Below are 71,883 nucleotides of genomic sequence, written 5' to 3'. Positions count from 1 at the left end.
GGCAGAGAGTGGGTATAGATGGGTCTTTTTCTAAATGGAGGTCGGTCACCAGTGGTGTGCCCCAGGGATCTGTTCTGGGACCCTTGCTGTTTGTCATTTTCATAAATGACATGGATGAGGAAGTGAAGGGATGGGTTGGTAACTTTGCCGATGACACGAAGGTTGGTGGGGTTGTGGATAGTCTGGAGGGATGTCAAAAGTTACAGAGGGACATAGATAGGATGCAAGACTGGGCGGAGAAGTGGCAGATGGACTTCAACCCAGATAAATGCGTAGTGGTCCATTTTGGCAGGTCAAATGGGATAAAGGAGTACAATATAAAGGGAAAGACTCTTAGTACTGTAGAGGATCAGAAGGACCTTGGGGTCCGGGTCCATAGGACTCTAAAATCGGCCCCGCAGGTGGAGGAGGTGGTTAAGAAGGCACATGGTGTGCTGGCCTTTATCAATCGAGGGATTGAGTTTAGGAGTCCGGGGATAATGATGCAGCTATATAAGACCCTCGTCAGACCCCACTTGGAGTACTGTGCTCAGTTCTGGTTGCCTCATTACAGGAAGGATGTGGAAAAGATTGAAAGGGTGCAGAGGAGATTTACAAGGATGTTGCCTGGATTGAGTGGCATGCCTTATGAGGATAGGCTGAGGGTGCTCGGTCTTTTCTCTTTGGAGAGACGTAGGATGAGAGGAGACCTAATAGAAGTATATAAGATGTTGAGAGGCATAGATCGGGTGGACTCTCAGAGGCTTTTTCCCAGGGTGGAAATGGCTGCTACAAGAGGACACAGGTTTAAGGTGCTGGGGGGTAGGTACAGGGGAAATGTTAGGGGGAAGTTTTTCACACAGAGGGTGGTGGGCGAGTGGAATCGGCTGCCGTCAGTGGTGGTGGAGGCAAACTTTTAAGGGATTCCTGGATGAGTACATGGGACTTAATAGGATGGAGGGTTATAGGTAGGCCTATAAGGTAGGGATATGTTCGGCACAACTTGTGGGGCCGAAGGGCCTGTTTTGTGCTGTAGTTTTTCTATGTTTCTATTTTTTAAGACAAGTCGTAAACTTTCCCAATATTTATCTGGGTCATCAATTTCAAAAACAGATTTAGAAATGTGTTCTCTTGACAGAGTAGTTATACACGAAATGCATTTCAGAAACCCTGCAATCATTTAAGAAATAATTAAAATGCTGATAAAAAAGGACAGTAAGAGTTTTAACAACACCAGGTTAAAGTCCAACAGGTTTATTTGGTAGCAAATACCATTAGCTTTCGGAGCGCTGCTCAGATTTCCACTCCATCTGACGAAGGAGCAGCGCTCCGAAAGCTAATGGTATTTGCTACCAAATAAACCTGTTGGACTTTAACCCGGTGTTGTTAAAACTCTTACTGTGTTCACCCCAGTCCAACGCCGGCATCTCCACATGATAAAAAAGGAGACAAGCTTTTGTCTTGCACTCATCATGACAGTTCAAAAAATAGCAATTGTAAAGGCAACAACAATTCATACTACATGTTCTCTTTACAATTGGCAGTCTTATAACAGCCCTGATGAGTACATGATGAAAAGCTTTGATAGCATGTCTCTTTTTTTCCGGTGGCACAGTGAATAGCATTGTTGCCTCACAGCGCCAGGGACTAGGGTTCAATTCCGGCCTCGGGTGAATGTCTGTGTGGAGTCTGCATGTTCTCCCCATGTCTGCATGGGTTTCCGCTGGGTTCTCTGGTTTCCTCCCACCCTTCAAAGATGTGCAGATTATGTTGTTTGGCCATGCTAAATTGACCCTTAGTGTCAGGGGGACTAGCTAGGATAAATGCATGGGGTTACGGGAATAGAGCCTGGGTGGGATTGTTGCAGGCTCGATGGGCTAAATGGCCTCCTACTGCACTGTAGGGAAAAATAATTCTATGAAAATTAGATGCAACAGTGGGGAAGGTGTGGAGTGGGCTGAGGAGGGGTGGGGTGGCGGGGGAGGGGGGGGTACAGGGTGGCGGTACGGGATCTGTTCAGATGGATGAATTAAGATAAGCTGAATGGCTTTTCTCAATTCATAGAAATTGAATCATGCAGTTGGGGACCACATGGACTGTAGCGGTTCAGAAAAGCCAGCTCACCACCACCTTCTCAAGGGTACTTAACGAAGGGCAATAAATGCTGGTCAACTAGTGACACCCACATCCCATGAATGAATAATAAGGAGGCGGCCATTTGGTTTGTCATGCCTACTCGCTCTTTGAAAGCTATGGAATTTGTCCATTTCCATATTCCCCAGAGCCCTGCAAAATTAACCCTTTCAAATATTTCTCCAATTCTCTTTTGAAAATTACACTTGAATCTGCTTCCACTGCCCTTCAAAGGTGCTCTTGTTACATGTCCTTTTGCCACTGAACACAAATCTCAGGATGTGTATCCCTGGTAAATTTATTACCAGGGATACAACTTTCATTGCAGGTCCCTAACATCCACATGCAGCAAGATAGAATCATAGAATCTCTACAGTGCAGAAGGAGGCCATTCGCCCCATTGAGCCTGCACCGACAACAATCCCACCCTGGCCCCATTCCCGCAGCCCCAGGTATTTACCCTTCTAATCCCCTGACACTAAGGGGCAATTTAGCATAGCCAATGCACCTAACCTGCATATCTTTGGATTGTGGGAGGAAACCAGAGCACCTTGAGGAAACCCACGCAGACACGGGGAGAATGTGCAAACTCCACACAGAAGATCTGGACAACATTCAGGCTTGAACTGAAAAGTGGTAAGTAACATTCATTCTACACAAGTGCCAGGCAACGAAAATCTAACCACCTCGCCTTTGACATTCAATAGCATTACTATCACTGAATCCATCACCATCAACATCCTGAGGGTTGACCAGAAACTGAACTGGACCAGCCATATTAATACTGTAACTGCAAGAACAGGTCAAAGGCTAGGAATTATGCAGAGAGTAACTCTTCTCCCGACTCCAACAAGAAGCTCAGACAATCAAGGAAAAAGCAGCCTGCTTGATTGGCACCCCAGCCACCAATTTAAGTGTTCAGTCCCTCCACCACTGCCATCCAGTGGAAGCAGTGTGTACCATCTACAAGATGCACTGTGGCAAATTTGACAGCTTCTTCCAAATCTGCAACCTCTACCACCTGGAAGAACAAAGGCAGCAGATGCATGGGTACACCATTATTTGCAAGTTCCCTTCCAAGCCACGCACATAGTCAGTGTGGGGCAGCACAGTGACATAGTGGTGAGCACTGCTGCCTCACAACGCCAGGGACCTGTGTTCAATTCCAGCCTCGGGTGACTGTGTGGAGTCTGCACGTTCTCCCCGTGTCTGCGTGGGTTTCCCCTGGGTGGTCTGGTTTCCTCCCACAGTCCAAAGATATGCAGGTTAGGTGGATTGGCCAAACTAAATTGCCCCTTAGTGTCAGGGGATTGAAGGGTAAATATGTGGGGTTACGGGAATAGGCCTTGTTGGGATTGTGGTCGGTGCAGACTCTTCTGCACTGTAGGGATTCTATGAAAAACAAATTGCCCTCATGAAGGTGTTGGGTTGCTTTCTTGAATGAGAATCTTGTTACCATTGGAAGGATGCCAAGCTATAGAATTAGAAGAGGTGAAAGCACTGTAGGAGAAGGCACTGCAATTGGGACTCCCTTGGTTTAGCATCAGACTGGTGATATATTCCAATGCTTGAATGCCTGCCTTGTGTTTGCACAACCAGAATCCGATGGAGTATCCAAGATGTGGGCTGAGAAGAACACCAGCAGTTTGTGCAATGCCCTTTCTGACTGGTATCCTTCTATTTTGGCTGTATAGTTAATTTCTGTTCATGTTGTTGATTGCAGCTGTGCACTGACTATTCTCAGATGCCTAGATCTCTTTCAACTTCACCCTTACCTAATCCAGCTTCATTGACCACACTATATATAGCAGCTAGTTTACATATTTGGATCGGCTTAAATCTCCTACAAAAAATATTCTCCTACTACTTAGCATTTACTGCCAGTAGTCTGAACTTGGACAGGACAGGAAGTGTGTAGGTGTTTGTATTCCCTCTCGAGTTTCCATGTTTACTTTCCGCGGAAGACAAGCAATTGCAACCTTCAGAGAAGTCAATTCTAGAGGGAGTCTTGCTGCAAATTTATTTAAAACATTTTTAGAAACATCAATTTTACAGCCAACATGTAGGGTCAGGCACTCTCAGTGCTAAATTGGTCTGGTGTTAGAAACAAAAGAAATAGAAGTAGGGGTAGGCCTGCGTCACCATTTAATAAGAGCATGACTAGCCTGATGTTGCCTTAACTCCACATTCCTGTCTGTTCCCATAACCCTTGACTCCTTTGTCAATGAAAACACTGCCAAACTCAGCCTTGAATATGTTCAATGATCCGGCCTCCACTGCTCTGTACGGAAGAGAATTCCAAAGACTAACGACCCTCTAAGAGAAGAAATTCCTCCTCATCTCTGTCTTAAATGGGAGACCTCTTATTTTTATGCTGTGCCCCCAGTTTGAGATTCCCCCACGAAGGGATATTCTCTCAGCATCTAGCCTGTCAAGCCCCCTCAGAACCGTATAAGTTTGAATAAGATCATCTTTCATTCTTCTAATCTCCAGTGAGTATAGGGTCAACCTTTCTTTATAAGACAACTCCTTCATCCCAGGAATCAGCCTAGTGAACCTTTCTCTGACCTGCTTCCAATGCAACTATGTCCCTTAAGTAGATGACCAAAACATCACACAGTACTCTACTTGTGGTTTCATCAATGTCCTGTATGATTTTAGTAAGACTTTTATACTTCATCCTCCTTGCAATAAAGGCCAACATATGGTTTGCCTTCTTAAATACTAGACTGATCCCTACAGCACTCCAATAGTTAGTTTGCCAACCTGAAATTGGTCCATTTATCCTGTATCACCCTGTTTCCTGTTAGTTAGGCAGTTCTCTATCCAGACAAATATATCACTCTTAACACCATGAGCTTTTATCTTCCCAAGTAACCTTTTATATGGCACCTTATTGAATGCCTTTTGGAAATCCAAATACGCCACATTTACTGGTTTCCTTTATCCATCCTGTTTGTTACATCTTTGAAAAACTAATGATTTGATTTGATTTATTATTGTCACATGTATTAGTATACAGTGAAAAGTATTGTTTCTTGCACGCTATACAAAGCATACCATACATAGGGAAGGAGAGGGTGCAGAATGTAGTGTTACAGTCATAGCTAGAGTGTAGAGAAAGATCAACTTAATATAGAATCATAGAGGTTTACAGCATGGAAACAGGCCCTTCGGTCCAACTTGTCCATGCCACCCTTTTTTAGCCACTAAGTTAGTCCCGATTGCCTGCGTTTGGCCCATATACCTCTATACCCATCTTACCCATGTAACTGTCCAAACGCTTTTTAAAAGACAAAATTGTACCCGCCTCTACTACTACCTCTGGCAGCTTGTTCCAGACACTAACTACCCTCTGTGTGAGAAAATTGCCCCTCTGGACCCTTTTCTATCTCTCCCCTCTCACCTTAAACTTATGCCCTCTAGTTTTAGGCTCCCCTACCTTTGGGAAAAGATACTGACTATCTAGCTGATCTATGCCCCTCATTATTTTATAGACCTCTATAAGATCACCCCTAAGCCTCCTATGCTCCAGTGAAAAAAGTCCCAGTCTATCCAGCCTCCCCTTATAACTCAAACCACAATGAGGTAGGTGATGCGCGATTAAATCACTCGGGAGGCTGGATCGTACCCGGGAAATAAAGGCTCTTATTAGTAACAAGAATGGAGCATACTATATAACAATACAATCCCAGACTAAAGGGTCACCAGGCAGTGCAGTGACCTTTATACTCCTACAGGTAGGCGGAGCCAACCGGAGCGTACCACAGAACAATATCAACAGGTAGAACACCCCAACCCTAACCCCAACAGTGACAACAGTAACATATGTACAAGTACCCATAGTGCTAACCATCTATGGTTCAGTACCCATAGTGGTAACCATCTATGGTTCACCACAGCAGGTCCATTAAAAAGTCTGATGGCAGCAGGGAAGAAGCTGTTCTTGAGTTGTTTGGTACATGACTTCAGACTTTTGTATCTTTTTCCTGACAGAAGAAGGTGGAAGAGAGAATGTCTGGGGCATGAGGTCCTTGATTATGTTGGCTGCTTTTCCGAGGCGGCGGGAAGTGTAGACAGAGTCAATGGATGGGAGGCTGGTTTGAGTGATAAACTGGGCTTCATTCACGACCCTCTGTGGTTTGTAGTAATGAATTTACAATTTCCCTTTCACAGAACCATCTTGATTCTGCCTGATTGTATCCTGATTTAATAATGGATTTTAGTGTTTTCCCAATGTCAGATGTTAGGCACAATGGCCTATAGTTTCCAACTTTCTGTCTCCCCCATTTCTTGCATAGAGCATATTACATTTGCCATTTTCCAATCGCTAGAATCTAAGAGTCCAGGGAATGTTGGAAGATTACAATCAATGCACCCAATATCTCTACAGCCACTTCTTTTAAGTCCCTAGGATGTAGGCCATCAGGTCCAGGAGATTTGTCAGCCTTAAGTCCCATTAGAATCCCCATTATTTTTTTCTGTAGCAATAGTGATTGCTCAAAGTTCCTCCTTCCCTTTTGCCTCTTGATTTCTCAACACACACATTGAGGAAAGGGACCGTGTTAGACTGCTCTATCTCAAATGTAGATTTGAGCATGGAATGGAACATGTTAAAGTGTTTAAGGAAATCTTTCCACATCGCTGTAGATTCAAAAATCATGTATGTATCATCCACATATTGTAAATATTCATGGGGTAGCAGATAGGGCAGAATATCTGCTGTTAGATGCGATTTATCGAATAGGCAGCATTTGCTGAACAATCCTGAGTGTGTTAATACTGATACCCAATTTAAGGTAATCATTCAGGGTCCCGGGTTCGATTCCCGGCTCGGGTCACTGTCTGTGTGGAGTTTGCACATTCCCCTCGTGTCTGCGTGGGTTTACTCCGGGTGCTCCGGTTTCCTCCCACAGTCCAAAGATGTGCGGGTTAGGTTGATTGGCCAGGTTAAAAATTGCCCCGTAGAGTCCTGGGATGCGTAGGTTAGAGGGATTAGCGGGTAAATATGTGGGGGTAGGGCCTGGGTGGGATTGTGGTCGGTGCAGACTCGATGGGCCGAATGGCCTCCTTCTGCACTGTAGGGTTTCTATGATTCTATGATTTCTATGATTCACATTCATAAGTGACTCATTTACGCTTACCAGACATGACACACGGTCATACACAAGAACCCATTCTCTGCAAAGAAAATGAATATGTTTAGGCCTTGTTCCTTTTTTGAATTAAAATAGAAATTGCTGGAAAATCTCAGCAGGTCTGGCAGCACCTGTGGAGAGAGAAACAAAGTTAAGGTTTTGAGTCTGTGTGACTCTTCTTCCCCCAGAGTTTCTGGCTGGGAGGCAATTAAGCTACCCACAGCGACACAAGAATTCCAATGCAGTAGCTGGCCTGTTTAAAATAATTCAGTGTGACAATCCCTTCAGGATTTACTTCCTGGAATCTCCAGGAAGTAAAAATCAATATCTAGGACGTTAATGTGTGCTATCCTGTAGAAAAATAATTTGGCCATTAACAAAATATTTTTTTGTTATTTTCTTTGAACATTTCTCTTCATCCGATAGAAAAATATTGAAAATTACGGCGTGTGTGTGTGTATGTGTGGAGGGAGCTGTTTGGCTAACAGTCAGGCATCATCCAATTGGGGAAAGAGTCTTTCTGCTTTCAAACTGGTGTAAGATGGCAGCGCATCACAAGGGTGGGTGCGTTGGCCAATTAATGGCTGGAGTGTGGGGCAATGGCGCGAGATGAAACCTCCTGGAATATATTTAATCACAGTTAGCAACTGTATTAAGCAGTTACATATATCATAGTATTAACTCGTAATTTTGGAATAGATTCCTATATATAAATATATAAAGTTATCCATACACATTGTTGGGACTTTCCAAAAAAGTTTCATCACAAATAAAAACCATTGTCAAAACCCATTGCACATTATAATAAAAGCAAAATACCGTGGATGCTGGAATCTGGAACAAACTCTGACACCAAATCTGGAACAAACTCTGACACCAAATCTGGAACAAACTCTGACAGCAAATCTGAAACCCAGCTCTGATGAAGGGTCATCCAGACTCGAAACGTTGGCTCTATTCTCTCTCCACAGATGCTGTCAGACCTGCTGAGATTTTCCAGCATTTTCTGTGTTAGTGCCATAACACATCGCACTGGATCCTCATCCCTGGAATATTCCAGAGTGGAACATAAGGTGGCACAGTGGTTAGCAGTGCTGCCTCACAACTCCAGGGACCTGGGTTCAATTCCAGCCTTGGGTCACTGTCTGTGTGGAATCTGCATGTTCTCCCCGTGTCTGCATGGGTTTCCTCTGGGTGCTCCGGTTTCCTCCCACATTCTGAAAGACGTGCTGGACCCGAACAGGCGCCGGAGTGTGGCGACTAGGGGATTTTCACAGTAACTTCATTGCAGTGTTAATGTAAGCCTACTTGTGACACTAATAAAATAAATCTAAATATATAAAGTTATATGCACACATTATTAGAACTTTCCAAAAGAGTTTCATCCCAAATAAAAACCATAGTCAAAACTCTTGATTTGGACAGGTGTCAGATCTCTCAGTGGGAGAGCATCTTGGGGATAGCGATCATAACTCTATCTCCTTTATGCTTGCATTGGAAAAAGAGAGGATCAGGCAAGCTAGGAAAGCGTTTATATGGAGTAAGGGGAAATATGAAGACATAAGGCAGCAAATTAGAGGAGTAAATTGGAAGGAGGTATTCTCGGGGAAATGTACTGAAGAGAGGTGGCAGTTTTTCAAGGAATGTCTGTCTAGAGTTCTACAGGACAACGTTCCAAGCAGACAGGGAGGAGTTGGTAGGTTAAAGGAACCGTGGTGCACGAAAGCTGTGCGGGAACTAGTCGAGAAGGAAAGGAAAGCATACAAAAGGTTCAGAGAGCTTGGCGAAGATAGGGATCTAGATGAGTATATGGCTTGTAGGAAGGGACTAAAGAAGGAAATTAGGAGAGCCAGAAGGGGTCCGAGAAGGCCTTGGCAGGTAGGATTAAGGAAAATCCTAAGGCGTTCTATAAATATGTGAAGAGTGAAAGGATGAGACGTGAAGGAATAGGGCCTATAAAAGGTGAAGGCGGGAAAGTCTGTACGGAACCAGTAGAAATGGCAGAGGTGCTTAATGAATATTTTGGCTCGGTTTTCAGAGGAGAAGGACGTGGGTGGATGTACTTCGGGCTTGCGGTGGACTGAAAAGATTGAGTATGTGGACTTTAACAAAGAGGTTGTGCTGGAATCTTTGAATGGCATCAAGATAGATAAGTTGCCGGGTATGGATGGGATGTACCCCAGGTTACTGTGGGAGGCGAGGGAAGAGATTACAGAGCCTCTGGCGATGATTTTTGCGTCGTCGATGGAGACGGGAGAGGTGCCGGAGGATTGGAGGATTGCGGATGTGGTTCCTATTTTCAAGAAGGGGAATAGGGATAGACCAGGAAATTACCGACCGGTGAGTCTAACCTCAGTGGTTGGGAAGCTGATGGAGAAGATCCCGACGGACAAGATTTATGAGCATTTAGAGAGGTTTAGTGTGCTCAAGAATACTCAGCATGGCTTTGTCAAAGGCAGATTGTGCCTTATGAGCCTGGTGGAGTTCTTCGAAAATGTGACTAAACACATTGACGAAGGGAAAGCGGTAGATGTGGTTTATATGAATTTTAGCAAGGCGTTCGATAAGGTCCCCCATGCAAGGCTTCTCGAAAAAGTGAGAGGGCATGGGATCCAAGGGGCTGCTGCCCTGTGGATCCAGAACTGGCTTGCCCAAAGGAGTAAGAGTTTTAACAACACCAAGTTAAAGTCCAACAGGTTTATTTGGTAGCTCCTTCGTCAGATTGAGTGGAAATGTGCTCTCAAACAGGGCACAGAGACACAAAGGAGGCAGAGAGTGGGTTTAGATGGGCCTTTTTCCAAATGGAGGTCGGTCACCAGTGGTGTGCCCCAGGGATCTGTTCTGGGACCCTTGCTGTTTGTCATTTTCATAAATGACCTGGATGAGGAAGCGGAGGGATGGGTTGGTAAGTTTGCCGACGACACAAAGGTTAGTGGGGTTGTGGATAGTCTGGAGGGATGTCAGAAGTTACAGAGGGACATAGATAGGATGCAAGACTGGGCGGGGAAGTGGCAGATGGACTTCAACCCAGATAAATGCGTAGTGGTCCATTTTGGCAGGTCAAATGGGATGAAGGAGTACAATACACTCTTAGTACTGTAGAGGATCAGAAGGACCTTGGGGTCCGGGTCCATAGGACTCTAAAATTGGCCCCGCAGGTGGAGGAGGTGGTTAAGAAGGCGTATGGTGTGCTGGCCTTTATCAATCGAGGGATTGAGTTCAGGAGTCCGGGGATAATGATGCAGCTATATAAGACCCTCGTCAGACCCCACTTGGAGTACCGTGCTCAGTTCTGGTCTCCTCATTACAGGAAGGATGTGGAAAAGATTGAAAGGGTGCAGAGGAGATTTACTAGGATGTTGCCCGGATTGAGTGGCATGCCTTATGAGGATAGGCTGAGGGAGCTCGGTCTTTTCTCCTTGGAGAGACGTAGGATGAGAGGAGACCTAATAGAGGTATATAAGATGTTGAGAGGCATAGATCAGGTGGACTCTCAGAGGCTTTTTCCCAGGGTGGAAATGGCTGCTACGAGAGGACACAGGTTTAAGGTGCTGGGGGGTAGGTACAGGGGAAATGTTAGGGGGAAGTTTTTCACACAGAGGGTGGTGGGTGAGTGGAATTGGCTGCCATCAATGGTGGTGGAGGCAAACTCAATAGGGTCTTTTAAGAGACTCCTGGATGAGTACATGGGACTTAATAGGATGGAGGGTTATAGGTAGGCCTATAAGGTAGGGATATGTTCGGCATAACTTATGGGGCTGAAGGGCCTGTTTTGTGCTGTAGTTTTTCTATGTTTCTTCTATGTTTCTAAAACCCATTGCACATTACATTGAATCCCTGGAATATTCCAGTGAATATTTTCTGCACTCCCTGTTTAGATTTAGGATGACTACTCTCGCTAATGGGTAAATGTAATGGGTTTTCTTTCCTCCCGTCTAATTTACAGAGCAGTTAGCTCTGCACCGCTCTCGGAGAGAGAGAAGCTCAGGCTGTGTCTGAGGGAGGGTGAGGGGGAGGGTTTCCCAGGCTGCGTGGGGATTGCCGTGGGGCTGGGAGTAGGTGTGGGTCCCCGGGGGGTTCGGGCTGGGTGTGGGGGGGCTCGGGCTGGCAGTTCGCGGGGATGCTCGGGCTGGGGGTTCGCGGGGGGGCTGGGTGTGGGTGTGGGTTCCCGCGGGACTCGGGCTGGGTGTGGGTTCCCGGGGGGTTCGGGCTGGGTGTGGGTTCCCGGGTGGGGGTTCCCGCGGGGCTCGGGCTGGTGTGGGTGGGGGGTTCGCGAGGGGTTCGGGTTGGGGGTTCACGGGGGGCTTGGGCTGTGGGTTCCCAGGGGGTTCGGGCTGGGTGTGGGTTCCCAGGGGGTTCGGGCTGGGTGGGGGTTCCCGCGGGGCTCGGGCTGGTGTGGGTGGGGGGTTCGCGAGGGGTTCGGGCTGTGGGTTCCCGGGGGGTTCGGGGCTGGGTGTGGGTTCGGGCTGGGTGTTCCCAGGGGGTTCGGGCTGGGTGGGGGTTCCCGCGGGGCTCGGGCTGGTGTGGGCGGGGGGTTCGGGCTGGGGGTTCCCGTGGGGTTCGGGTTGGGGGTTCCCGTGGGGTTTGGGCTGGGGGTTCCCGTGGGGTTCGGGCTGGGGGCTTGGGGCTGTGGGTTCCCAGGCGGTTCGGGCTGGGTGTGGGTGGGGGTTCGCGGGGGGCTCGGGCTGGGTGGGGGCTCCTGCAATGAGATCCTCAGGCTGTGTCTGAGGGAGGGTGAGGGTTCCCCCGGGCTGGGTGGGGATTGCCACGGGGCTCGGGCTGGGGGTTCGGGCTGGGTGGGGGTTCGGGCTGGCTGGGGGTCCCAGTGGGGCTAGGTGTGGGTGGGGGTTCCCGGGGGGGCTGGGTGTGGGTGGGGATTCCCCGGGGGACTCGGGCTGGGTGTGGTTTCCCGGGGGACTCGGGCTGGGTGTGGGGGGGGGCTCGGGCTGGGTGGGGGTGGCGATTGCCGTGTGGTTCGGGCTGGGGTTCCTGCAGTGAGATCCTCAGGCTGTGTCTGAGGGAGGGTGAGGGTTCACGGGGGGGGGGGGGGTGTGGGTCCGGGGGGGGGGGGTGCTGGGTGGGGGTTCCCGGGGGGGGGGGGGCTGGGTGGGGGTTCCCGGGGGGGGGGGGGCTGGGTGGGGGTCCCCGGGTGGGCTGGGTGGGGGGGGGGGGGGGGTTCCCGCAGTGAGATCTTCAGGCTGTGTCTGAGGGAGGGTGAGGGTTCCCGGGGGGGGGGGGGGGCTGGGTGGGGGTCCCCGGGTGGGCTGGGTGGGGGGGGGGTTCACGGGGGGGTTCCCGGGGGGGCTGGGTGGGGGTTCACGGGGGGGCTGGGTGGGGGTCCCCGGGCGGGCTGGGTGAGGGGGGGTTCACGGGGGGCTTCCCGGGGGGGCTGGGTGGGTTCCCGGGGGGGGGGGCTCACGGGGGTGCTGGGTGGGTGGGGATTCCGCAGTCAGATCCTCAGGCTGTGTCTGAGGGGAATTCGGAACCAGGCCCCGAACTGTCGCCCCGGCAACCGATCATCAAAGGGGCGGGGCTGCCGCGCAGCCAATGGCGAGCGATGTTAATCAGGGGTCCCAGGAACGGCGGCCAATGGCGACGCGACTTCCGGGAGCGGCGGTAAATTTAATTCGGGCCCGGGAGAGAAGAGCTGACAGAGTTTATACTGAGTACAGAACCTGTAATAACCTGTTATAGTGAGTACAGAACCTGTAATAACCTGTTATAGTGAGTACAGAACCTGTAATAACCTGTTCTAGTGAGTACAGAACCTGTAATAACCTGTTATAGTGAGTACAGAACCTGTAATAACCTGTTATAGTGAGTACAGAATCTGTAATAACCTGTTATAGTGTGTACAGAACCTGTAATAACCTGTTATAGTGAGTACAGAACCTGTAATAACCTGTTATAGTGTGTACAGAATCTGTAATAACCTGTTATAGTGAGTACAGAACCTGTAATAACCTGTTATAGTGTGTACAGAATCTGTAATAACCTGTTATAGTGTGTACAGAATCTGTAATAACCTGTTATAGTGTGTACAGAATCTGTAATAACCTGTTATAGTGAGTACAGAACCTGTAATAACCTGTTATAGTGTGTACAGAATCTGTAATAACCTGTTATAGTGTGTACAGAATCTGTAATAACCTGTTATAGTGAGTACAGAATCTGTAATAACCTGTTATAGTGTGTACAGAATCTGTAATAACCTGTTATAGTGAGTACAGAATCTGTAATAACCTGTTATAGTGTGTACAGAATCTGTAATAACCTGTTATAGTGAGTACAGAACCTGTAATAACCTGTTATAGTGAGTACAGAACCTGTAATAACCTGTTATAGTGTGTACAGAACCTGTAATAACCTGTTATAGTGAGTACAGAACCTGTAATAACCTGTTATAGTGTGTACAGAACCTGTAATAACCTGTTATAGTGAGAGTGTGTATAACCTGTTATATTGTGTACTGTGTGTTGTAATGTGTACCGTGTGGAACGTCTGTTACTGAGCAAGAAGGACAGTTATTTTTCTGGCAGGGTCTAGAGCGAGACTGAGGGAGTATTGCCCCATCAGAGGTGCTGCCTTTCCGATCACAGGTTAAAGTAGAGGAGCTGTTTGCCCTTTCAGCTGAATGTTAAAGATCATAGAATCCCTGCAGTGCAGAAGGAGGCCCTTCAGCCCATTGAGTCTACACTGATTACAATCCCACCCAGCCCCTATCCCCATGCATTTACCCTAGCTAGTTCCCCTGACATTAAGAGGCAATTTAATGTCAGTCCAAAGATGTGCGGGTTAGGTTGATTGGCCATGGTAAAATTGCCCTTAGTGTCCTGGGATGCGTAGGTTGGAGGGATTAGTGGATAAATATGTAGGGGTATGGGGGTAGGGCCTGGGTGGGATTGTGGTCGGTACAGACTCGATGGGCCGAATGGCCTCTTTCTGTGCTGTAAGGTTTCTAAGATTTCTAATTTAGCATAGCCTATCAACCTAACCCGCACATCTCTGGACTGTGGGAGGAAACCGGAGCACCCGGAGAAAACCATGCAGACACTGGGAGAATGTACAGACAATGACCCAAGCCGGGAATCGAACCTGGGTCCCTGGCGCTGTGAGGCAGCAGTGATAACCATTGTGCCACCTAATCCCCAGACAATTATGCAAAGAAGAGCAGGGAAGCTCTTCCCTCTTAACCATTTCAATTAAATTAAGTTGGCTGTTCATTACCTGATTGTTGTTTGTGATCTTGCTGTGGGCATTAGGACCATGCATACACTTCAAACATATCTTATTATTTGTGAAGCTCTTTAAAATGGCTTGAGATTGTGAGAGGTGTTGTAAATGCAAATAATTTTTTTTTTCTTTACAAGTCACATTAATAGACCTAACCTAAGCTCTGATGAAGGATCATCCAGGCTCGAAACGTTGGCTCTATTCTCTCTCCACAGATGCTGTCAGTCCTGCTGAGATTTTCCAGCATTTTCTGTTTTTGTTTCAGATTCCAGCATCTGCAGTAATTTGTCTTTATCTAACTAAAACCGTGTCGGTCTACTTTTATTTTGGGGTCTGGTTTGTACAGATATATCTGACCTTGTGTATAATTCTTCAACAGGCTCCCCTTGTTGCTGTGCATTTGCTGGAATTGGTTGCCATGGCCTTGGTGAGCCTGATGGTCCAGTATGACGATGATTCAGTGGAAATACAATTTACAGATGGCTCCAGTCTCCAGCTCTCCCCTTGCGGATCAGAATTCTTGTTCGAGAAGGCCCCTGTGCAGTCCATGCACCCCTTACAGAGTTCCTGCCGAGTCCGTCAGCGTACACCATTTGTCATCAGCACCTACAAGGTGGGAGAGCCCAACTTGCAGAGTGGACTGCTTGCACAAATGTTTTTGAGACGTTGTGACATAGGAAACGTGGCAGCCAATTTTCACACAACAAGGGCGCACAAACAGTGATAATGACTAAATAACCTGTTTTAGATTCTGGTTGAAGGATAGGACACTTGGGGGAAAATTCTGTATTTTGTCAAATAATGTCTTGGGATCTTTGACTTCCACCTGAGAGAGCAGATGAGGGCTTTGTTTAACATCGCATCTGAAAGGCGGCGGCTCCCATTAGTACAGCAGTCCCTCAGTACCGCACTCGACTGGCTGTCATCCTTCCATCTATGAAAAATGATGGAAATGCAGCAAATAAATCAATTTTTGATGGGTTGTCTGTACTTGGTGCTGATGACTGAAGCAGCCAATGCTTGAGGGGTGGGTTCTGCTACAAGTGCCGAACGTGAAGCTACCAAGTGTTGGTGACTTGCCAAGTCACTTGGGTGTCAGTCTGGATTTTGTATTCAATTTTCTGGAATGTCACTTCAATTTTCTCAGTCAGAGGCTGAAGTGATGCCCACTGAATCGCAGATAACACCCATTAACCTTCCTTCACACTGTTCCTCCAGAAGTCTACATAACTGCCCCTGTGTTTACCCACTCCACATCTCTCTTATTTGTGCTTTCACTGGCAGCAGTTTCGTTTAAAGTTTATTAGTGTAACAAGTAGGCTTACATTAACACTGCAGTGAAGTTACAGTGAAAATCCCCTAGTTGCCACACACCGGCACACTGAGGGAGAATTTAGCATAGCCAATGCACCTAACCAGTACGTCTTTGGACTGTGGGAGGAAGCCGGAGCACCCGGAGGAAACCCACTGGCAGAACGTGTGGACTCCGCACAGACAGTTTCACAATTAATATTGTTGCTTGTCTTCCAACTTAATAACTTTGCTAAGAAAGATTCAGCGATCAACAGCCGGACAAGGCCAGCTGCAGTCACATGAAGTGTGGTGGTATCCAGATAGTACCCCAAATGTTGAGTTAAATTGTAAGACCCACTGCGTTATTTCGAAGAAGAGCAGGAGAGAGGTGTCCATGACAATCTTTAGTCAACATCACAGAAACAGATTATCTGATTATTATCACCTTGCTGTTTTGTGGGAGCTTGCTGTGTACAAACCGATAGTCGTGTTTCCTATATTACAGCAGTGACTATACTTCAAAAGGACTTGATTGGCTGTAAAGTGCTTTGGGGTGTCCTCTGGTCATGAAAAGCACTATATAAATGCAAGTCTTTTTCTGAGCTGCCTAAGGGCGCTTCCTCCTCATTTCTCCACTTCACAGTCTTGTTTTCTTCTTTGGTTGCTCATAGGAGCCTCCTGTTTTCTAACATCATCATTCTCTCTCTCTTTCTCCTTCCAAAAGAGAAAACGCTGGAAAATCTCAGCCGGTCTGGCAGCATCTGTAAGGAGAGAAAAGAGCTGAGTCCAGATGATCCTTTGTCAAAGCTAAAAGGTAGAGAAAGTGGGACATATTTATACTGTAGGGTGAGGGAATGAAAGATGAGTCACAGCTACAAAAACAAGGGGAAGGGCTGATAATGGCAGTTTACAGAGAGAATAAAGGATGTGAATGGCCAAACGGCAGAGCCATTAATGAATGGCTCATTCCCTCATCCTACAGTATAAATATCTCCCGCTTTCGCTGCCTTTTAGCTTCAACAGAAGGTCATCTGGACTCGATGTCAGCTCTTTTCTCTCCTTACAGATGCTGCCAGACCTGCTGAGATTTTCCAGCATTTTCTCTTTTGGTTTCAGATTCCAGCATCTGCAGTAATTTGCTTTTCTCTTTTTCTCCTTGCTCTCCATCCCTCTAATCTTCAGTCGCCACCTCCAACAAGTTCTCATGCTTTAGGATGTGACCAATCCAACCTTGTTGCCTTATATAATGAGTAACGAAAAATTAAGACTGTGATTTGTAGAGTTTAAGAAAATATTTTGCAGGCTGTGGGGAAGAGTGTAGAGGAATGGATCGTTCTTTCAGAGTCGGCGCAGGGATCATAGACTGAATAAAGACCTTTTCAGTGCTGTGATTCTAATGCAGAAACATAACCAATATACTACCGAATCCTGTTTTCATCTCTTGGGTAATTGTATAGGGTGTACTGAAGTGTCTTGTTATGTGTGAGCATTCTGTACTGTTTGTATTTCTCCTACAGGAGCAGTTACTGCAAGCTCTGGAGTTCAGGAACCGGTTTGCCTCTCGGCCCTATCTCGCTGCAGATCTGATTGCTGCAGACAAGCTATCGGTGAGTCCTAACTCTCAGCATCCCTCATTAACAGCTCTATCCTTCCCACTCCCATCCAATTAGCTACTGCTTACAAACAGCCTCTAATCAGCAGCTGCCTTTTGACTTTAAAAATGTGTATATATAATATATATATAAAAGTTGGTAAAGAAATAATGATCTTAGTCTGTGAAAGTGAGATCTTCAAGAATATAAGAAATAGCAGCAGTAGGTCGGACAACCCCTCTAGCCTGTTCCACCATTCAATAAGTTAACATAGAACAGTACAGCACAGTACAGGCCCTTCGGCCCCCGATGTTGTGCCGAGCTTTATCGATTAATGATTGGACTCTGTTTTGCCACATGTTCCCCATATCCTTGACTCCCCTATAGTTGAAGAATTTTGTGAAGAGTGACCGCATAGATGGGCCAATGCAGTTAAGATTCAGATTAACCATGATCTAATTGAATGGTATCTGACCTGGCTTAGGGCTGGGTAGCTGATGTGATAGAATGATAGAATCCCTACAGTTCAGAAAGAGGCCATTCAGCCCGTCGCGTCTGCACCGACCACAATCCCACCCAGGCCCTACCCCCATATCCCTACATATTTTACCCACTAATCCCTCTAACCTACGCATCTCAGGACACTAAGGGGCAATTTTAGCATGGCCAATCGACCTAACCCGCACATCTTTGGACTGTGGGAGGAAACCCACGCAGACACGAGGAGAATGTGCAAACTCCACACAGACAGTGACCCAAGCCAGGAATTGACCCAAGCCAGGAATCGAACCCAGGTCCCTGGAGCTGTGAAGCAGCAGTGCTAACCACTGTGCTACCGTGCCGCCCTTTCTGTGCCGTTGTGCCGTGTCCCATTCTGTGGCTTGGGACAGAATGGCCTCCCTCTAGCAAGCTAGTTGTAAGAGAGCTGAATTAAAATGCACATTGTTAACCCTTTCGCTCTGAGGCAGCCAGAATCAACTGTCTGAAGGATTTCCTCGTTGTGTGGCCTTTAGGGCAGGTTGGTGTGTGCTTCCCATACCCCTGTTAATGCTGCTCTTCATCCAGTACCACTGGTAGTGGCACAGCAATGTTTCCTTGTTATTGTTACCTATGGGGAAGTGAACACCAGCTGTCTGCTCTCAAGGAGTAGGGAACTTGGCAAAGGAATGTGGAGAACATCAAGCCTGCAACTCGTGTGGTATTCCCAACTACATTGCTGCCTTGGTTTCTTGCCTAGAAACAGATGTGTGAGGGTTGAAGACCCAATCCAAAGACTTTATAGACCTGATAGAAGTTTATAAAATTATGAGGGGTATAGATAGGGTGAACAGCTGGAAGCTTTTTTCCCAGGGCAGCAATTACAAGGAGGCACAAGTTCAAGGGAAAGGTTCAGTGGAGATGGGGGGGGGGGGGGGGAGGGGGGGAGTTTTTTTTACACAGAGGGTGGTGGAGGCCTGGAATGCACTGCCAAGTGAGGTGGTTGAGGCAGACCCATTAGCAACATTTAAGACTTATTTGGATAGACACATGAACAATCGGGGAATGGAGGGATACAGGTGGTTGGTCCAGATAGGACAACGTGATCGGTGCAGGCTTGGAGGGCCAAAGGGCCTGTTCATGTGCTGTACTGCTCTTTGTTCTTTGAACCTTAGAATCTGGGATGTGGCTCCCAGTGCAATACTGAGAGAGGGCTGCACTGTCAGAGATGCCGTATTTCAGATTAGATGTTAAACTGGCCCAATCCACCCCCTCGGGTAGACATAAGAATCCTATAGCCACTGTTTTGAAGCAGAGCAGTATCCCTGTGTCCTGACCAATGTTTATCCCTCAACTTGTGCCCCAGTATATAGATGGTTTCTTCATTATCACATTGCTGTTTGCGGCAACTTGTGTGCAAATTGGCAGTCACATTTCCTACAAAATTACAGTGACGACACTTCATTGGCTTGAATGTACTGAGGTAAAAGCCACTGCATAAATACAGACCTTTTTCTTGAAGAATTGTCTAGCATGTCTGTTTAAATCCGTGCCTCTTTTCCCTTACCCCTCTAGAACATGTTCCTTGATATCTCTGGAGTGAAGTGGCCTGGAGCTGACACGGAAGGTGCAGTGATGATTGCTGATGGTGGAAGGGTGACGGTCTCCTCTCTGGAAGGTCACGCCTTCCTCTACCTGGCTCCATCTCGACTGGAGTTCACGGTGGAGTTCCTGGCACGCGTCAGCCAGTCTGCTGCTAGCAAACACCTCGTTAAAATGAGCAGGGGGAAGGGCAGTGGGCCCCAACAGTCACTCTGCCACAACCTGAACAAGGTTAAGCCTGTAGAACTCGGTATGGGCAAGAGCACCTTTGGAAGAAAAGTCCAGAATTGTCGGAGCAAATCAAACAGAGCTTCAAATCCCCTAATGATGGAACTGAGGGATGGAGGCTCAACTGAAATCCGCTGCAAGTACATGTACCAGTACACATGGGTGGTCCAGCACCACACCGTGTCCTTGTGTCCACCAGAGTGGCATTGTCCTCTGAAACTCGCTCTTCACAATAACTGCAAGCAGGAGAAATCACAACTCGATGGGGCACATGACCACCTACGGAATGCTGACCAACCTGTGGCACCGGAAGTTGCTGCAGTGCAAGGAACAACCAGTGCTCTTCCCAAAGTGCTGCCACTGAACTGCTCAGCCCCACACTTTCACAGGTAGAAATTAATCGTTTGTAACATAGTAGACCCAGTGTAACTATCGCTGGGGCATTTATCACACCCTGTCTGAAAAGTGATTCAGTGGAACAAAGACTATATTGTGACCATTGAAATGGGATGCAGTGCATTGCACCCAGTAGTGGGACCCAGTGTATCACAGTGACTGTTCATATCTGCTCTGTTAGTATACAATTAGATTATAATTTGATAAACATAGAAAACTACAGCACAAAACACGCCGTTCGGCCCCACAAGTTGTGCCGAACATATCCCTACCTTTTAGGCCTATCTATAACCCTCCATCCTATTAAGTCCCATGTACTCATCCAGAAGTGTCTTAAAAGACCCTATTGAGTTTGCCTCCACCACCACTGACGGCAGCCGATTCCACTCGCCCACCACCCTCTGTGAAAAACTTCCCCCTAACATTTCCCCTGTACCTACCCCCCCAGCACCTTAAACCTGTATCCTCTCATAGCAGCCATTTCCACCCTGGGAAGAAGCCTCTGAGAGTCCACCCGATCTATGCCTCTCAATATCTTATATAGCTCTATTAGGTCTCCTCTCATCCTACGTCTCTCCAAGGAGAAAAGACCGAGCTCCCTCAGCCTATCCTCATAAGGCATGCCACTCAATCCAGGCAACATCCTTGTAAATCTCCTCTGCACCCTTTCAATCTTTTCCACATCCTTCCTGTAATGAGGCGACCAGAACTGAGCACAGTACTCCAAGTGGGGTCTGACGAGGGTCTTGTATAGCTGCATCATTATCCCCGGACTCCTAAACTCAATCCCTCGATTGATAAAGGCCAGCACACCATACGCCGCCTTAACCACCTCCTCCACCTGCGGGGCTGATTTTAGAGTCCTATGGACCCGGACCCCAAGGTCCTTCTGATCCTCTACCGTACTAAGAGTCTTTCCCTTTCTATTGTACTCCTTCATCCCATTTGACCATTTGACTACGCATTTATCTGTGTTGAAGTCCATCTGCCACTTCTCCGCCCAGTCTTGCATCCTAGCTATGTCCCTCTGTAACTTCTGACGTCCCTCCAGACTATCCGCAACCCCACCAACCTTCGTGTCGTCGGCAAACTTACCAACCCATCCCTCCACTTCCTCATCCAGGTCATTTATGAAAATGACAAACAGCAAGGGTCCCAGAGCCGATCTCTGGGGCACACCACCTCCAATTAGAAAAAGACCCATCTATACACACTCTCTGCCTCCTTTGGGCAAGCCAGTTCTGAATCCACAGGGCAGCAGCCCCTTGGATCCCATGCCCTCTCTCTTTTTCGAGAAGCCTTGCATGGGGGACCTTATCGAACACCTTGCTAAAATCCATATAAACCACATCTACCGCTTTCCCTTCGTCAATGTGTTTAGTCACATTTTCGAAGAACTCCACCAGGCTCGTAAAGCACGATCTGCCTTTGACAAAGCCATGCTGAGAATTCTTGAGCATACTAAACCTCTCTAAATGCTCATAAATCCTGTCCGTCGGGATCTTCTCCATCAGCTTACCATCCACTGAGGTTAGACTCACCGGTCGGTAATTTCCTGGTCTATCCCTATTCCCCTTCTTGAAAATAGGAACCACATCCGCAATCCTCCAATCCTCTGGCACCTCTACCGTCTCCATCGACGATGCAAAGATCATCGCCAGAGGCTCTGCAATCTCTTCCCTCGCCTCCCACAGTAACCTGGGGTACATCCCATCCGGACCCGGCGACTTATCTATCTTGATGCCATTCAAAGATTCCAGCGCAACCTCTTTGTTAAAGTCCACATACTCAATCTTTTAAGTCCACTGCAAGCCCACAGTACATCCACCCATGTCCTTCTCCTCTGTGAAAACCGAGGCAAAATACTCATTAAGCACCTCTGCCATTTCTACTGGCTTTATTAATTCAGTAAAATATTTCTTGTATAATTTTTCGGGCTTTTTTCAGCATTTTCATACACTCCCATTTGGTTATATTGTACTGATGCAGCTTGTTGATCAGATGGGCCCTAGTTCACATAGGATGGTTAGTGCTAACTTTGGAGTTATCCACCACTGACTGTGATATCTGTACCCAGGTGGCGACACAGAGATGTGCTGGGTCAGGGGAAGCTGGACCTGGAGACCTGTCTGCAAGCACAGCAGGTGAAAGTAGTCTGGTGCCAAGGTGTCCTGTACAGGTAAGAGCTTCTGGGGACTTTGACTCTCTGGAGCACTAACTTTATCTTATCTTTTAAACCTTGTTCTCGCAACTTTGTTTCTGAAGCTTCAACATCTGTTTAAACAGAGCCCTCTGCTTTATAAATGGTGCAGCCTGTTTGCTGGCGTGGGGAATGCAGAATGTGTCTGGTGCAGGGAAAGGGGAGGGGTGTTTTTTTCAGGATGGGGATGAAATGGCTGTGGGGATGGTATGTTCTATTTCTGATGACGGGTTTACAGCTGACGCATTAACCACCTAGCTTCTATATCAAGTGCTGAAGGTTTAGACTCAGGAATGGTAGAAATTGTAATACCAACCATCACCTCCACAGTATGTACTCCAAATCCTATGCAGCAATATCTGGACAATATCCAGGCTTGGGCTGACAAGTGGAAAGTAACATTCGTGTCACACAAGTGCCAGACAATGACAGAGGATTTAACCATTATCCCTTGACATTCAATGGCGTTACCAAAGCTGAATCCTCCACTATCAATATCCTGGGGGTTACCATGGACCAGTAACTGAACTGGACGAGCCACATAAATATTGTGGCCACCCAGAGCAAGTCAAAGGATAGGAATCCTGCAGCAACTAACTCGCCTCCTGAGCAACTTGGAATGCCACCATTTGGAGACTCCCCTCCAAGCTACTCACCACCCTGACTTGGAAATGAATCGCCATTCCTCCACTGTCGCTCGGTCAAAATTCTGGAACTCCATCCCTAACAGCACTGCAGCAACTCAAGAAGGTGGCTAATCCCCACCTCAAGGACAATTAAAAATGGGCAATAAATTCTGGTCTAGCCAGTGACCCCCACATCTAATGGCCGAATAATAAAAAAGGTCACCGATAAGACTTCATGATGTTTTTTATTCATTCATGGGACATGGGCGTCACTGGCTGGCCAGCATTTATTGCCTATCCCTACTTGCCTGAGGGCAGTTGAGAATCAACCACATTGTGGCTCTGGAGTCACATGTAGGCCAAACCAGGTAAGGATGGCAGATTTCCTTCCTGAAAGGACATTAGTGAGTCAGATGGGTTTTTTCGACAATGGTTTCATGGTCATCAGTAGATTCTTAATTCCAGAGATTTTTTTTTTTATTGGATTCAAATTCCTCCATCTGCCGTGGCGTGATTCAAACCCGGGTCGCCAGAACATTTCGCTGAGGTTCTGGATTAAGGTGAAGTACCTGACATTCGTGAGGAACAGGCTACCGCGGATGTCAAAGATCAGCCTCTGGAATGTCTTAACACCAAAACAAAATTGACATACACCAAAGAGACTCTCTATTAATTGTACATATGTAGATAATATTTGGTAATGTAACTAAGTTTATTTTATTAGTGTCACAAGTAGGCTTACATTAACACTGCAATAAAGTTACTGTGAAAATCCCCTAGATGCCACACTCCGGCGCCTGTTAGGGTACACTGAGGGAGAATTTAGCATGACCAATGCACCTAACCAGCACATCTTTCGGACTGTGGGAGGAAACCGGAGCACCCGAAGGAAACCCACACGGAGAGAATGTGCAAACTCCGCACAGACAATGACCCAAGCCAGGAATCAAATCTGGTTCCCTGGTGCTGTGAGGCAACAGTGCTAGCCACTGTGATGCCCATCATTAATAGGTAAATCATTAATGTTTAAAGTTTGTTGTACTACTGAAGTAAAGGGGGAGGGATGTTATGTATTGCAAAGCAATGCATCTGTGTAATTAGTCACATGGCATGCAGTGACGTCACCAGAGGCATTCGTGGGTTTTTATCACTCTTCCATTTTAGACTTCAATCTGGTAACAGCTCTTAAATAAATCTCCATTGAGTTGGTTCAAAACCCACAGTATGGCACCTTATTGCCTTTGTCTTGTCAGTACTACCCCAGTCAAAACGTTTAATATAGGGAGGCGGGGGCGGTCACTGAACTAGTAATCCAGAGACTCCGGGTAGTGCTCTAGCGACCTGGGTTCAAATCCCCCCATGGCAGGTGGTGAAATTTGAATTCAATAAAAATCTGGCATTAAGAATCTACTGATGACCGTGAAATCAAGGTTGATTGTCGTGAAAACCCACCTGGTTCACTAATGTCCTTTAGGGAAGGAATGTGTTGTCTTTACCTGGTCTGGCCTATATGTGACTCCAGATCCATAGCAATGTGGTTGACTCTTGGGCAATAAATGTTGGCCCAGCCAGTGATGCCCACATCTCATGAATGAATAGAAAATATATGTGTAACAGGAAGCCTTGCTCTACAGCATCTTCCTTCAATCAAAACTTTCTGATATAACTGTTCTTGTTAATGCTTTCTTCTGCCTATGTTCATTACCAGGCTCCTTGAGGTGGACTTTGATGACTCATGGCTGATGTCATAGCTGTCAGTTATTTCCTTCGATGCACATTTTTCAAATTAGATGCCGAGCTAAGCTTCCCTTTGAAGATACTTCAAAGCCATCCTGTTTATCTTGGAAAGTCTGTTTCTCCACGATAAAACTGTAATCCCTAAACTCCACAATAGCTGCCATGAGTGTGTACTAACTTTCCTGACAATCACAGAACCATAGAAATGATACATTTGGCCCATCTTGTCCACGCCGACCCCAAGACATCCAGGTGTCCTTTCTAATCCCATCTTCCTGCACAAGGCCCATAGCCCTGCAACTTACAACACTTCAGGTGCAGTTCCAGATACTTTTTAAATGAGTTTAGGGTCTCTGCCTCTACCTTCCCTCAAAACTGAGAGCCCATGGGCCGAAGGGCCTGTGCTGTGCTGTAATGTTCTACGTTCTATGAGAGATCAAAGCCATGTATGCATCCTGTTACTTGTATTGTGCTTTTTTTATTCTTGAGCCCAGATTGCTCCTATTAAATGTGTGTGGTGGGGGAAGCGAGGGGTGCCGGGTAAGGGTTGGTCATTCACATTACAAACTTGTGTGTGATTCCTGCTTTGCATCCAAGCCAATCTATTAATTTGGGCAACAAGGGCAGTTCTCCGTTCCAGTCCTTGTTTTGCTCATTATCCATGAGTGTTCGTACATTCCAGGTTCTGAAATTGAGTTGAACTTTGATTTGCTGACTACAGGTAGATGAGCCTGCTGGATGTGGTTTTCCAGGTTGTAGACTGAACAGACTATTTTTCAAGCATTTTCTTCCAGCCCTTTTCCCATGCAGAGTGAACAGTGTAGAAACTGAAGAGGGCTGTTCAGTCGTGAAGAAAGTTGCCGAAACATTCTCCTGTCCCAATTCCAAGAGCGAGACAACTGAATCAAACTCCACCGCCTATGTGCTGGTCGAAGCTAGGGACTTCCAGATCTCACGGCCCTTTCCCGTCAACTCTCGCCAATCGCTGCAGGCTTGTCTGTGGAGGAAGTGTATAGTTTTCTCTAGATAGATGCCTGGTGTGGGACATCTTTTAGCCTGGGTATGCCATTAGCAGACATGTGGTCCTTGTCGGAGGATAAGTCCAGTTCCAGTGGCAAGGGAGTCTCGATGGCTGGGTATCTGCCTACAACTGCAGCCTTCATCCACCATCATAGTCGTTGATATTATACGAGTATTTAAAAAAAAAAAATTATTTATTGTCACAAGTAGGCTTACATTAACATTGCAATGAAGTTACTGTGAAAATCCCCTAGTCGCCACACTCCGGCACCTGTTCAGGTACACTGAGGGAGAATTTAGCATGGCCAATGTACCTAACCAGCATGTCTTTCGGGAGGAAACTGGAGCACCCGGAGGAAACCCACGCAGACATGGGGAGAACATGCAGACTCCACCAAGACAGTGACCCAAGCCGGGAATCGAACCTGGGTCCCTGGCGCTGTGAGGCAGCAGTGCTAACCACTGAGCCACCCTGCCTTCCATCTGATCTGCCATTGAGGACTTGTTTTGGATTGCGCTGTGTCTGGTTCCTCCCCTCTGACCTTACTGCCGGGAGTTTAAGCCTCCCGGTGGCATCGCATTTGGGATCAGTGGAACATTCAAGCCTCTCCACCACAGCAAGGTGGCAATCCAAGGAAAGGTCAACATTTATACTCAAACATCACTGTAGATTACAAACTCAATATGGATATTGTAAATCTGGGATAAAAACAGAGAATACTGGAAATACTCAGCAGGTCAGGCAGCATCTTGTGGAGAGAGAAACGGGGTTAATATTTCAGGTCAAGGCAAGCTTTCTTCTCTTAACAGATGCTGCCTGACCTGCTGAGCATTATTATGGATTATCTAGTCATGTGTGAGAGACCACATTGTGTGCAAAATGCCTGTCAAGATTCCAGATTGCAATAGTGTTTCTGCTGCAACAGCACTTTATTGACTGTGATGTGCTTTGGATCATGGAGGGTGCTATATAAATGAAAGTATTTTAAAAGAATCTCCATGGAGCTCATCAACACTGGTTAAATGCTGCAACAGCCACTGTCTGAACATGAAGGGTGAATATTCCCACCTGTGGTGATGGCAGTGTGGGTGGGGGAGAGACAGGGACATGGAGTCTTGGAGTGTTTCCTGTTGCAAATAACAAAACATGCCAAATTTTCCGGCCCTGACCTAATGAATTATGCAACTTGTGGCGGGGCAGGCATTATGGCACACTCCCGAAGAAAGAAAGTGGATCTCCTGAAAATGAGGAAGGATCCCTGGGAGCACTCTGAGGCCGGAAGCTGGGAGAGTAGATGGATCTCCATGAACATTCTGAGGCTGGGAGATCGATCCCCTCCAAGACACTGAATCTGGAAGGTCCAGCTGCAGACACATCCCTGCCCTACTTCTGTGGTGTTCAATTCCTGGCTTGGGTCACTGTCTGTGCGGAGTTTGCATGTTCTCCCCGTGTCTGTGTGGGTTTCCTCCGGGTGCTCCGGTTTCCTCCCACAGTCCAAAAACGTGCTGGTTAGGGTGCATTGACCCGAACAGGCGCTGGCGTGTGGCGACTAGGGGAATTTCACAGTAACTTCATTACAGAGTTAATGTAAACCTTACTTGTGACTAATAAATAAACTTTTACTTTAAAATACAGCTTTCAACCAGTTAGTGTGACCCAGTTGTTGCAGTGTAAACACATCTTCCCCCCTCTATCAATGTTTAATGTACCTGTTCAGTGAGGGGACATGATGAAAGTTTGCTTCTTCAGTACAAAACTCATCAATTTTATATAAATTGAAAAATCCTATCCTCGACTATACATTCTGCAGCTGGGTGGACGGGCAGCTCTGTGCCAGCTCTACTCTCATTCAGTCACCAGGTGGTGCACAAGGGCAGCCTATCGCTACCTCAAAGCAGGTCAGGAACGAGAGGAGAGGGAATCACAAACATACCACATAAGAGCAGAAATACGTCATTCAGCCTCTTGAGCCTGCTCCACCATTCAATAAGATCATGGCTGATCACAACTACATCTTTTCTGTCAGTCTTCCCCTCTCTCTGTCTCAAACACCACCCTCTGATTTAAAAAAAAAAGCTATGATGTGGAGATGCCGGCGTTGGACTGGAGTGGGCACAGTAAGAAGTCTCACAACACCAAGTTAAAGTCCAACAGGTTTATTTGGAATCACGAGCTTTCGGAGCGCTGCTCCTTCATCGGGTGTGACTCCCCATGATGACATCAACAAATTCCATCCCATCATCAGACTCACCATGGACTACTTTCCGGAATCGGTTGCATTCTTGGACACACGCATCTCCATCAAGGACGGTCACCTCAGCACTGCAAGCCCGTGGATAACCTCACGATACTCCACTTCTCCAGCTTCCACCCTAAACACGTTAAAGAAGCCATCCCCTACGGACAAGCCCTCCGTATACACAGGATCTGCTCAGATGAGGAGGATCACAACAGACACCTCCAGACGCTGAAAGATGCCCTCATAAGAACAGGATATGGCGCTCGACTCATCGATCGACAGTTCCAACGCACCACAGCGAAAAACTGCACCGACCTCCTCAGAAGACAAACACAGGATACGATGGACAGAGTACACTTCGTCGTCCAGTACTTCCCCGGAGTGGAGAAGCTACGACATCTTCTCCGGAGCCTTCAACATGTCATTGATGAAGACGAACATCTCGCCAAGGCCATCCCCACACCCCCACTTCTTGCCTTCAAACAACCGCACAACCTCAAACAGACCACTGTCCGCAGCAAACTACCCAGCCTTCAGGAGAACAGTGACCACGACACCACACAACCCTGCCACAGCAACCTCTGCAAGACGTGCCGGATCATCAACACGGATGCCATCACCTCGCACGAGAACACCATCCACCAGGTACACGGTACATACTCTTGCAACTAGGCCAATGTTGTCTACCTGATACGCTGCAGGAAAGGATGTCCCGAGGCATGGTACATTTGGGGAGACCATGCAGACGCTACGACAACGGATGAATGAACACCGCTCGACAGTCACCAGGCAAGACTGTTCTCTTCCTGTTGGGAAACACTTCAGCAGTCATGGGCATTCAGCCTCTGATCTTCGGGTAAGCGTTCTCCAAGGTGGCCTTCATGACACACAACAGCGCAGAAACTGATAGCCAAGTTCCGCACACATGAGGACGGCCTCAACCGGGATCTTGGTTCATGTCACACTATCTGTAACCCCCACGACTTGCCTGGGCTTGCAAAATCTCACTAGCTGTTCTATCTGGAGACATAGAACATAGAACATAGAACAGTACAGCACAGAACAGGCCCTTCGGCCCACGATGTTGTGCCGAGCTTTATCTGAAACCAAGATCAAGCTATCCCACTCCCTATCATCCTGGTGTGCTCCATGTGCCTATCCAATAACCGCTTAAATGTTTCTAAAGTGTCTGACTCCACTATCACTGCAGGCAGTCCATTCCACACCCCAACCACTCTCTGCGTAAAGAACCTACCTCTGATATCCGTCCTGTATCTCCCACCACGAACCCTATAGTTATGCCCCCTTGTAATAGCTCCATCCACCCGAGGAAATAGTCTTTGAACGTTCACTCTATCCATCCCCTTCATCATTTTATACACCTCTATTAAGTCTCCCCTCAGCCTCCTCCGCTCCAGAGAGAACAGCCCTAGCTCTCTCAACCTTTCCTCATATGACCTACCCTCCAAACCAGGCAGCATCCTGGTAAATCTCCTCTGCACTCTTTCCAGCGCTTCCACATCCTTCTTATAGTGAGGTGACCAGAACTGCACACAATATTCCAAATGTGGTCTCACCAAGGTCCTGTACAGTTGCAGCATAACCCCACGGCTCTTAAACTCCAACCCCCTGTTAATAAAAGCTAACACACTATAGGCCTTCTTCACAGCTCTATCCACTTGACTGGCAACCTTTAGAGATCTGTGGATATGGACCCCAAGATCTCTCTGTTCCTCCACAGTCTTCAGAACCCTACCTTTGACCCTGTAATCCACATTTAAATTTGTCCTACCAAAATGAATCACCTCACATTTATCAGGGTTAAACTCCATTTGCCATTTTTCAGCCCAGCTTTGCATCCTATCTATGTCTCTTTGCAGCCTACAACAGCCCTCCACCTCATCCACTACTCCACCAATCTTGGTGTCATCAGCAAATGTACTGATCCACCCTTCAGCCCCCTCCTCTAAGTCATTAATAAAAATCACAAAGAGCAGAGGACCAAGCACTGATCCCTGCGGCACACCGCTAGCAACCTGCCTCCAATCCGAAAATTTTCCATCGACCACCACCCTCTGTCTTCGGTCAGACAGCCAGTTACCTATCCAATCGGCCAACTTTCCCTCTATCCCACACCTCCTCACTTTCATCATAAGCCGACCATGGGGGACCTTATCAAACGCCTTACTAAAATCCATGTATATGACATCAACTGCCCTACCTTCATCAACACACTTAGTTACCTCCTCAAAAAATTCTATCAAATTTGTGAGGCACGACTTGCCCTTCACGAATCCGTGCTGACTATCTCGGATTAATCCGCATCTTTCTAAATGGTCGTAAATCCCATCCCTAAGGACCCTTTCCATCAATTTACCAACCACCGAAGTAAGACTAACCGGTCTATAATTACCAGGGTCATTTCTATTCCCTTTCTTAAACAGAGGAACAACATTCGCCATTCTCCAGTCCTCTGGCACCATCCCCGTGGACAGCGAGGACCCAAAGATCAACGCCAAAGGCTCTGCAATCTCATCCCTTGCCTCCCACAGAATCCTAGGATACATTTCATCAGGCCCAGGGGACTTATCGACCTTCAGTTTATTCAAAACTGCCAAGACATCCTCCCTCCGAACATCTATTTCCTCCAGACAATACACATCTCTTTAACCTGTGCTTAACCCTCTCTCCACTCACATTGTCTGTATCTTTTAAGACTTGATTACCTGTAAAGACACGCATTCCAACCATTATCTTGTAAATTGAGTTTGTGTCTTTATATGCCCTGTTCGTGAACACAACTCCTCACTCACCTGAAGAAGGAGTGACACTCTGAAAGCTTGTGCTGCTAAATAAACCTGTTGGACTTTAACCTGGTGTTGAGATTTCTCAATATGGTCATGACGGGCCTTCTGCCTCAATTCCATTTTCCCACCTGCTCCCCATATCCTGGATTATATTTGTCTATCTCAGCCCTGATAGAACATGCACAACACCTTGGGGTAGAGATTTCAAGAGATTCACAACCCTCTGTGTGAAGAGGTTTTTCTTCATCTGTTTCAAAAAAAAATCACCTAGCTTGCATCCTTGTGTTCCAGATTCCCTAGCCTGGGGAAACAGCCTCTCAGTGCCTAATCTCTCAATGCCTAACCTGTCAAGTCCCTTCAGAATCTTGTTTCAATGAGGATCAATTCTTATCCTTCCAAACTCCAGAGAATAAAATTTTGGTTTCCTTTATCTAAGGAAGGATATACTTGCTGTAGAAGGAGTGCAACGGAGGTTCACCAGGCTAATCCCTGGGATAGCAGGATTGCCTTATGAGGCGAGATTGAGGAAGCTTCTTCCAAATTTTGAAGAATGAAAGGTGATGTAAAGTCCTCACAGGGTGTGACGGGGCAGATGTGGATAGGATTTTTCCCCTGGATGGTCAGTCTAGAACCAGGGTGCACGGTCATAAAATAAGGGGCCATTTAAGGCTCAGATGAAATGTCTTCACTGTGAGGGTGATGAATCTTTGGAATTCTCTACTCCGAGAGAAGCTCGATCATTAAGCTTGTTCAAAACAGAAATTGGATAGATTTCTGGAGGCCAATGGCATCAAGGGATACGAGGAAAGCATCAGAGAGTGGTGTTGAGATAGATGATCAGCCAATGATCTGATTGAATAGCTGCCTCTCATCCCAGGGACCAATCTAGTGAACACTCACATGCCTTGGAGGAGGTGTACTATGTTTTTCCTCATGTGGATTCTAAGACTGCACACTGTACTCCAGGTATGATCTTACCAAAGCCTATACAACTGTTGCAAGACTTCTTGTTCTTGTACTCCAATCCTCTTGCAATAAAAAACCTGTCGTTTGTTTTCCTAATTGCCTGCCTGCTAACCTTTTGTTTCTTATGTATGTACATCTATGTCTCCAACATTTAAAAGTTTTATGCCTTCAAATAAAACATTACAATACTCCGGCTTGGCTGACAAGTAAAATTTGGGCCACTCGTGCCAGGCAATGACAGTCTGCAACAAGAGAGGATCTAACCATCACCCTTTGACATTCAGTGACATTTCCATCGCTGAATCCCCACTATTGACATCCTGGGGGGGTTACCATTGACCAGAAACTGAACTAGACTAGCTGAACTGGACTAGCCAGAGAGTTACTGCGGTTACCAGAGCAGGTCAGAGGCTAGGAATCCTGCAGCATCACCTCGCATTTGTCCCAATTAAACTCCATCTGCCATTTCTGTGCCCCAGTCTCCAATCTATCTATATCCTGTTGTAACCTCTGACAATCCTCGGCAGAAAATGTTACTTGTGACACTAATAAATAAAGCAGTCAAGCAGGCTGCTTTGTCCTGGATGGTGTCAAGCTTCTCAAGTGGTAGGTTGTTGCATAAGGTTAAATCTCATGGGATCCAGGTGAGATAGCCAAATGGGCGGCACGGTAGCACAGTGGGTAGCACTGCTGCTTCAATGCTCCAGGGACCTGGGTTCGATTCCCGGCTTGGGTCACTCTCTATGTGGAGTTTGCACATTCTCCTTGTGCCTGCGTGGGTTTCCTCTGGGTGCTCCAGTTTCCTCCCACAGTCCAAAGATGTGCGGGTTAGGTTGATTGGCCATGCTAAAATTGCCCTTAGTGTCCTGGGATGCGTAGGTTAGAGGGATTAGTGGGTAAAATATGTAGGGATATGGGGGTAGGGTGGGATTGTGGTCGGTGCAGACTCGATGGGCCGAATGGCCTCTTTCTGTGCTGTAGGGTTTCTAAGATTCTAAGACTTCTATACAAAATTGGCTTGATGATAGAAGGTGGTTGTAGAGGGTTGTTTTCCAACTGGAGGCCTGTGACCAGCGGTGTGCCTCAGGGATCGGTGCTGAGTCCACTGTTATTTGTCATTTACATTAATGATTTGGATGAGAATTTAGTAGGCATGGTTAGTAAGTTTGCAGATGACACCAAGATTGGTGGCATAGTGGACAGTGAAGAAGGTTATCTCGGATTGCAACGGGATCTTGATCAATTGGGCCAATGGGCTGACGAATGGCAGATGGAGTTTAATTTAGACAAATGCGAGGTGATGCATTTTGTTAGATTGAACCAGGGCAGGATTTACTCAGTTAATGGTAGGGCGTTGGGGAGAGTTACAGAACAAAGAGATCGAGGGGTACATGTTCATAGCTCCTTGAAAGTGGAGTCACAGGTGGACAGAGTGGTGAAGAAGGCATTTGGCATGCTTGGTTTCATTGGTCAGAACATTGAATACAGGAGTTGGGACGTTTTGTTGAAGTTGTACAAGACATTGGTAAGGCCACACTTGGAATACTGTGTACAGTTCTGGTCACCCTATTATAGAAAGGATATTATGAAACTAGAAAGAGTGCAGATTTACTATGATGCTACCGGGACTTGATGGTTTGAGTTATAAGGAGAGGCTGGATAGACTGGGACTTTTTTCTATGGAGCGTAGGAGGCTTGGGGGCGGCACGGTAGCACAGTGGTTAGCACTGCTGCTTCACAGCTCCAGGGTCCCGGGTTCGATTCCCGACTCGGGTCACTGTCTGTGTGGAGTTTGCACATTCTCTTCGTGTCTGCGTGGGTTTCCTCCGGGTGCTCCGGTTTCCTCCCACAGTCCAAAGATGTGCGGGTTAGGTTGATTGGCCAGGTTAAAAATTGCCCCTTAGAGTCCTGAGATGTGTAGGTTAGAGGGATTAGCAGGTAAATATGTGGGGGTAGGGGCTGGGTGGGATTGTGGTCGGTGCAGACTCGATGGGCCGAATGGCCTCCTTCTGCACTGTAGGGTTTCTATGATTTCTATGATATGGAGGTCTATAAAATAATGAGGGGCACAGATCAGCTAGATAGTCAATATCTTTTCCCAAAGTTAGGGGAGTCTAAAACTAGCGGGCATAGCTTTAAGGTGAGAGGGGAGAGGTACAAAAGGTTCCAGAGGGGCAATTATTTCACAGAGGGTGGTGAGTGTCTGGAACAAGCTGCCAGAGGTAGTAGTAGAGGCAGGTTCAATTTTGTCTTTTAAAAAGTATTTAGACAGTTACATGGGTACGATGGGTATAGAGGGATATGGGTCAAATGCGGGCAATTGGGATTAGCTTAGGGGTTTTAAAAGAAAAACGGGCGGCATGGATAAGTTGGGCCGAAGGGCCTGTTTCCATGCTGTAAACCTCTATGGCTCTACAGGAATATGGGCCAAACGCGGGCAATTGGGATTAGTTTAGGGGTTTAAAAAAAAAGTTATGCCGAAGGGCCTCTTTCCATGCTGTAAACCTCTATGGCTCTATGACTCTAAGTGTTGTTGGAGATGCACCATCCAGGCAAGTGGGGAGTATTCCGTCACACTCCTGACTTGTGCATTGTAGATGGTGGACAGGCTTTGGGGAGTCGGGAGGTGAGTTACTCACAACAGGATTCCCAGCCTCTAACCTGTGCAACTTGGAGAAAACATTGTCCTTGACTGTTGTAGGATGTCCCAATGAGTGCTGGGGTAGGGAGTGTTTGTTGAGGAGTGAAATGTGAGGCTTGTTTAGACACTGGTGGATCTGGCACGTTTGCTTTTTGAGATTGCTTGGTTGTTTAATTTTTTCTTGTTTCTTCTTAGGGTAATCACTAATCCTGTGAACTCTGTGGAAGTTTACCCAGGAGATGGTTCTGTTCTCAAACCCTATCATGCTAGCAGCAACTACTTCACTCATTATCTGATGGATCAGAGTGACGGGCAGGTAACTGTTTTAAAAAAAAACTTCAGTGGTACTTTAAGCATGGATGCTGAGTGGTGTAATTGCAAAGCCTGGTTTGGTACTGGGTCGTACAGGTCACGAAGCCCTCAGATCTGATTCACTGACTGCGCTGAGTTAGCAGATTTGGAAACAGTGCAGGGAGAGTCGACATCAGTCAGGAGTCAGAGGTCTGATGGTTTATCTGTGCCTCCTGTTGGAAAGCCTGCTGGAATGCATTTTGCAGAAGGAACTGATGTGTTCCAGCGCAGTGACCACCAAAGCCCCCACCCTCCACCTTTCCACCTCCATCCAGTGTTGCTCGGGCTGCAGTGGAGAGTGACAGTTGGGGAAGTGTGGGGAAGTTTTTTGTTTTCTTTTTTTCTTGCTGGTAATGGCTTCAGGGATGGCAGTTCAGGCAGTATGCTGCATCTCCTGTGGGATGTATGTGGTGAGGAAATCCAGTAGTGTTTCAGGAGATTTTAGTTGTAAGAAGTGCATTAGATTGCAGCTTCTGGAGGAGCGTGTAAAGGAGCTGGAGGGGGAGGTAGAGGAACTCCGCATAATTCGGGAGGCGGAGGTGGAAGTTGATAGGAGTTATAGAGAAATAGTAACTCCTAGAAATGAGGCTTGGGTCAATGCCAGGAGGAGGGGTAAGAAGCAATCGGGAAGACAATCCCCTGGGGCGGTTCCCCTCCATAATAGGTTTTCGGTGCTGGAGGCTACAGTTGAGGAGGAATCAACTGAGCATAGAGAGCAGATCTCTGGGGGTGAGCCGAGTGAGAAAGCTCAGGTGGTTAGGGGCTGTAAAAGACTGGGCCTTGTGATTGGGGACTCCACAATTAAGGAGACAGATAGGAGGGTCGGAACTAAAGGTAGGGACTCAGGGTTGGTGTGTTGCCTACCAGGGGCTGGGGTCCGGGATGTGTCTGACAGGGTATTCAGGACTCTTAGGGGGGAGGGAGATAAACCACAAGTTATTGTACATGTGGGGACACACGACATAGGGAGGATAGGGGAAGGGGATATTAGGCAGGGATTTATGGAGTTGGGGTGGAAACTAAAGGCCAAGACTGACAGAGTGGTTATCTCTGGACTCTTGCCTGTACCACGGGATAGTTTAGAGAGGAATAGGGAGAGGGAAGGTTTGAATTCATGGCTGAGGGGATGGTGCAGGAGGGAGGGGTTCAGGTACTTAAGCAATTGGGGCTCGTACTGGGGAAGGTGTGACCTCTATGAGAAGGATGGTCTACACCTTAATCAGAAGGGGACCAATATCCTGGGGGGTAAATTTGCTAAGGCCATGCAGGGAGGTTTAAACTGATTCGGGGGGGGGGAGGGATCCTGAGTAGTGGGGCTGAAAGTGAGGGATGCATGGATGGGGACTGCAATGCACGGCATTGCAGAGGTGGGGTGGAGCAGGGTTTGAAATGTGTATACTTCAATGCCAGGAGTATTCGCAATAAAGTGGGTGAACTTGCAGCGTGGATCAGTACCTGGGACTTCGATGTTGTGGCTATTTCAGAGACATGGATAGAGCAGGGGCAGGAATGGATGCTGCAGGTCCCGGGGTTCAAATGTTTTAGTCGAAGTAGGGAAGGAGGTAGAAGAGGGGGAGGGGTAGCATTATTGGTCAGAGATTGTATCACAGTGTCAGAGAGGAGGTTTGATGAGGACTTATCTGTTGAGGTAGTATGGGCGGAGATTAGAAATAGGAGAGGAGAGGTCACCCTGTTGGGAGTCTTTTATAGACCTCCTAAAAGTTCTAGAGAGGTTGAGGAAAGGATTGCGGAGTCAATCCTGCTTAGGAGTGAAAGTAATAGGGCAATTGTTATGGGGGATTTTAACTTGACTAATATTGACTGGAATTGTTATAGCTCTAGCTCGTTAGAGGGGTCAGTTTTTGTTCAAAGCGTGCAGGAAGGTTTTTTGACTCAGTATGTAGACAGGCCAACTAGAGGTGAGGCTATATTGGATCTGGTGCTGGGAAATGAGCCAGACCAGGTGCTAGACTTGGAAGTTGGTGTGCATTTTGGTGATAGTGACCACAATTCGGTTACGTTCACCTTAGTGATGGAAAGGGATAGGCATGAACCTCGGGCCAATGGTTTTAGCTGGGGGAAGGGTAATTATGAGGCTATTAGGAGAGAATTAGGAAACATAGGTTGGACTAGGAGATTACAGGGACTGGGAACGTCCGACATGTGGAGTTTTTTCAAGGAGCAGCTACTGCGAGTCTGTGATAGGTATGTCCCTGTCAGGCAAGGAGGAATTGGTAGGGCTAGGGAACCGTGGTGCACCAAAAAAGTTTCTTTGTTGGTTAAAAAGAAAAAGGAGGCTTATGTTCGGATGAGACGTGAGCACTCGGGTAGTGCACTAGAAAGCTTTAGATTGGCTAAGAGGGAGTTGAAGAGCGAGCTTAGAAGGGCTAAAAGGGGACATGAGAAGACTTTGGCGGATAGGGTTAAAGTGAATCCTAAGGCGTTCTATAGGTATGTCAAGAACAGAAGGTTGGTTAGGGCAAGTTTAGGGCCAGTTATAGATGGCAGAGGGAAGTTATGTGTGGAACCGGAGGAGATTGGTGAAGCATTGAACCAATATTTCTCTTCGGTGTTCACGCAAGGGGACATGAATATAGCTGAGGAGGACACTGGGTTGCAGGGGAGTAGAATAGACAGTATTACAGTTGATAAGGAGGATGTGCAGGATATTCTGGAGGGTCTGAAAATAGATAAATCCCCTGGTCCGGATGGGATTTATCCAAGGATTCTCTGGGAGGCAAGAGAAGTGATTGCAGAGCCTCTGGCTCTGATCTTCAGGTCGTCGTTGGCCTCTGGTATAGTACCAGAAGATTGGAGGTTAGCGAATGTTGTCCCATTGTTTAAGAAGGGGAACAGAGACTTCCCTGGGAATTATAGACCGGTGAGTCTCACTTCTGTTGTCGGCAAGATGTTGGAAAAAATTATAAGGGATAGGATTTATAGTTATTTGGAGAGTAATGAATTGATAGGTGATAGTCAGCATGGTTTTGTGGCAGGTAGGTCGTGCCTTACTAACCTTATTGAGTTTTTTGAGAAAGTGACCAAGGAGGTGGATGGGGGCAAGGCAGTGGACGTGGTATATATGGATTTTAGTAAGGCGTTTGATAAGGTTCACCATGGTAGGCTTCTGCAGAAAATGTAGATGTATGGGATTGGGGGTGATCTAGGAAATTGGATCAGGAATTGGCTAGCGGATAGGAAACAGAGGGTGGTGGTTGATAGTAAATATTCATCATGGAGTGCGGTTACAAGTGGTGTACCTCAGGGATCTGTTTTGGGGCCACTGCTGTTTGTAATATTTATTAATGATCTGGATGAGGGTATAGTTGGGTGGATTAGCAAATTTGCTGATGACACCAAAGTCGGTGGTGTGGTAGACAGTGAGGAAGGGTGTCGTAGTTTGCAGGAAGACTTAGACAGGTTGCAAAGTTGGGCCGAGAGGTGGCGGATGGAGTTTAATGCGGAGAAGTGTGAGGTAATTCACTTTGGTAGGAATAACAGATGTGTTGAGTATAGGGCTAACGGGAGGACTTTGAATAGTGTGGAGGAGCAGAGGGATCTAGGTGTATGTGTGCATAGATCCCTGAAAGTTGGGAATCAAGTAGATAAGGTTGTTAAGAAGGCATATGGTGTCTTGGCGTTTATTGGTAGGGGGATTGAATTTAGGAGTCGTAGCGTTATGTTGCAACTGTACACAACTCTGGTGCGGCCGCACTTGGAGTACTGTGTGCAGTTCTGGTCCCCACATTACAGGAAGGATGTGGAGGCTTTGGAGAGGGTGCAGAGGAGGTTTACCAGGATGTTGCCTGGTATGGAGGGGAGATCCTATGAGGAGAGGCTGAGGGATTTGGGATTGTTTTCGCTGGAAAGGCGGCGGCTAAGAGGGGATCTTATTGAAACATATAAGATGATTAGAGGTTTAGATAGGGTGGATAGTGATAGCCTTTTTCCTCTGATGGAGAAATCCAGCACGAGGGGGCATGGCTTTAAATTGAGGGGGGGTAGTTATAGAACCGATGTCAGGGGTAGGTTCTTTACCCAGAGGGTGGTGAGGGATTGGAATGCCCTGCCAGCATCAGTAGTAAATGCGCCTAGTTTGGGGGCGTTTAAGAGATCCGTAGATAGGTTCATGGACGAAAAGAAATTGGTTTAGGTTGGAGGGTCACAGTTTTTTTTTTTAACTGGTCGGTGCAACATCGTGGGCCGAAGGGCCTGTTCTGCGCTGTAATGTTCTATGTTCTATGTTCTATGTTCTATCCCCCTTTTCCCCCGATGCCACTTTACATATGTAACATTATATCGGAGAATGGTGGAGCCACATCCCGACATGTCGTGCCATAGTGGGTGGGATAGGTGTGGAAGGACATCTTGAGATTGGGTCAGAGGCTGAATGCCTGAACAGTACTGAGAATTTAAATAAAGGAAGGTAAATTTGACAATCAGCAGAGACTGAGTCTCAGTTGCTCTGTGTTCCACACTGCTCTAACAGCACCTGATGTGTTTGAGTGTTCTTAATGTATTATTATCACTCTGGCAAAACAATTGATTGCTCATCCACACATAGCTGTAAGTCCATCTTACACATCCAACCAATTATACTGTTGCATACATGTTTAGCTATATACTCACACACCTCATCCCACCTCCCCACATGCCTTTCTTCCCCCTTATTCGCCATTTTGGCCCAACACACAAACCCTCTGAACTATCTCGATATCCATGCATGTACATGACTGAACACTGGTATAAAGAAACCAAGGGTGGCACATTGGTTAGCACTGCTGCTTCACAGCGCCAGGGACCTGGGTTCGATTCCGGTTTCAGGTGACCGTGTGGAGTTTGCACATTCTCCCCGTGTTTGCGTGGGTTTCTTCTGGGTGCTCCGGTTTCCTCCCACAGTCCAAAGATGTGGGGGTTTGGTGGATTGGCCATGCTAAATTGCCACTTAGTGTCCCAAGATGTGTAGGTTAGGTGGATTATATGGGGTTATGGGGATAGGGCCTAGGTAAAATACTCTGCCAGAGATGGGCCGAATGGCCTCTTCTGCACTGTAGAGATTCTATGATGATTCACTGTTTCTTTTGATATATTTGTTTAAATTTAGAGAGAAGAGAGAATGTACATGGTGCGCAGCCTGCCTCCCGACACACCCAACGCCAAATACTCCATTTGTTCCATGGTCACACTGGCAGTCAGGTACTTTACACCAAATACTTTCAATCCGTGCCAGTATTTGCTGGTTTTGTTATCAATAAATGGTTAGCTTGAAATTGTTATTGAGAAATGCAGCGGTTTGTGATTGTAGAGAATACTCTGCTTGAGAAGGAAGGTACTCCCAATAAAGGTAGAACTTTCCCTCCATTATGTCAATATAGCTCAGCGGGTAGCACTCAAAGCTCTGAGCACATGATCCAGTTGGGCAGTACTGAGGGAATGCTGCACTGTCAGAGGTGTCATCCTTTGAGAGTTAACATAGAACATAGAACAGTACAGCACAGAACAGGCCCTTCGGCCCACGATGTTGTGCCGAGCTTTATCTGAAACCAAGATCAAGCTATCCCAGTCCCTATCATCCTGGTGCGCTCCATGTGCCTATCCAATAACCGCTTAAATGTTCCTAAAGTGTCTGACTCCACTATCACTGCAGGCAGTCCATTCCACACCCCAACCACTCTCTGCGTAAAGAACCTACCTCTGATATCCTTCCTATATCTCCCACCACGAACCCTATAGTTATGCCCCCTTGTAATAGCTCCCGTTAAGCTAAGACTATCTGTCCCCTCAGGTGGATGCAAAAGATTCACTAACATTATTCAAAGAATTGAGAAGAGTGTCTATGCCATCAAAGATAAATGTGTATTCCTCCACCAGCATCACTAAGGACCTTGAAGTCACTCACCTTAATTATATGCTGTCATCCACACTGTACCTTTTGATATTTTTTTGATTATAGTGTACAGCCTGGCTGGAGTTTGTAAAGATTTTTCATTCTGCAAAGAGGGCCTGTTCTCCCTCAACCATGATCACACTAAGATTACTGGAATTCATTACCCTGTATGTGGTTGCATTTCATTATTTGTTCTTGGCTATGTGTGTAACCTTCTGAGTTGATATTTTGCAGAATCCTGCAGTGCTGTAACCAGTTAAAGCTATCTCTGAAACTGTCCGATGTGTGCTGTTGGAAAACGGTGAGAGTCTTTACTGCTGGGCATGGAATGGGCACAAGCTGCAGCCTGCTGGTCTTGTCTTCAGGTCCCTTTCCTTGTTTCGGAATGGTTGGCCATTCCCAGGGAAGCTGTGAATAATGGGCTTGAATGATGATGAATCTTGTACTGGAGCCTCAAGCACATGTCTCATGACCCTGAATACTTATGGTCTGCTGTGACTTCTGAGGTGTTAATTGTATGTTTGGCCTTACGGGCACTGCTCAGTTATTCTGGGGGGCAAGTTGAATTGCAACTAATTGTAAGTTCATGTATTTAACCGTAATTGTAAACATCAGGCTGACGATCACTGACGAGTAGGCTTATATAGACATTGTTTTGCATCTGTAACAAGCACGCTGATGTTTGACGTTTGATGTCTGAAGTTGGATGGACAGATTTAAGGAAATACTTTCAATGGACGACGCCTCCCATCGTCCTTCTATCGGTTTTTGAATCTCTAGTTTGATATCCTTCAGTTACTGCTTGTTAACTTCCTAATCTCCCCCATTTTTATTCCTCTTCCATTATTCCCCCTTCCCTGAGGTACAGTTCTTCAGGTGCCCGTTGCTAAGTTATCATAGACAATGGAAAATTATGTAGAATATATAGCAGACTTACAGCCATTTGGCCCAACCAACCTGTGCAGGTGTTTATACTCCTCCCAAGTCTCTACTCATCCCAGCTCCCTCATCCCAGCCTTTCAGGATACCTTTCTATTCTCCTTTCACTCATGTACTTGTCTCATTTCCTTTTGAAGGTATCTAAGCAATTTACCTAAGCAATTTACCTCAGCCATTTCCTGGGATAGCAAGATTCATATTCTAGCCAATACTCAGCAAATAAATTTCTCTTTATTTCCCACTTGGATTTATTCATAACAATCTCATCTTTATAGTTTAGGAATCTCCCACAAGTGGAAACATATTTTCTCCACGTCTATCATTCATATTTAAGACCTCTCCCCCACCAAAATCAGGTCACCTCTATGTCTTCTCTGTTCCAAACAGGAAAAAATTGTTCAATTTTTCTTAAAGGTTGGAATTTCTGGTAAGACCTAGGGAGGATGTCTCTGAATAGATAAATTAAGATGAGCACGGCCTGTTGTATTCTTATTTTAAAAAAAATAGTTGAAGGTTGCTGATTCAATGAATTTTTTAATAACAATTCCCTGTTCATTAGGAATATGCTTGTGGTTTCATTGTGGATGCAGTAGGCTTCAGGAAGAAGCAAGGATTCCTCAGTGAGCCACCTGTGTGACTATTCTGTTCTCTGTAAAGGAGCTGTGCCAGCCAGGAGCTCCCAGCCAGCTTCCAGTTCTCCTGGATGAGCAGGTGGTACGGAACGTCGGAAGATTTTCAGCATTTTCTGATGGGCAGGTCCACATCCATTTCTGTGATGGCATGAGACTGAACACATCCTGGGACTTTGGATCTCAACACAGGGAAGAGGCGAGGACCTCATTACAGGTCAGTCGATCAGTATGTACAGCATGTAGAATTCCTCCGCACAGCCGTACAGCGTCTGTGGTCCATAGAATCGTAGAATCCTACAGTGCAGAAGGAGGCCATTCGGCCCATTGAGTCTGCACCGACCACAATCCCACCCAGACCCTATCCCCATAGCCCCATGCATTTACCCTAGCTATCTGCCCTGACACGAAGGGGCAATTTAGCACGGCCAATCCACCTAACCTGCGGATCTTTGGACTGAGAGGAAACCAGAGCACCCGGAGGAAACCCACGCAGACAAGGGGAGAACGTGCAGACTCCACACAGACCGTGACCCAAGTCGGGAATCGAACCCAGGTCCCTGGTGCTGAGGCAGCAGTGCGAGCCACTGTGCCGCCCACAATTGTGAATTGTGAATTTGGGTGGGAAGAGAAAAGAGCAATGTTGTCCTCTAACCTTGTGTGACACTTCGTGTTATTTATAAGTCTGTATGCAGTATGTTTTGTAATTATAGGCATCTGGATTTAAGAATCAACAAATAGTCAATAGTGAGAAAAGACCATTTGGCCCATTGAGCTCACACTTCTAGTTGTTTTTTATTAATTCATGTGCCATGGGCATTGCTGGCTGGCCAGCATTTATTGCCCATCCCTAGTTGCCCTTGTTCAGAGGGCAGTTGAGAATCAACCACATTAGAACATAGAACATTACAGCGCAGTACAGGCCCTTCGGCCCTCGATGTTGCGCCAACCATTGAAACCAATCTAAACCCCATCTAATCTACACTGTTCCAATATCATCCATATGTTTATCCAATGACCATTTAAATGCCCTTACTGTTGGCGAGTCCACTACTGCTGCAGGCAGGGCATTCCACGCCCTTACTACTCTCTGAGTGAAGAACCTACCTCTGACATCTGTCCTATATCTATCACCCCTCAATTTAAAGCTATGTCCCCTCGTGCTAACCATCACCATCCGAGGAAAAAGGCTCTCACTATCCACCCTATCTAATCCTCTGATCATCTTGTATGCCTCTATTAAGTCTTAACCTTCTTCTCTCTAACGAAAACAACCTCAAGTCCCTCAGCCTTTCCTCATAAGACCTTCCCACCATACCAGGCAACATCCTAGTAAATCTCCTCTGCACCCTTTCCAATGCTTCCACATCCTTCCTATAATGCGGTGACCAAAACTGTACGCAAAACTCCAAGTGCGGCCGCACCAGAGTTTTGTTCAGCTGCAACAGATCCGAAACTCAATCCCTCTACCAATAAAAGCTAACACTCCGTACGCCTTCTTAACAACCCTATCAACCCGGATGCCAACTTTCAGGGATCTATGCACATGGACACCCAGATCCCTCTGTTCATCCACACTACCAAGTATCTTACCATTAGCACAGTACTCTGTAATCCTGTTACTCCTTCCAAAGTAAATCACCTCACACTTTTCCGCATTGAACTCCATTTGCCACCTCTCAGCCCAGCACTGCAGCTTATCTATGTCCCTCTGTAACCTGCAACAACTTTCCGCACTGTCCACAACTCCACCGACTTTAGTGTCATCCGCAAATTTACTAACCCATCCTTCTACGCCCTCATCCAGGTCATTTATAAAAATGACAAACAGCAGTGGCCCCAAAACAGATCCTTGCGGTACACCACTAGTAACTGAACTCCAGGATGAACATTTCCCATCAACCACCACCCTCTGTCTTCTTACAGCCAGCCAATTCCTGATCCAAACCGCTAAATCACCCTCAATCCCATGCCTCCGTATCTTCTGCAATAGTTTACCGTGGGGAACCTTATCAAACGCTTTACAGAAATCCATATACACCACATCAACTGCTTTACCCTCATCCACCTCTTTGGTCACATTGCTGTGGCTCTGAAGTCACATGTAGGCCAGACCAGGTAAGGTTGGCAGATTTCCTTCCCTCAAGGGCATTAGTGAACCAGGTGGGTTTTTCCGACAATCAACAATGGTTTCATGGTCAACAGTAGATTCATAATTCCATTTATTTTTTATTGAATTCAAATTCCATCATTTGCCATGGCGGGATTTGAACCCAGGTCCCCAGAACATTAGCTGAGTTTCTGGATTAATAGTCTAGCGATAATACCACTAGACATTCGCCTCCAAATAATCCATCCAGTTTTGTCCAGTTTGCCATTATCTGTACCATTTCATACTTGCATCACAATGAGTTCACCAGGTAGTAGGCGGCACAGTGGTGCTACCTCACAGCGCCAGGGACCCAGATTTGATTCCCGGCTTGGGTCGTTGTCTGTGTGGAGTCTGCATGTTCTCCCTGTGGGTTTCCTCCCACAGTCCAAAAGACGTGCTGATTAGGTGCATTGGCCGTGCTAAATTCTCCCTCAGTTTACCTGAACAGGTGCCGGAGTGTGGCGACTAGGGGATTTTCACAGTAACTTCATTGCAGTGTTAATGTAAGGTTACTTGTGACACTAATAAATAAATTAAAACTAAACCTTATCCTCCTCCCCAGACGCTCTAATTTCTTTTATTTTTCACTTGGGCTAATTCCTGTTGCCCATCTTTCCAATGAATCTATTAAATTGATTCAGATGAGAACTCACCTCAACCAGTTTTGTCGTCCTCCCCATATACCTGCCATCTTTTGGTTTTTAACCTCCAACTCATCAGGCAGATAGGGACCTCCATTTAACACCTCATCCCAAAGGTGGCACCTCTGACACCACACTATTTCCAACCACTATTAGTTTGGATGATTTGGTAAATTGTGATATGAGGCCAAAAGCCACAACTTGTGTGAAAGCACTTCCTCAAATTGCTACCACACTCACAGCTGAGAAAAGAGGATGTGGGTTGAAGACCCACTCCAGAGACTTGAGCAATGAATCCGATTGACATTTCAGAGCATTATTGAGGGAATGCTGCACTATCAAAGATGCTGCCTTTCAAATTGAGATATTGCACTCTCTGCCCCTCGGAGCTCTACCTGGTGACCTGGTCAATACCCTAACCAATATCACTAAAAAAAATTATCTGTTTATTTTTCATAAAAGCAAATTACTGCGGATGTTGGAATCTGAAAAAGAACAGAAAATGCTGGAAAATCTCAGCAGGTCTGACAGCATCTGTGGAGAGAGAATGGAGTCAACATTTCGAGTTTGGATGACTCTTTGTCAGAGTTGAAGACAATTGAAAACAGGATGAGATTTATACCATTGTGGGGGAGGGGGGCGTTGGCTGGGGGGAATGGATAGAAGTGGAGCAAGAGAGATATTGACAAAGATGTCATGGACAAAAAGACAAAGGGAATGCAAATGATGGCTAATTGTCATGGTCATGGCTAAGAAGGGTGACGATTGCGGCACATTAAGAGATCAGAATGTGTAAACAGCAGAACAGAGGTCAGCAACATGTCAAAGAACAACCTGAAACAGGTAACAGATGGCCCCAGTGGGATGGGGGAGGGATAACAGTGGTAAGGGAAAAAGGATGGAAAGCGGGATTTTAAAAAAGTAGAGGAATTGAAAAATGAATCGATGGAAGAAATGAAAATACATTTTAAATAAATTAAAGTTTAAAAAGGAATAATTGATGGAAATAGGGTGAAGGTGGAGGAGAGAGTTCAGGCTCTGAAGTTGTTGAACTCAGTGTTCAGTCCGGAAGGCTGTGAAGTGCCCAATCGGAAGATGAGGTGCTGTTCCTTCAGTTTGGGTTGGGTTTCACTGGAACATTGCAACAGGACAAGGATGGACACGTGGACAGGAGAGCAGGGTGGTGTGTTGAAGTGGCAAGCGACAGGAAGGTCTGGGTCCTACTTGCGGACAGACCGAAGGTGTTCAGCAAAGCGGTCACCCAGTCGGCATCTGGTCTCTCCGGTGTAGAGTAGACCGCATTGGGAGCAGCGAACCCATTAGACCAGATTGAAGGAGGTACATGTGAAGTGCTGCTTCATCTGAAAAGAAGCCCCTGGATGGGGAGCGGGAGCAGGTAAAGGGGTAGATATTGCACCTATTACGATTGCAAGGGATGGGGGTGAGGGTGTCCTGGAGGGAAAGGTCCCAACGTTATCTCTGTTCTCTCCACAGATGCTGTCAGACCTGTTGAGATTTTCCAGCATTTTCTGTTTTTTATTTCATTTTTGTGTGGAAGCTTGCTGTGGAAAATGCTTCATTGGCTGTAAAGTACCTCAGAGCACCCTGCCTTTGTGAAAGCAAGTGTGCCTTCAGGTGCACTAGGTCATCCTTGTGATATTTGTAATGGTCCATCAAATTCTTACTCAAAACACTGTGTCAAATATTTAAAAGAATCAGAATTTTAAAGTGGTTTGTGTTGAACGGGCCAGTTTCCACTGGGGTATCTCGGGAGTAGGGGACTCTGGCCCTAGGTCAGGGAAGGGGAAATTTGTCCAGTTCCTGATGCTATCCAAGGCTTCCCCTCCCCAATTAGCTGCTGGACATTGACACATTTGGGCCTGGGCACGGCTCCTTAATGGCAGTATAGCTCCTCTCAGCTGCACATAATCCTATTTGACTTCTCACAGGAGTTGTTGTTTGGCGTTCTGGCCCATCACTCAAACCAGCCTCCCATCCATTGACTCTGTCTACACTTCCCGCTGCCTCGGAAAAGCAGCCAGCATAATTAAGGACCCCATGCACCCCGGACATTCTCTCTTCCACCTCCTTCCATCGGGGAAAAAGATGCAAAAGTCTGAGGGTCACGTACCAATCGACTCAAAAACAGATTCTTCTTTGCTGCCATCAGACTTTTGAATGGACCTACCTTGCATTAAGTTGATCTTTCTCTACACCTTAGCTTTGATTGTAACGCTACATTCTGCACTCTCTTGTTTCCTTCTCTATGAATGGTATGTTTTGTCTGTATAGCGCACAAGAAACAATACTTCTCACTTTATACTAATACATGTGACAATAATAAATCAAATCAAATTGAGAACATTGTCTGATTTATGTTTTTCACTAATTTGGAGATACCGAGGCCAGTTATTAATTCTCCTATTCCTACCCTGGTGGAAATCAGTTGATCCATGAGGATAGTGCAGAATATTAAACAGTACAGACAGATGGTGGTTCATGAGGCGATGTAATAATGCAATTTTCCATAATCACACCTCCCTTTTTCTCTTTGAGCAGTGGAAACCTGTGCGTGCTCCTGCGGTACTCAGTGAGACACAAACAAATCTGATGTCTGGTTGCTGTCAGTTACTGTTCCCAGGTGGATCCTCCAAGTTGATATCAATGCATTCTGCTGGAGTATATGAGGGGTAAGAGTCACCTACATTTTAAATATTTGACAGTGTTTTGAATAAATATTTGATGGACCATTACAAATATCACAGGGATGACCTGGCCCACCTGAAAGCACCCAATGCTATGGGAGACTGGATTGTCTGGATTCACGGCTCTGACACCCCATCCCCTACAAATTCTCTCTGGTCTCAGTGGTGCTGGTTTAGGAGCGTTCCGGGCATAAGCTCAACACGCTGCCATGGAAGAGATGGCTGATCACTCCAATGTCCCTCCCCAATTGCTTGTACTGGAATGTTGGCAGATGTTTGGAAGATCTGTTTTCCAAGATCAGGGTGCTAAGTGGTGTCAGATTCCTGTTTCAGAACAGCTTCATGTGCATTCAACAAAACAACTTGAGTATTGCTGAAAAGAAAAACGTGTCGCTGACATGTTTTCATCTTGCACTCATCAGGACAAATGCAAGAACGCCAAATTTCAGACAGTCACAACAATTTGTACAACAGGGGAAAAGGGTCCTGATTGGCTGGTAACTCGGCTCTGATTGGCTGAGTTGTTGCGATGGACAAAGCAATGAAAATCTACAGGCTCCCCATACTTTCAGTTAATTCAAAAGGTTGCAAGGCTAGAACTTATTCCTTTTGTTTGCAGAAAATGGATCTCTGTTTGTGAACATGTGTCACTTTTAGCAAATGGCTATGTTATGTGCTCGACTGATTATCTTGAAAAGGTTGTTAGTAGCTTTTAGCATACTCAGGATTGTTCAGCAAGTACTGACCAATTTCAGACACACACCTAACAGTTGACGTTTTGTTTTGAGTTGTACAAGCATGGGCTGGTTGAGTATGGGTTATGCTCTGTTATGGACAATTGAAGAAACATATTGTTTGATTTGTTCAGCTGATTGCTAGGATGTATGGCGTACATAATGCAAGTTAACTTGCATTAATCTAGCACCTTCACCATAGGAAAAAGTCCCACGGGCGCTTTGCACGAGTGTATTCAGAAGAAGGGATGTGAGGAGGGAGTGAACAAAATTTGGGTTTTAAAGAGATTTAGTTTTTTAAGTTAAAAGTTTATTTATTAGTGACGCAAATAAGTTTACATTAACACTGCAATGAAGTTACTGTGAAAATCCCTTAGTCGCTACACTCCAGTGCCTGTTGGGGTACACTGAGGGAGAATTTAGCACGGCCAGCACATCTTTTGGAAAAGGAGTACAGAATGGTGGACAGGTTTAAGGAATGAATTCCAGGGCTTTGGGCCTCGATGTTTCAATTCCGGCTCCTAAGAATTCTGCAGCCACTTCTGGAGTTTTGGTTTTCTGATCCAGAATGGGCATACTATCCCTTTCGGAACGTCTCCCACTTACCCAAATCCAGAGAGCTTGGGTGCTGGTTGTAGGAGCCAGGGGTTGTGATGCTACAAGAGCATGGAGGGTGATCATGGAGTATAATCTGCTAAGGCCGCATAGTGTACCAGAACAGGCTGCAAAACTGGCTCCGAGCCGTTGGGGTGTTGGCCTGCACCTGAGTGAGGAGTCTCAGACTGTGCTCTGCCCTTTCATTCTCTCCCCCACACGAGCGAACCTGGTACTCATAGAACCAACAAGGAGCCAACACCTTAATGAGAGGAGGACCAGAAAAACAGCAGGTAGCAGATTGGGCTGGACCTGTACCGCTGATGGGAGTGAGTGTATGATTTGTTTGATCTGCATTGCATTCATTTGCGTTTACACCACCACAAATAGCCTCGAGACGAAACATCCCGAGGCCTTGTTCATCGTGGCCGGGGACTTCAATCGGGCCAAGCTCAAGCGCGTACTACCAAGTTACCACCAACACGTCTCCTGTTCCACCAGAGGCCCAAACATCCTAGACCACTGCTACACAAATATCAAACATGCCGACCGCTCTATCGCCCGCCCACACTTTGACAAATCAGACCACAAGTCTGTGCTCCTGTTCCCGGCTGACAAGCAAAAACTGAAGCGGGAAAATTCATCAAAGAAAGTCGTGCAATGCTGGTCTGAGGAATCGGATGATCTCCTACAGGGCTGCTTGGAGTCAGTGGACTGGTCAGTATTTAAAAACTCTGCGGCCAGCCTGAACGGGTACGCCACTACAGTAACTGACTTCATTAGTAAGTGTGCCAAAGAAGCAAATCCGTGTGTTCCTCAACCGGAAACCATGGATGAACTGGGATATCCACTGCTTGCTGAAGTCCAGGTCTGAGGCATTCAAGTCTGGCAACACTGACCTATACAAGAATGATATACGGAGATCCATCAAAGGTGCCAAAAGACAGTACCGGACCAAGCTAGAGTCCCAGGCTAGCCACACGGACCCCCACCGACTATGGCAAGGTCTGCAAGACACAATAGGCTACAAGATGAAGGCATGTAAAATCGCCGGCTCCAACGCACCCCTCCCAAATGAGCTCAATGCATTCTACCCCCGTTTTGAGCAAGAGGTCAGCGAGAGCACCCTCCACCCTGGAAGCCTCGGACAAACCTGTATCTGAGGTCACCATTGCAGATGTCAGAGCAGCTTTCTTGGAGGTCAACCACGGAAAGCGACTGGCACGGATGGGGTACCCGAATGAGCACTCAGATCCTGCGCGGATAAGCTAGCGGAGGTATTCGCAGATATCTTCAACCTCTCTTTACAACAATCTGAGGTCCCTATCTACTTCAAGAAGATGACCATCATCCCAGTACCAAAGAAAAGCCAAGCAGCGTGCTTTAATGACTATTGTCTGGTAGCTCTGACATCCATCATTATGAAATGCTTCAAATCTATTCCAGCCTCCCGGATTGCCTGGATCCACTACAGTTCGCCTATCGCCGCAACAGGTCCACAGCAGACGCCATCTCCCTGGCCCTGCACTCAACCCTGGAACACCTGGATAACAAAGACATCAATGTCAGACTCCTATTTATTGACTACAGCTCAGCCTTCAACACAATTGTTGCTACGAAACTAATCTCCAAACTCCGTGGCCTGGGCCTCGGCTCCTCCCTCTGCGACTGGATCCTGAACTTCCTAACCCACAGACCACAATCAGTAAGGATAGGCAACAACACCTCCGCCACGATCATCCTCAACACCGGTGCCCCACAAGGCTGTGTTCTCACCCCCTACTATACTCCTTTATACACCCATGACTGTGTGGCCAAATTCCTCATCAACTTGATTTTCAAGTTTGCCGATGACACCACCATAGTGGGTCGGATCTCAAACAATGACGAGACGGAGTACAGGAAAGAGATAGAGAATCTGGTGAACTGGTGCGGCAACAATAATCTCTCCCTCAATGTCAACAAAACGAAGGAGATTGTCATCGACTTCAGAAGCGTAGTGGTGAACATGCCCCTGTCTTCATCAATGGGAATGAAGTATAAATGGTCGAGAGCTTCAAGTTTTTAGGTGTCCACATCACCAACAACCTGTCCTGGTTCCCCCATGCCGATACTTTCGTTAAGAAAACCCACCAACGCCTCTACTTTCTCATAAGATTAAGGAAATTTGGCATGTCAGCTACGACTCTCTCCAACTTTTATAGATGCACCATAGAAAGCATTCTTTCTGGTTGTATCACAGCTTGGTATGGCTCCTGTTCTATTCAAGACCGCAAGAGACTACAAAAGGTCGTGAATGTAGCCCAGTCCATCATGCAAACCAGCCTCGGCCTTTTGGCTAAGATCAAGTGCGGTATGGATTGCCTGCACTTGGTTGAGGTCATTAGGTTACGCTGAGGCTTCATATGTGTCATATGAAGCAATTTTTAAAAGCGGCATCTCGGCCTTTTGGCTAAGATGCAAATGAGCTCAAGTCTTGGAGGAGGATCCTCCCCCTTCTCCAATCAGCTTGACTCATGTAGATCAGGCCCAGGACAGGGTGGTTTTGGTCTCCCGTCCTGTCTTGTCAGCCTGGATCTGAAATGTCTCAACTTGTTGAGACTCTGAATTGGATTTGATTTGATTGAATTGGAAAAGTATAAAAAAAAACAAAAAACCAGCCTCCCATCCATTGACTCTGTCTACACTTCCCGTTGCCGTGGAAAAGCAGCCAGCATAATCAAGGACCCCACGCACCCCGGACATTCTCTCTTCCACCTTCTTCCGTTGAAAAAAAGATACAAAAGTCTGAGGTCACGTACCAACCGACTCATGAACAATTTCTTCCCTGCTGCTGTCAGACTTTTGAATGGACCTACCTTATATTAAGTTTCTTTCTCTGCACCCTAGCTATGACTGTAACACTACATTCTGCACTCTCTCCTTTCCTTCTCTATGAACGGTATGCTTTGTCTGTATAACACGCAAGAAACAATACTTTTTACTGTATACTAATACATGCGACAATAATAAAGCAAATTAATTTTCTGTGATTTCTCTAGGTATACTACTGCAGCAATGGACTGGTGTCGGTGGGTGAGTGAAGGCAGTTGCAGGAAAACATCAGTGGACCACCCCAATCCACGGGTAAATACACAGAATGAGAACAGGTGAGGAGTTTGTTCTTATCTGCGTTTAAATTTAAGGTTTTAATTACTTCCTGACCACGCAGAAACCCTTCAGATTTCTCAAGTCTCCAAAATGAGCAACTGACAAACCGACACAGGCAGATTTTCTGTATTCCTGATCCAAAATCCACACTCTCTCCCTATGGAGGTACATCCCACCCACCCAAATCCCAGTGTAAATGTCAAGTTAGAGTCATTCCTCTGAGCCGCTAACATCTTCGAGATTTGCTGTTCAGTTAACTGATATCCATCTTGTCATCTTCCAGTTTACTGTCATTTGAAAAATGCTACCCTGGTGATGTCCTCATTAAGGAGTCTAACAACACCAGGTTAAAGTCCAACAGGTTTATTTGGTAGCAAATGCCACTAGCTTTCGGAGCACTGCTCCTTCGTCAGGTGAGTGGGAGTTCTGTTCACAAACAGGGCAGTGCTCCGAAAGCTAGTGGTGTTTGCTACCAAATAAACCTGTTGGACTTTAACCTGGTGTTGTGAGACTCCTTACTGTGTTTACCCCAGTCCAACGCCGGCATCTCCACATGATGTCCTCATTAACATGGATGCTGTACCAAGGGCGAGGTGGTTGGATTTGGGAGCTCAATCTTTGTTCTGGTTTAAGTTTTACAGAATGGAGTCTTGTTCTCTCTTTTGACTCCTCATTCTTTTAAGGGTTTCTTCTTTTCCCTTCTGATTTATTCATCTGTCCTTATTGAACCTGTCCTAATCCGAATCTCTCCCATCTACCCCTTCTCCGTTACAGAGTCTTGTAAATTCTCTACTGACAAGGCAATTTCCAAAAGCTCTCTTGTTTCCTTTAATATCCACAACTCCCGGGTTATGGCTGAATCCTGGAGAAAAATACGAAACCTTCTTCCCCAGCACCTCCTCCAGCCCTCAACCTGTCACAATGGCATTGTCTCCATCAACTTACTTGACCATGCTTGCGCTATGAAGACCATGGCCTGACTAGAACTTCTTCCTTTGGTGCAGCACCCAACTTTCATCTCTTCTACCCCAAATCCCAGAGCCACTGGCTTGAATGTAAATGTTCACTCGTGTCCCTCAGGGAAGGGAGCCTGCCATCCTTACTCTCCATGTGACCTCAATCCCACACTAAACTCAGTATCACTTTTTTTTAAAAAACACTCCACTGACTCCTGAACACTGAAACAAATTTATTAAATTAAGTTATTCACTTCTCTCAGAATAATCCTTTCTGATGCCCGGAAAGGGAAGAGAGGGGTTAGGAGAGCGATAGTGGTGGGGGATGCATCAGTTAGAGGCACAGACAGGCGATTCTGTGGGTGTGAATGGGACTCCAGGATGGTAGTCTGCCTACCTGGTGCTGGGGTCACGGATGTCTCCGAGCGGATAGGAGGCATATTAAAAGGGGAAGATAAAGAAACGGATGTCATTATACACATTGGTGGAAATGACGTAGATAGGAAGAGTAGGGGGATCCTAAGAGAGCAATTCAGGGAGTTGGGAAATAGGTTAAAAAGTAGGGTCACTAGGGTGGCCATCTCTGGGCTGCTCCCAATGCCTCGTGCCAGTGAGGCTAAGAATAAGGAGTTGGTACAAATGAATGCCTGGCTAAAGGACTGGTCCAGGAGGGAGGGCTTCATTTTCATAGATCAATGGGAAATTTTCAGGAGAGGATGGCACCTGTACAAGAGGGAGGGGTCACAACTAAGTTGGAAGGGCACAAATATCCTGGCTGGGAGCTTTGCTAGTGCAGTTCGGGGGGGTTTAAACTAGTATGGCAGGGGGGTGGGGATCAAAATATTAGGTCTACAAGTGTGGAGGCTGGGGACGAGCTTGGGGCTGGGACAAGGCTGGCAAAGAAGAAGAGCACTCTGGGGGAGGATGACCTCACTGGGCCTGGAGGTCTGGAGTGCTTATACTTCAATGCAAGGAGCGTAGCAGGTAAAACAGACGAACTTGGGGCCTTAATGCGCACGAGGAATTTGGATGTGGTTGCGGTGACAGAGACTTGGTTGAAAGAGGGACAGGACTGGCAGCTGAATATTCCAGGGTACAGGTGTTTTAGGCGAGACAGAGGAGGGGCCAAAAGAGGTGGGGGAGTAGCGGTATTAGTTGGAGAGCATATTACAGTGGTGCAGAGGGAGGACAATTCAGAGGGGTCGTGTAACGAGTCACTCTGGGTGGAGCTTAGTAACAGGAAAGGCGCAGTCACTATGTTGGGGGTGTACTACAGGCCCCCCAACAGCCAAGGGAAGTGGAAGAATGGATATGTCAGGAGATACTGGATAGGTGCAGGAAAAATAGGGTTGTTGTAGTGGGAGACTTCAATTTCCCTGGTATAGACTGGAAATCGCTGAGGGCAGGGACTCTGGATGGGGAGGAATTTGTAAAATGTGTACAGGAGGGTTCGTTGGAACAATATGTAGACAGCCCGACTAGAGAGGGGGCTATACTGGACCTGGTACTGGGGAATGAGCCCGGTCAGGTCTTCAAAGTTTTGGTAGGGGAACATGTGGCAAATAGTGACCACAATTCTGTTAGCTTTAGGATAGTGATGGAAAAGGATGAGTGGTGTCCCAAGGGTAAGGTGTTGGATTGGGGGAAGGCTAACTTTAGTGGGATCAGGCAGAAATTGGCAGCTCTTGATTGGGAGAGGCTGTTTGAGGGTAAATCCACATCTGGTATGTGGCAGTCTTTTAAGGAACAGTTGTTAGGGCTACAGGACAAGCATGTGCCTGTAAAAAAGGATAGGAAGGGTAGGATTCGAGAACCGTGGATAACCAGGGAAATTGAGGGACTGGTCAAAAAGAAAAGAGAGGCGTATGTTAGGTCCAAGCAGCTAAAAACGGAGGGAGCTCTGGAGGAGTACAAAGAAAGTAGGAAAGTACTCAAACAGGGAATTAGAAGAGCAAAAAGGGGTCACGAAATGTTCTTGGCAGACAGGATTAAGGAGAATCCCAAGGCATTTTATTCGTACGTTAGGAACAAAAGGGTTGTTAGGGAAAAAATTGGACCTCTCAGGGACAAAAGTGGGGAATTATGCTTGGAGCCCAAAGAAGTAGGGGAGATCCTAAATGAATACTTTGCGTCGGTATTCACAAAGGAGAGGGATGTGTTGACTGGGAGTGTCTCGGAGGGGAGTGTTGAACCGTTGGAGAAAATCTCCATTTACAAAGGAGGAAGTGTTAGGTTTGTTAGAGAATATAAAGACTGACAAATCCCCAGGGCCTGATGGAATCTATCCAAGGCTGCTCAGGGAGACGAGAGGTGAAATCGTTGGGCCTCTGACGCAAATCTTTGTCTCGTCACTGGACGCAGGTGAGGTCCCAGAGGATTGGAGGATAGTTAATGTGGTCCCGTTATTTAAGAAGGGTAGGAAGGATAACCCGGGTAATTATAGGCCGGTGAGATTGACGTCCGTGGTGGGGAAGTTGTTGGAGAAGATTCTTAGAGATAGGATGTATGCGCATTTAGAAAGGAATAAACTCATTAACGATAGTCAGCATGGTTTTGTGAGAGGGAGGTCATGCCTCACTAACCTGGTGGTGTTTTTTGAAGAAGTGACCAGAATGGTTGACGAAGGAAGGGCCGTGGATGTTGTCTATATGGACTTTAGTAAAGCGTTTGACAAAGTCCCTCATGGTAGGCTAGTGAAAAAGGTTGGATCTCATGGGATAAAGGGGGAGGTGGCTAGATGGGTGGAGAACTGGCTTGGTCATAGAAGACAGAGGGTGGTAGTGGAAGGGTCTTTTTCCGGCTGGAGGCCTGTGACTAGTGGTGTTCCGCAGGGCTCTGTATTGGGACCTCTGCTGTTTGTGATTTATATAAATGATCTGGAAGAAGGAGTAACTGGGGTGATCAGTAAGTTTGCGGACGACACAAAACTGGCAGGACTTGCAGATAGTGAGGAACATTGTCAGAGGCTACAGAAGGATATAGATAGGCTGGAAATTTGGGCAAAGAAATGGCAGATGGAGTTCAATCCTGATAAATGTGAAGTGATGCATTTTGGTGGGAATAATGTAGGGAGGAGCTACACGATAAATGGAAGAACCATAAAGGGTGTAGAGACGCAGAGGGACCTGGGTGTGCAAGTTCACCGCTCTTTGAAGGTGACGTCACAGGTGGAGAAGGTGGTGAAGAAGGCATATGGCATGCTTGCCTTTATAGGACGGGGCATAGAGTATAAAAGTTGGGGTCTGATGTTGCAGATGTATAGAACGTTGGTTCGGCCGCATTTGGAATACTGCGTCCAGTTCTGGTCGCCACACTACCAGAAGGACGTGGAGGCTTTGGAGAGAGTACAGAGGAGGTTTACCAGGATGTTGCCTGGTATGGAGGGGCTTGGTTATGAGGAGAGATTGGGGAAACTGGGGTTGTTCTCCTTGGAAAGACGGAGGATGAGGGGAGACTTAATAGAGGTGTATAAAATTATGAAAGGCATAGATGGGGTGAACGGTGGGAAGCTTTTCCCCGGGTCGGTGGTGACGTTCACGAGGGGTCATAGGTTCAAGGTGAAGGGGGGGAGGTTTAACACAGATATCAGAAGGACATATTTTACACAGAGGGTCGTGGGGGCCTGGAATGTCTTGCCGGGCAAGGTGGTGGAGGCGGACACACTGGGAACGTTTAAGACTTATCTAGACAGCTATATGAACGGAGTGGGAATGGAGGGATACAAAAGAGTGGTCTCGTTTGGACCAGGGAACGGCGCGGGCTCATTGTTCTTTGTTTCTCGTTTCAAGGCTTCATTCTATGATCATCTTGCTGGTGCCAGTACAGAGCGAGACTGCAGATAGTTGGGAACCTGTCTCGGGGGCAGGGAATTCAGATTGTGTTCGTAAAGCAGAAGTGGAAATGAATAGGGTTGGGAAGCATTTTCTGATCAGGGCCAGTGTGAACTACTGGACTCGTTTCGATCGCCTCAAGGGGTCGGAGAGGAATTTCCCAGATTTTTTTTTTTCCCCATATTGGCCCTGGGGTTTTCACTCTGGGTTTTCGCCTCTCCCTGGAGATCACATGGTCTGGAATGGGGGGGTGGGGGTGAGTTAATAGGTTGTGATGAACAAAGCATCGTAGCTGTGAGGGACAGCTCGGTGGATAGGATATTAGGATGTAGATAGGCTGGAAAATTGGGCGGGGATCCTGGATTCAGGATTCAAACCTGGACCGGGGAGCGGCGCGGGCTTGGAGGGCCGAAGGGCCTGTTCCTGTGCTGTGTTGTTCTTTGTAAGCTCTGCTTCTGGAGGCTTTGATCCTGACTGGGGTGTGTCCACAGGTGGCCATTGAGCACAGTGTCCATTCTACACTGTGAGCCTGGACACTGCATACTCCACCAGGTCATTGTACCTCAGCCCATCTTTTCCTCAGCTGACGATTGTGGTAATGGAGATGGTGGTATAGTGGGAATGTCACTGAGCCAGACATCCAGGCTAATGCTCTGGGGACGTGTCCAAATCCCATGACGGCTGGTGGAATTTAAATTCAATTAATAAATCTGGAATATAAAGCTGGTCTCAGTAATGGTGACCATAACAATTTGCGTTGATTATTGGAAAAACCCATCTGGTTCACTCATGTCCTTTAGGGAAGGAAATCTGCCGTCCTTACCTTGTCTGGCCTACATGCGACTCTAGACCCACAGCAATGTAATTGACTCTTCACAGCCCTCTGAAAGGCCCAGTAAGCCACTTAGTTCAATGGCAACTAGGGATGGGTAACAAATGTTGACCTTGCCAGCGACACCCACATCCCATGGAAGAATAAATTTATAAAAACTAAATAATAGATTTGAGTGTGAAAGCGAGTCAATTGCTTCCATGTCCCAAAGGGACTGAAGCCAATAGTACCATTACATCAGCTGAATTGCCACACATCAGGAATTGAACCTAGGATCTTTCCAGTCAGTGTGGCTCATGGAATGTACCATCAGGAACACCTCCACTATGTGCAGGCCAGTGTTTACCCTCCACACAAGCTTCTTCTCAAGTGTGTCACACTCTGTACCTACCCACTGAGAAGTACCTCAATTATCTAAGGTGCATTATTAGATGCGGCTCAACTAGTCTGTCTACCTCAATACAGAGGATAGTCTCCCACACTTCCCACTGCTGAGGTGGTGAGCGAGATTCCTGTTCAGAACACAAGTGTTACTTACAGCTTTGAAGAGACAATGATCTCGGGTCACCCAGGCTGCATTAATATTCAGTGTATGTTCCACACCGTTCTTGGGTGAAATGCTTCACAAACCTCTCTGTCTTTTCCAGGTGTGTAATTGCAGAACTTCAAAAAATCCAAAGGTTTAACTGTATCCTTTTGATATGTTGATTCTAATGCACTATTGGTGATTTCTGGGTCCGAAATAGTAAGATTTAATTTAGCTTGTGGGGAAAACTGTCTCTCTTGTTTGATTTTACTTTATTAAAACACCGATTACAATTCAGAAATATTTCATTGGATGTAAACAGCTTTGGGATGTCCCGAGGTCATGAAGAGTGCTACATAAATACAAGTTTATCCTTCTCTGTCTTTCTTCATGTCTTCCCTCTAACGACTTTGGCCTTCCTCATACCGTCTTTCTGTTTGGTTTCTAATATCTCTCCTAATAATGAAACTTTTTAATGAGAATCTGGAGAGTGTTGTTAGCTCAGAACTGGGCAGGGAGGGATTCTGAGGCATCGATTGACGTTGGGGACTAGTGGTGGTGGTGCTGGGATGCCCATGCTGTAAGATCCTGCTTTGTCACTAATATCATAGAATCCTACAGTGCAGAAGGAGCCCATTTGGCCCATCGAGCCTGCACTGACAACAATCCCACCCAGGCCCTATTCCCGTAACCCCATGTATTTACCCTTCTAATCCCCCTGATACTAAGAGGCAATTTAATATGGCCGATCAACCTAACCCACACATCTTTGAAACATGGGAGGAAATTGGAGCACCTGGAGGAAACCCACGCAGACACAGCAAAATTCCACATAAACAGTCACCCAGGGCTAGAATTGAACCCAGGTCTCTGGCACTGAGGCAGCACTGCTAACCACTGTGCCACCATGCTGCCCCCACTAGGAGTGGAGGAGTAATCAGATCCTTGAGTGGAGCTGGATGAGAGTGAGATGGATGGTGGGGGTGAGGGAATGGTGTTGGTGCTCAGCCTAGGACCAGGAGTTGATTGTGGGGTTTTGAAGGAGTATAGGCTGAGGCTGTAAAGGGGAAAGGAACCAGAGCATGAAGGGAAACTGTGTACAGGACCCAGATTGATCTCTGATTATTATATATTCGACACGTGGTTAGCAAGGACAAATCCTATATGACTATCATCAATCAGCATGAGATTCATCTGTCACAAACTGACCAAATGTTCCAAACTGGATGACCACTACGAAGCTTGAGAAAATCTTCTACCCTGGTACGGAATGGCGAGATTGTCTGGTAGTCCGTGTCTGTCAGAGTACCATAGGACCATGAATGGCCCACTTCCATAATCCCTGCTACCGCACCTCAAAGGAGATGTTACCTTGAAAAGGATGCAGCAAAGCTTCACCATAGAAGATAGGAGGAGGCCATTTGGCCCTTCGAGCCTGCTCCAGCATTCATTACAATCATGGCTGATCGTCCAACTCAATAGCCTAATCCTGCTTCTTCCCCATAACCTTTTGATCCCATTTGCCCCAAGTGCTATATCCAGCCACCTCTTGAATCTATTCAATGTTTTGGCATTAACTACTTCCTGTGGTAATGAATTCCATAGGCTCATCACTCTTTGGGTGAAGAAATGTCTCCTCAAGTGCTTCCTAAATGGTCTACCCCGAATCCTCAGACTGTGACCTCTCGTTCTGGATTCCCCCACCATCGGGAATATCTCCCTGTCTCGACCTGTTAGAATTTTATAAATCTCTGAGATTCCCCCTTATTCGTCTGAACTCCAGGGAAAACAATCCTAACCTAGTCAATCTCTCCTCATACATCAGTCCCTCCATCCCCGGAATCAGCCTGGTAAACCTTCACTGCACTCCCTCGAGAGCAAGAACATTCTTCCTTAGAAAAGGAGACCAAAGCTGCACACAATACTCTAGGTGTGGCCTCACCAAGGCCCTGCATAATTGTAGCAACACATCCCTGCCCCTGTATTCAAAACCTCTCGCAATGAAAGACAATACACCATTTGCTGCCTTTACCGCCTGCTGCACCTGCATGCTTACCTTCAGTGACTGGTACACAAGGACAGCCAAGTCCCGCTGCACACTCCCCTCTCCCAATTTACAGAATGGGATCATCAGGATGATACTGGGACTAAAGGGGTTAAATTAGGAAGACCGGTTGCATAGACTAGGCTGGCTTGTATTTTCTCTGGTATATAAATTAAGAGTCCAGTTGGAAGTGTTTAAGCTGATCAAAGGAACACTCTGCCCTGGCTGAGTTCAGGGTCAGTTCAAAATTCCACGGCTGAGATTGATTATTTGTTTTGCTAGGTAAGGGTATTAAGGGATACAGAACCAAGGCATCTATGATCTAATTGAATGGATGGATGGGGCTTGATAGGCTGAATGGCCTCCTGTTCTTGTGTTGCAGTTTTTAGTTGTTACTTGAGTAGAATGTATAACTTGTATTTTGGCAAACAGTTTAATTCACGTAACGGTGTTTACAGGAAAGATTTCTCGCGAGGAGTACAATACATCATAGGGCAGAAGACTGTGACTGCCCCTTAACCTAGGATCAATTCTATATCTGTAATGTGTCTGACCCCAGTTTTGGTAGGATTAGTGAGTGGCGAGGAGCTCTCAGGTGAGCTTGTGAACCGACCTTCCTCTTTCTTTCATTCTGAAGGGGAATGAGGAAAACATGTTCTAATAAATAGATTTTAAAAAACAACTGCCCCTCAAACTGTTAGTTTGGATGTAGGAAAAAAATGGTCACCTGCTGTAATTGTCCTCTGTATTTTTGAATGGTTTTTATCTTCATGTCTGTCTGGTTTAGTCTTTCATCATTGCTAAAGCCTCTCATCCCTGCCATCCTCTTCCTGAAGCACTTCTGCACCCTCTCCATAACCTTGACATTCTTCCTGAGGTAAGGAACTCAAACCTGAGCGCACAAATCTGGCTTGGTGACCAACCAGCAGTTGATAAGTTGTCTACTCTGCATGGGAGTATTCCTAGAGATTCCATCAGCCACCGTCTCTCATTCCAAGTTTCTGCCCCCACTCTCCGCCACCTGAAACATCCACCCACACACTGGCCAACCTACCCATGGCCAATTGGGAAGCCCAGTAAGAAGTCTCACAACACCAGGTTAAAGTCCAACAGGTTTATTTGGTAGCACAAGCCACAAGCTTTCGGAGCGCTGCTCTTTCATAAGGTGAGTGGGATTTCAGTTCACAAACAGGGCATATAAAGACACAAACTCAATTTACAAAATAATGGTTGGAATGCGAATCTTTACAGGTAATCAAGTCTTAAAGGTACAGACAATGTGAGTGGAGAGAGGGTTAAGCACAGGTTAAAGAGGTGTGTATTGTCTCCAGCCAGGACGGTAAGTGAGATTTTGCAAGCCCAGGCAAGCCGTGGGGGTTACAGATAGTGTGACATGAACCGGGTAAGCGTTCTCCAAGGCGGCCTTCATGACACATGACAGCGCAGAGTCGCTGAGCAGAGATTGATAGCCAAGTTCCGCACACATGAGGACGGCCTCAACCGGGATCTTGGGTTCATGTCACACTATCTGTAACCCGCACGACTTGCCTGGGCTTGCAAAATCTCACTAGCTGTCCTGGCTGGAGACAATACACACCTCTTTAACCTGTGCTTAACCCTCTCATATTGGCTGTACCTTTAAGACTTGATTACCTGTAAAGACTCGCATTCCAACCATTATTTTGTAAATTGAGTTTGTGTCTTTATATGCCCTGTTTGTGAACTGAAATCCCACTCACCTGATGAAGGAGCAGCGCTCTGCAAGCTAGTGGCTTGTGCTGCCAAATAAACCTGTTGGACTTTAACCTGGTGTTGTGAGACTTCTTACTGTGTTTACCCCAGTCCAACGCCGGCATCTCCACATCATTGGGAAGCCAACAGACTTTGTTAGCCAATTAAATACTTCTTGACTTTCAGCCAATTTCAGACATTTCCCCACATAACTCTCATCGTCAATATTTTTATAGCTAATAAACAGGATGCAAAGGAAATAAAAAGAAAAACTTTTTTTGAATGTCGCTTATTATCTCTTGTTGTTCACAAGAGTGTCCTGGAGATGAAGCTTCATTTCGTGGAGAATCCAGGGCAGTCCTGGAGAGTTGACAACCCTAATTATTCTGATGGGTTTGGTGTTACCTCTTTGTATAGTTCATGTCCCTTGTTGCGACCAGCTAAGGACAGGTGTAAGGACTCCCCTTTGCCACTGCTCATTCATCACAACAGAGTTTTAAAATATAAGGATGAATGTGCCAGTTCAGAGTATGTACCCGAGTGCTCATTCCAAAACATTCAGTCTGACTGGCTTTCTTGAGTTTAAACAAGTCAGGATTAATCTTTATTGTGCTATAAACCCATCCAGGTAAAGATATTAAACTATTAGAAAAAGTAAACGCACATCCCAACTGTTGCAACACACATGCACATCTTTATGAAAACATCTTTTTGCTGCCGTCAGATGATCCTTCTGTAGACAGCTTCAAAGAAAGCAAGGTTTTATCATAAAGACTTTCAAAAATCAAAGAGTTTAGTCCTGTGATTGGCCATTGAATGGAAAACAATTGGTAGTCTGTTCATGTTGATGAAGGAGTTCTGTGGTCAAAGCCATTGACATACAATAGAGGCAGATAGGGGTTCTTTACCACTTTTGTGCATCATCAGTTTTGTGAGTTCTCTGGTGCCCTGGAGACAAAAAGTGAGACTTTATCATCCTCGCTGTTTTGGAGTAAGTCCTGATAAGGGGAGATGCAACATTCCACAAGGATGTGGTCTATGCTTGTTCATTGTAATCCACTTGCAGAAGCTTGGCCAGCTTGCAACCCCAAATGTCAGCTGACCTGTGGCAGGCATCGGAAGTCACAACAGTTGAAATTGCATTTTGTTCCATACGAGTTCAACAGAATAAATTGAAATATAATATTTGATGTCAACAGACCACTAACATCACCCAGGATTTCTCACTTCTCTTTTTCTGATAAATTGATCAACTTGAGTTTTCTTTAATGTGATTGCCTGCAGTTCTCCTGGAGAACTCCAACTATCTGAAGCAGGGCCCCCCATCGCACGCCAGTCCTGACCTTCACCAACCTACTGAGACCCCCAGCCTCTGCCGCGGAGCGACGAATCAGAGTGTAGAGATGGCACTGAGGCAGACAGGCCAAACGATCCAAGACATCGACCTGCTCCTGGAGGTGAACAAGAGGAGTGTGAATGAAATGGGAGGGGCAAAGCATTCGGGGGTCATGGGAGAACAATGGGGTGGGGTTGGAAACATGCCACTGGTGCAGCAAGGACTGCGTCTCTGAGACTGAGGCTTATGGTTGCTTCGCAGTGGGAAACACTCAAACTATCATGCACTTTAGGATTGTGAATTTGGCATTGATCTTGAGTTTCTACCGACTTGATTCCAAGTCTTTATTTTATTAAGCACTCAAAAAAAAACCTGCCAGATCCCAAGGCAGTAACAGTCTCCACCTCATTCAGAAGCTTCATCACCAGGTGAGTTAGTAGTGCGCGATTGTGTTCGCGGTGGATCTGTGGCTCAATGGGTAGCACTCTCGCCCCTAAAGCCGAAAGGTCTTGGGTTCAAGTCCCAGAGACTTGAGCACGGAATCCAGTTTAAAACTCAGAGGGGACCTTGTGCTGTTGGAGGTGCTGTCTTTTTTTCAGTAAGATAGCCCCCCCCACATCCCACATCTTCCCTCTAGGATGGATGTAAAGAATCCCATGGCCGCTATTTTGAAAAAGAGCAGGAAAGTTCCTCTCGGTATCCTGATAAGTGCATTTCAATAAAGATCATTATCATGTTAGTGTCAGGGGGATTAGCTAGGGTAAATGTATGGGGTTGTGGGGATAGGGCCTGGGTGGGATTGTGTTTAGTGCAAACTCAATGGGCCAAATGGCCTCCTGCACTGTAGGATTCTATATATTGCTATTTGTGGGAGCTTGCTGTGTACAAACTTGTGTTTCCTACAATGCAGCAGTGACTGCAATTCAGAAGTGCCTTAATGACTGTAAGGCACTTTTGGACATGATGAGGTTGTGACATTTTAGCAGTCTATGTGTTATAATAGTATTTGTGTGATTGTTGGGAATAATTGTTCACAGACGACAAAGGTATTTAGAAGTGTGTTAAAACTAGATGAAAATATTGTGGAGTTCCTTTGCTCGTGCATTGTTTAAGATGAGGGAGGCTGCTGGGGGATGGGGATGAGTCATTAAATCAGACCTGCCGAATTCTAACCCTCTGAGTCACCGTCCCAGCTGGAATCAACAAATTGCACCGGACATATGAAATAAAATATACTCCCGAGAAACATACAAAAGAACTTCAGGCAAGTTACTTTATATAGATCAAAGCCAACAGCTGCTTTGTCCACAGCAAGATCCCACAAATAGTAACGCGATGAGTGTCTTGATAATCGATCTTTTTAGTGGTGCTGGCTGAGGAAGGAATATTGGCCCGAGGACTCTGAGAATCTTTAGTGCTTGAAGATCTCTTAATGTTTCAGTGAAACAGGCCGATGAGGCTATTGTTTCGCATCTCATTGGCAGAATAGTGAACAACACCCCGAGCTATATTGAGCAGTGAGTATGTGTACTATTCTATACCTTATTCAGTCCATCTACCTGATCAATTTGCTTTAGATCCATTATTGAAATACACAAGAGAAACTAAAATCAATACTTGAGGAACACACTTTTGTGCACCAGTCTTGAAATGGATACCCTTGGGTTCACACAAACCCTGCAGTTGGTGTCACAGATCATCACGTGCAAACCATTCTAAAGCTAAAATGGTCCACCAGTTTGTTCCAAAGCAATTGGTGAGAAGCTGTCTGCAGTAAATCCCAGCTGGGTGGGGAGGCGGGAGGCTGCCGGCAACATAACCCAGGAAGTAGGAACTGCAGTAAATAAACCAGCTTCTCGAGTCTGCTTCACCGTTTGACAAGATCATGGCTGATGTTTGACCTAAACAGCACCTCCCCCCCCGGCTGATGTTTGACCTAAACCACACCCCCCCCCCCTCCCCCGCCGCAATGTCTCCTGATTCCCTTAAGAATCCAGCCGTTTGACGGTAAAGCTTTTCAGATGTCAGAAGGGAAATGGGTTTTCCCCTCAAGGGAAGGGCCTGAGGAAATGCAGGTTCCAAAGAAGAGCTTTCAATATGTGACCTGGAACTACTGCCTACATAACCAGGAACACTGCACTTAAAAAATCACTCACTATCTGGGAAAGTTTTGTGGGGTGGAATTGGTCGCTATAGAAATGCAAGTTATTCTTTCAATCACTCTTATCTCCCTCTGAGAGCGTATGGAGCATATGGCTGTGGCAGCATATGAATTGGAGCTAACAAACTTGTACTTTTCTTTAAATCACTACCGTCATCTTGCATTCAATTGATTAGTGTTCTAATGAGATTTTTTTGTGATATTTAACTTTGTGACATTCAATAAAATGGACAAGTTGTTTATTTTAAATCCCTTTTATGGATTGGTGTGATGCAGAATTCTGCTGGAATCCTTGTTTTGTGTTCAGCTGCATACATACCCACTATATGAGATATTGGGGAAAGGCTTTGACTTTGATTTATTATTGTCACATGTATTAGCATACAGTGAAAAGTATTGTTTCTTGCGCGCTATACAGACAAAGCATACCGTTCATAGAGAAGGAAAGTAGAGAGTGCAGAATGTGGTGTTACAGTCATAGCTAGGGTGTAGAGAAAGATCAGCTTAGTGCGAGGTAGGTCCATTCAGAAGTCTGATGACAGCAGGGAAGAAGCTGTTCTGACTGGGGGAGAGGGAATGTTGTTGAATGCTGTCGGGGGTGCGTGTCTTTTCACTGTGATGATCAGATTTACTGCACAGAACTTACAGCACAGAAACACTGCTGTTTATGTTCCACTCCACTTCTCCCTCCAGCAATATATTGCCTTCTCCCTCGAGTACTTATCGAGCTTCCCCTGAAATGCACCCATGCTGCATGTCTCAACCACTCTCGTGGTAACGAGTTCCAAATTCTAGCCACTCTGGGTCACAAGTAAAGGAGCTGGAATAAACCAATATGGCCCTTGGAGCCTGCTCCACCATTCAATACAATCATTCTGATCTTAGGTTTCAGCACTATTTTCCCACCCATTCCCCATATCCTTTAATTCCCTGAGAGAGCAAAAATCTCTCCATCCCAGCCTTAAACATACTCAACAATGCAGCATTCACATCCCTCTGGGGTGGAAAATTCCAAAGATCTGCAACGCTTTGAGTTAAGTAATCTCCTCATCTCAGTTTTAAATGACTGGCTGCTTACCCTGAGACTGTGCCCCCGTGTTTTAGATTCCCCGACCACTGGAAGCAATCTCTGGGTCAACTCTATTAAGCAACTTAAAAATCTTGGATGCTCCAATGAGATTACTCACGAAACATGTATCGAGGAAATCCAAGAAATTGTAATATTTTCTATTGGTTATATTCCGGTCATATTTTAAACTGTCAGGAAGATAACTAAGACGAGACAGAGTGACTGTGTGAATCTAAACTGCATTTGATACGTTAATGAGCCTAGCAAGACTGTGAAATATTTACCTGAGGCAATTTAGTAAGAATGGGTACAGAACAAGAATAGATCAAACGGGGGAAACATAAAAACTGACTGTAAAGGTTTCTGTGGGTATGTGAAGAAATGAAGATTGGTGAAGACAAATACAGGTCCCCTACACCAGAAATGGGAACTTTATATGTGACAAAATAAATCAAATCATACAGTGAAAAGTTTGTTTCTTGCGCGCTATACACACGAAGCATACCATTCATAGAGAAGGACACGAGACAGTGTAGAATGTAGTGTTACAGTCATAGCTAGGGTGTAGAGAAAGATCAACTTAATGCAAGGTAAGTCCATTCAAAAGTCTGACAGCAGCAGGGAAGAAGCTGTTCTTGAGTTGGTTGGTACGTGACCTCAGATTTTTGTATCTTTTTCCCGACGGATTAAGGTGGAAGAGAGAATGTCCAGGGTGCGTGGGGTCCTTAATTATGCTGGCTGCTTTGCCGAGGCAGCTGGAAGTGTAGACAGAGTCAATGGATGGGAGGCTGGTTTGCGTGATGGATTGGGCTACATTCACGACGTTTTGTAGTTCCTTGCGGAATTTGTTTCCCATTATAAAATAATTGCTGAATTTTATAATGGGGAACAAAAATGACTGACCAACTAAATACATACTTTGGTTCTGTCTTCACAAAGGAGGACACAAATAAGATGCCAGAAATGTTGGGGAACACAGGATTAAATTAGAGGGGGAACGAAAGGAGATCAGTATTAGTTGTGTTATGGTACGGGTCAGAAACTCCAAAGTGTTTTATGAAGCCCACTGAATCATAAGTTTTGCATCTTGAATTTGGCGAGGATAAGTATGAGATGTTTCACTTCAGGTATGATTCAAGTGACCCACCAGGGAGCTTTTATCAAAGTTTATTTAAGAATATAGTCAACATGCATAGTAAGAAAATTAGCAAGAACTTTTATCAATTATAAACAAAACAACCACTATAATGTCTAAATCGTAATGAAATTTCTAATGTGTTCCAATTAAAACCAAAACCCATAGACAACAAAAACCCTTTTCACAGGTTTAACACAGCGCAGATTAATGCTCGATAATCGAGACCATTAGTTGAATTCTGTAGTCCAATGCTCACGAGACTTGGAATAGTCTGAAGACAAGACAGCTTTCCAAAGCACCAGAGAGACTCTTAGTCCAACCCCCAACAACAGATTTTCTATTCCAGGAATGCTTTCAGTAGAATTCCCCAAAACCAGGGAGAGAGAGAGAGACACTGCTTTCAGTCTGATATCCACTCCCTTCTAAACTAAAACTCTCACCTGCAGCTCAGAACTGAAGATGGAAAAAAAGACCTTCTTGTTACCTGACCTCCTAACCAGTTTTTTTCCCCCTCCTAACAATGCAGAGTCATAAAAAACCCAAAGTAAAAACACAATCCCATTGCCGTAGCGATAAAAGAGCATCTGGTGGCCAAGTCGGCAACAATGACATCACTGAAGCTGAGAGCTTCTTAAAGGGACACTAACGTCACAGTGGAGAAATGGTGTTGGGGATTGAAGGCCGATAAATCCTGTAATTGAAGGCCTAATGATTCATATCCTGGAGTACTTGAGGAAGTGGCCCGAGAATTAGTGGATGCATAGGTGGTCATCTTCCAAGTTTCTATAGACTTGTTTCCAACGTTGCAACACTTCAAAAAGGATATCCTGTATTCAGGGAAGATGCTGTAGAAATACAAGATTATTCACTCTTTTTAGACATTTGCAGTGGAGTCCTCTCAAAAATCAGGGTGGAATGGAGTCGAGTGTCGGGCTCCGAGAAGCCCCGGAGCTTCCTGTCAAGTTAGAAAGTTTTCCTCTACCTTCTGGGACCATAGCACTGACTGTTCTTATGCAGTCACAGGACTATGGTCCATGTATCATAGAATCATAGAAACCCTACAGTGCAGAAGGAGGCCATTTGGCCCATCGAGTCTGCACCGACCACAATCCCACCCAGGCCCTACCCCCACATATTTTACCCACTAATCCCTCTAACCTACGCATCCCAGGACTCTAAGGGGCAATTTTTTTTTTAAACCATGCCAATCAACCTAACACACACATCTTTGGACTGTGGGAGGAAACCGGAGCACCCGGAGGAAACCCACGCAGACACGAGGAGAATGTGCAAACTCCACACAGACAGTGACCCGAGCCGGGAATCGAACCCGTGACCCTGGAGCTGTGAAGCAGCAGTGCTAACCACTGTGCTACCGTGCCGCCCGTATTAGAAAGGGCATCTGGGTATCTTTGGGTTGGCATGGACACGATGGGCCGAATATCCCCCTCTAAAATGTATAATTTCTATGGTTCTATGGCATACTTTCATCACATGTATGAGGTACCTCTGCACCTCCACTGACTTTGAAATGCAGAACATCTAGGACCTAATAATTGGCCCTGGCATTCAGCAGTGAATGTGGTAAAACAGACATTACGTTTGCACACGGGCCGCAGTCATGTCATGTGTCTGTAAAGCTTATTGGAAGATGGACACTACCTATAAAAAGCAGTATGGAATATGGACCCTGTACTAGACACAGTGGATTCCGGAGGGATCAGTGACCTTTTTGGTTTCTATGCAGACAGGGACTAATTTCATGTCTGGACATATGTTACAAAACCCTGCTGATGTTACGTGTGAAAATTTTCCAACCTGAAACACTGGTTTCCCGTGGTGTATATATTTTTGGATATCTGCAAGAAACGTTTGCAGAAACAGTGAAAACTCAGACCTCTCTTTAGTTGAACAACAAATAAAGAGTATTTATTAAAGTAGAAGGATAATAAAACACTACAAAGGACAATTTTTTACCTCCGCAAATTACAGTAAGCACTTAGTCCCTCAAAGACAGAAAACCCAAAAGTATATTTTTCCCCTGTAATCCTAAACCCTGCAGAGACCCCTGTTTCCAACAACACAGTAAGAAGTTTAACAACACCAGGTTAAAGTCCAACAGGTTTATTTGGTAGCAAAAGCCACTAGCTTTCAGAGCGCTGCCCCTTCGTCAGGTAAGTGGGAGTTCTGTTCAGAACAGAAGTTACTTCTTACTGTGTTTACCCCAGCCCAACGCCGGCATCTCCACATCCAACAACAACCATAGCCAGTAATTACCACACTCTACAGATTATGTGACCAGGATTTGGGAATGGTCTACGGTTCAGCAAAGAAAACAATCTTTTGTGCAGACTGGCTTTTGCATTCCGCATTTGATTTCTAGCTGAGCTATTTCCTGAGGATGGCCACCCTTCTCTATTTGCTGCTGCTTCAACACCTCATCTGTGTCTAACCTGCTCCTCGCTCACAGCACTCTGACTTTAATTGTATCACAGAATCTTTACAGTGCAGAAGCAAGCCATTTAGCCCATCGAACCTGCACTGACTCTGACAGAGTATCCCACCCAGACCCTATCCCTGTAACCCCACATATTTATCCTGCTACTCCCCCTAACCTGCACATCTTGGAACATCAAGGGGCAATTTAAGCATAGCAAATCCACCTAAACTGGGCACCTTTGGACTGTGGGACGGATGATGTGGAGGTACGCTGCAGGAAAGAATGTCCCGAGGCATGGTACATTGGGGAAACCATGCAGACGCTACGACAACGGATGAATGAACACCGCTCGACAATCACCAGGCAAGACTGTCCTCTTCCTGTGGAGGGGAGCACTTCAGCGGTCACGGGCATTCAGCCTCTGATCTTCGGGTAACCGTTCTCCAAGGCGGCCTTCACGACACACGACAGTGCATAGTCGCTGAGCAGAAACTGATAACCAAGTTCCGCACACATGAGGATGGCCTAAACCGGGATCTTGGATTTATGTCACACTATCAGTAATCCCCACAGCTTGCCTCCTGGACTTGCAGAATCTCACTGGCTGTCCTATCTGGAGACAATACACATTTCTTTAACCTGTGCTTAATGCTCCCTCCACTCACATTGTCTGTATCTTTAAGACCTGGTTGGCTGGAGAGATTTGCATTCTAATCAGTATTCTGTATTCTGTAACTTGATTTTGTGTCTCTTTGTCCTGTTTGAGAGCAGATATGATGTGGAGATGCCGGCGTTGAACTGGGGTAAGCACAGTAAGAAGTCTCACAACACCAGGTTAAAGTCCAACAGGTTTATTTGGTAGCAAATACCATAAGCTTTCGGAGCACTGCTCCTTCGTCAGATGGAGTGGATATCTGCTCTCAAACAGTGCACAGACACAGAAATCAACCTGGTGTTGTGAGAGCAGATATCCGCTCCATCTGACGAAGGAGCAGCGCTCCAAAAGCTAATGGCATTTGCTACCAAATAAACCTGTTGGACTTTAACCTGGTGTTGTTAAAACTCTTACTGTGGGAGGAAACCAGAGCACCTGGAGGAAACCTGCGGGGAGACATTGCAAACTCCACACAGTCACCCGAGGCCGGAATTGAACCCGGGTCTCTGGTGCTGTGAGGCAGCAGTGTTAACCACTCTGCCACTGTGTCGCCCAATTGCAAAGAACACCCTGTTCCCTATTCTTTCCTTTTCCTTCCTTTCTCCTAGGTGCTGCACAGACACGGTTTACAAAAATACGTGGCAGTTTGATTTTACTTGTGCAAAAGGCTACAAATTCATTTTATTAGCATCCTAACATTTTGTGACACATGGAAAATCATTAATATGTAAATGACCTTCTCATTGATAACCACCCTCACCATTTCAATTGAAGAAATTTAAAGTAACGATGGCTGTTAGACTCGCTAGCCCAATGGAGACGGGATTTCAGGTGAAAAGCATTCAGGAGGCTCCTCATGGCTGGAATATTGTTGGGTTTTCATTTATTCTCCAATTACATTCTGATCAATTACATTTGCCATTTTGTGTACGTCAATACTGTTGTCACATGGCTGGAACTGGCTGGAGAGAGCCAGTACCCTATTAATCCACATGGGCAGCGCTGTGGGTTAGTTTGGGATACAGAGAATAGAGCGAATCCATTTCTTGCCCCCCCCGCCCCCCACAAGATTGGA

General features: G+C 46.2%; 1 protein-coding gene across 2 annotated transcripts; it reads left to right on the top strand.

The window, feature by feature from the left end:
- Window positions 1-12,717: 12,717 nt before the first annotated feature.
- On the top strand, window positions 12,718-63,698 carry c6h5orf34 (chromosome 6 C5orf34 homolog). Of its 2 annotated transcripts, XM_078215479.1 has the most exons (13): window positions 12,718-12,866; window positions 14,863-15,096; window positions 17,294-17,383; window positions 19,421-20,064; window positions 22,149-22,250; window positions 34,504-34,624; window positions 39,764-39,855; window positions 40,781-40,847; window positions 42,143-42,331; window positions 47,467-47,597; window positions 51,982-52,089; window positions 58,356-58,396; window positions 63,294-63,698. In XM_078215479.1, the coding sequence occupies exons 1-13, from the start codon at window positions 12,798-12,800 to the stop codon at window positions 63,578-63,580; spliced, it is 2,175 nt and encodes a 724-aa protein (XP_078071605.1). In that variant the 5' UTR covers window positions 12,718-12,797; the 3' UTR covers window positions 63,581-63,698. The 2 variants fall into 2 exon arrangements, with proteins under 2 accessions (XP_078071605.1, XP_078071606.1); XM_078215480.1 differs by lacking the exons at window positions 12,718-12,866; window positions 14,863-15,096 and adding an exon at window positions 15,411-15,510.
- The last annotated feature ends 8,185 nt before the right edge of the window (window positions 63,699-71,883 follow it).

Source organism: Mustelus asterias, chromosome 6, assembly GCF_964213995.1.
Source record: "Mustelus asterias chromosome 6, sMusAst1.hap1.1, whole genome shotgun sequence".
Classification (NCBI taxonomy): domain Eukaryota; kingdom Metazoa; phylum Chordata; class Chondrichthyes; order Carcharhiniformes; family Triakidae; genus Mustelus; species Mustelus asterias.
Note: the sequence above shows the minus strand (reverse complement) of the source record. Positions and strands in the feature narration are given on the sequence as shown.

Excerpts from the sequence above, each read along its gene's own strand:
- c6h5orf34 (XM_078215479.1), top strand. The coding sequence starts at position 12,798 with ATGGCGAGCGATGTTAATCAGGGGTCCCAGGAACGGCGGCCAATGGCG. Across the intron at positions 39,856-40,780 it reads ATGGTCACACTGGCAGTCAG|AATCCTGCAGTGCTGTAACC; the intron begins GTACTTTACACC and ends GATATTTTGCAG. Across the intron at positions 58,397-63,293 it reads AAAAATCCAAAGGTTTAACT|TTCTCCTGGAGAACTCCAAC; the intron begins GTATCCTTTTGA and ends GATTGCCTGCAG.